This window comes from Natator depressus, chromosome 10 (genome assembly GCF_965152275.1).
Source record: "Natator depressus isolate rNatDep1 chromosome 10, rNatDep2.hap1, whole genome shotgun sequence".
Taxonomy (NCBI): Eukaryota; Metazoa; Chordata; order Testudines; family Cheloniidae; genus Natator; species Natator depressus.
The window spans coordinates 61038804-61110892 of NC_134243.1; the positions used below are offsets into that span (position 1 = coordinate 61038804).

A 72089-nucleotide genomic window follows, 5' to 3' on the forward strand; every position below is an offset into this window, starting at 1 on the left:
TAGCGCTTTACATATCTACTACAGTAAAGTTTAGAACAATAAGTGAGGGCAGGTGGGGTGTGTGAGAGAGAGGGAGAGACCCTTTCTGTTTGAGGAGTCTGGTGGCACCTAAAAGACTAACAGATTTATTTGGGCATAAGCTTTCATGGGTAAAAAACCCACTTCTTCAAATGCATGGAGTGAAAATTACAGATACAGGCATAAAAATATATTGGCACATGAAGAGAAGGGAGTTACCTTACAAGGGGAGAACCAATGTTGAAGGCCAATTTAGTCAGGGTGGATGTGGTCCACTCCCAATAACTGATGAGGAGATGTCAATACCAAGAGAGGGAAAATTGCTTTTGTAGTGAGCCAACTGCACCCAGTCCATATTCAAGCCCAAACTGATGGTGTTAAATTTGCAAATGAATCGTAGTTCTGCAGTTTCTCTTTGAAGTCTGTTTTTGAAGTTTTTTTGGTTGAAGAATGGCGACTTTAAAATCTGTTATTGAGTGCCCAGGGAGATTGAAGTGTTCTCTTACTAGGTTTTGTACGTTACTATTCCTGATGTCTGATTTGTTTCCATTTATTCTTTTACATAGAGACTGTCTGGTTTGGCCAATGTACATGGCAGAGGGGCATTGCTGGCACATGGCATATATCACATTAGTAGATGTGCAGGTGAATGAGCCTTTGATGGTGTCGCTAGAGTAGATATGGAGACAGAGAAGGCAACGCGGTTTGTTACAGGGATTGGTTCCTGGGTTAGTGTTTCTGTGGTTGAAACTGCAAGAGGATTTTAAAGGTGAAGGCAAAGGGAAACAAATTGGGCTTATGCTCTTAGGATGAAGGCTTGGGTATCTTTTTATATTTTTTTTACATCAGAAATTCTGATACTGTCTAGCTTGAAAAATTCTGATGATTGACAGAACTATGAAATTATTACTTCAAGAGCAAAGACAATGAAAATAGAGATGGAACAGACATTTTAGTCAGATTGTTACAATGTTCTGGAGAAAGAAAGACTCTAAGTCTGCCAGTCAGCTGAAGTGTAAGACACATCCAGAGGCCTCCCCGCAAAAACAGGAATGACCAAATCTGAGATTCCTGGTTTTTTGAAGGTAAAAAACAAGCAGAACAACAATTAACAACCAAACATCACAAAACTTCCACGCCTTCTTTAAAATGCCATACCTAGCAGACTGATGATAATCCCAACAGAGCTGGAAACACTGTAGAGGGCATGTCCATTCTCCCATCAAGCCTGTGTGGCTAGAGGGTGGAAGACTCATACCATATAAGCTCCAAAAAGGTCAGAACTTACTTTTATTTCTGGAAATATAAATTAGTTTTCCAGAAAGCAGATTCACTCTCAAAGGTATTATGTTAATGCTTACAGGGGTCTAGCTAGCTCTGGCTGTTGCTAATGAGCTATAGAGCCTTTCACTTGTAAGTTTCCAGTTTGAATCCTACCCAGCTCAGCAGGGATTAAAAACTGATCCTCCTATCTAATACATTTGATACCTCCTTTATGAGATGACAAGTTTGGTTAATCTCAGTTCCAGCTCCCACATCACAAACTCATCACTGCACTGTGGGACAGTTCTTGCTCTTTCTTTAGTTGCACAGTGCCCAGCAGAATATAGCTCTGATCTTAGTTAGGTCCTTCAGCAAGACCTCTTATCCTAGCAGCCACAATAGCCATGCTAACTATAAATTTGTCAGAGTTGGCAAGGGAAGTTGGGGAAACACCAAAAAGATGATTGAATCTTTTTTTAAAAAAAACTCCCTATTTTAATAAGTGCTTCTTTCAGCCTCTGTTTTCCGCTACTCTCAAGATGTATGCAATGCTTTCTGTGCCACAGTACACAAACATCTTAGCTCACTCCATGTGCTCTAGGCTAATAACTAGCACATGTGTTAGCAAAAATACAAATACACAATAATCAATCATGGTCCATGGAAAGTATATATGTTTACAACATAATCAGTGTTACAGCAGCATTTACTGTGGTGGTCTCTCTCTGGTAGTCCATCCTGATTTTTAGAACAAGGGTGTGACCTGTAGAAATTGAACCATACCAATTAACCTGACCAGAGGCCTCGTCTCTTGGTGAGACCTGTTGTCACTGCAGACAAAGTGCTAGAATTAGCCCGGCAGAAGTGTCTGTCCTATATCGGGGCCTCTCCTTTTGTCCCTCCAGGCCCACGAACATGATACCGTTCTGGGGTGACCTAGAATCCTACTTTTGATGTCTCTGACTGAAAGAATATTTTCAACACACCTCTGAACAACACACTAACCCACAGAATCCTTCCTACCAACACTACAAAAAGAAGGATTCTGCGTGGACCTCCTGAAGGTCGAAACAACAGACTGGACTTCTACATAGATTGCTTTCGTCGACGTGCACGGGCTGAAATAGGGGAAAAGCAGCATCACTTGCCCCATAACCTCAGCCATGCTGAACACAACGCCATCAACAGCCTCAGGAACAACTCTGACATCATAATCAGAAAGGCTGACAAAGGAGGTGCTGTCGTCATCATGAATAAGCTAGGCAGCTCTCTAACTCCACATTCTACAGGCCATTATCCTCTGATCCCACTGAGGAGTACCAAAAGAAACTATACTATCTGCTCAAGAAACTCCCTGAAAAAGCACAGGAACAGCTCTGTGCAGACACATGCCTAGAACCCCGACCAGGGGTATTTTATTTGCTTCCCAAGATCCATAAACCTGGGAATCCTGGACGCCCCATCATCTCAGGCATTGGTACCCTGACAGCAGGATTGGCTGGCTATGTGGACTCTCTCCTCAGGCCCTACCCTACCAGCACTCCCAGCTATCTTCGAGACACCTCTGACTTCCTGAGGAAACTACAATCCATCAGTGATCTTCCAGAAAACACCCTCGTGGACACTATGGATGTAGAAGCCCTCTACACCAACATTCCACACAAAGATGGACTACAAGCTATCAGGAACAGTATCCCCGATAATGTCACGGCAAACGTGGTGGCTGACCTTTGTGACTTTGTCCTCACCCACAACTGTTTCACATTTGGGGACAATATATACCTTCAAGTCAGCGGCACTGCTATGGGTACCCACTTGGCCCCACAGTATGCCAACATTTTTATGGCTGACTTAGAACAACGCTTCCTTAGCTCTCGTCCCCTAACACCTCTACTCTACTTGTGCTACATTGATGACATCTTCATCATCTGGACCCATGGAAAAGAAGCCCTTGAGGAATTCCACCATGATTTCAACAATTTCCATCCCACCATCAACCTCAACCTAGCCAATCCACACAAGCGGTCCATTTCCTGGACACTACTGTGCTAATAAGTGATGGTCACATAAACACCACCCTATACCGGAAACCTATTGACCGCTATACTTACCTACGTGCCTCCAGCTTCCATCCAGGACACACCACACGATGCATTGTCTACAGCCAAGCTCTGCGATACAACCGCATTTGCTCCAATCCCTCAGACAGAGACAAATACCTACAAGAGCTCTATCAAGCATTCTTAAAACTACAATACCCACCTGCTGAAGTGAAAAAAACAGATTGACAGAGGCAGAAGAGTACCCAGAAGTCACCTACTACAGGACAGGCCCAACAAAGAAAATAACAGAATGCCACTAGCTGTCACCTTCAACCCCCAACTAAAACCTCTCCAGCGCATCATCAAAGATTTACAACCTATCCTGAAAAATGATCCCTCACTCTCACGGATCTTGGGAGACAAACCAGTTCTCGCTTACAGACAGCCCCCCAACCTGAAGCAAATACTCACCAGCAACCACACAACAAAAACACTAACCCAGGAACCTATCTTTGCAACAAAGCCTGATGCCAACTCTGTCCACATATTTATTCAAGTGACACCATCATAGGACCTAATCACATTAGGGGCTCGTTCACCTACACATCTACCAATGTGATATATGCCATCATGTGCCAGCAATGCCCCTCTGCCATGTACATTGGCCAAACCGGACAGTCTCTAAGCAAAAGAATAAATGGACACAAATCTGACATCAGGAATCATAACATTCAAAAACCAGTAGGAGAACACTTCAACCTCTCTGGCCACTCAGTAAAAGATTTAAGGGTGGCAATTTTGCAACAGAAAAGCTTCAGAAATAGACTCCAATGAGAAACTGCTGAGTTTGAATTAATATGCAAACTAGATACCACTAACTTGGGTTTGAATAGAGACTGGGAGTGGCTGGGTCATTACATTACATTATATTTAATCTATTTCCTTAAGTTAAGTATCCTCACACCTTCTTGTCAACTGTCTAAATGGGCCATCTTGATTATCACTACAAAAGTTTTTTTCTCCTGCTGATAATAGCTCATCTTAACTAATTAGCCTCTCACAGTTTGTATGGTTTCAGAGTAACAGCCCTGTTAGTCTGTATTTGCAAAAAGAAAAGGAGTACGTGTGGCACCTTAGAGACTAACCAATTTATTGTATGGTAACTTCCAACTTATCTGTATGTATGTCTATATATATATATCTTACTATATGTTCCATTCTATGCATCTGATGAAGTGGGCTGTAGCCCACAAAAGCTTATGCTCTAATAAATTTGTTAGTCTCTAAGGTGCCACAAGTACTCCTGTTCTTTTTTAGGATTAGGATGACCATACATCCCATTTTGGCTGAGACAGTCCATTTTTAAGCCTGTCCTGGCCGACCTGCATTTTTTTGCAAAAGTGGGGGGCAGGCTACGCTAGGGGAGCAGCAACACCAGCCACATGGGTGGGTGGGGAGGAAGAGGCAGGGCTCGGGCCAGCGAGGTGGGTTAGCCCCGTGTGAGGGGAAGAAGGGGAGCAGGGCATGGGCCAGCCACATGAATTTGGGATGGGGGGGCAGGGCTTGGGCAAGCAGTATGGTTCTTGACCAATGGGAACTGCAGAACTGGCACTTGGGTCAGGGGCAGCACGCAGAGCTTCCCTGGATGTCCATGTGCCTAGAGGCCACAGGGACCTGGCAGCCACTTGCAGGAGCCGTGTGGAGCCAGGGTAGGCAGGTAGTCCATCTTAGTCCTGGGCCCCCACTACACTGCCAACCGGACTTTTAACAGCCTGGTCAGCAGTGCCGACCAAAGCTACCAGGATCCCTTTTTGACCGGGTGTTCTGGTTGAAAACCAGATGCCTGGCAACCCTAGCAAGTGGCTCAAGCCAGCCCCATGCACTGTCCCCTTTTTCCTTTGGGAAACATGGTCACCCTAGCTAGGATGCAGTTTTCATGCAGGTCCCCCTTGCTCTCTCCTCTTGAAATGGCGTAATCACAGAGTAGTAGCCACCCTAAGGCTAGAATAGGCCAGAACAAAAGACTATACTAGAACTCCCACTTTTCATCTGCAGAGGGAAGCGGATATGACGTTGAAAAAGCGGAAGTCGAGGAAGAGAGATGCGGAAGTTGGAAAGTTCTTTTCTGCTTATTCGCTCTCTCCTAAGCCGGCTGAGTTGCTGGGGAGCGTAAGAGCGGAGGAAGTCTGATCCCGCCAGCTCGCCGTCGTAAGAGTGGCGGCCATCTTGTGCGGGAGGCGATCGGTGCGCGGTCCGGTGGTGGTGGTAGCGAAGGATTGAGGCGGCTGCGCTTCCCCACTCCCTGCCGTCTCCTTCTCTAGCAGCAGCTGCTGGGGGTGCTATGTCCGCCGAGAGCCCGGAGCCTGCCTCGGCCGAGGAGCAGAAGGTGGGCGGCTGGGTCGTGCCTCCTCAGGGCACGTGGGGGAGGGCGGCCACTCTCTCCTGAGCTGTGTTGGTTCCGGCCGCCGTCGGGGCCCGGGGCAGGGTCGGCTGCGTCCAGCCTGGCCCAGCAGCGTGCTCCCTCTCTGGCGACTGACGGTCCCCTCTCCCGGCCTGCGGTGGCGGCTGGTTCTACCCGGGGCGCGGTGCCCCAGGCCTGAGCTGGTCTTCGGCTCTGCCCGCGCGGAGGCCCCGCTTTGCTCCTGGCCAGGGTCTTGGGGACCCCCCAAGCGCGGTGGCCGCTGCCGCGGAGCAGGCCGGGTTCGCTGCGGGAATGGGATTGTCTCAGGATGGCGCCTTGCCGCCGCCGAGCCTGGCTGGGGAGGCGCCTCGGGAGCGCGTGTACGCGAGCTCACAGCTTGGGGGTGGCTTCCCCGCAGGAAGGGTGGGATGGCGCGCGGCCCCCTGTCCCGGCTCCCGCAGTGAAGCGCTGTGGCCAACTGCAGGATCAGGAAGCTTTTACCCGTGCTGAGCTCTGTGTCCCGGGGGGGTGTTGCTGGCTGCGGACAGCTGGGATGTGTGACTGTGCGCGGGGCAGGTTGCAGGCCCTGGGCTCCATAGCTTAACATGGCTGAGAGGTGAAAAACACTAAGATATTGACCTTTGCACATTGTTTCACAGGGGGGAGTTTTAGTCTCCTGACCAATAAACCATTAATATGCCTGGGGCTGCGGGGAATGATCACTTTCCATCTCCTTATTACTCCCAGGGCCTTTCCCTTTCCCCCAGCTAGTCCCTGTAGTCGTCTGTATGCTAGGGGTCTGAGGTCTTCATGTGAAGCCTTAGTGGAAGGAAACTCTCCACCATTTTACCGGCATTGTAATTTCTGAATGGTTCAAGGAGCAGCAGGCTACTTGAGAGTCTCTCTTAGCTTTTCCCAGAGGCCATAAAGAATGGAGAGCATCCAAAACAAAACAAAACTGCTATACGTACTTATGATCTGTCGTCACTGAAAATGGCCACTTTAAAAGAAATCATTGGCCAGTTTTAAAACATTACTTCTGTTACTTACAGCATCTTGGAGTTTGAAAACTGGAATCTAGCTTCCCTCGTTTTATGCTGTCTTTACTTTTTTTCTTGATTTGGACTACAAAAAGTCTCCCTTCTTTTGGGGTTTGTATTATTGCTTATGGTCTGCATTGCAAACATTAAGTGGTTTGTTTTTTTTTAAGTCTTCCTAATTGGACTTAAGTTATGGAATCACTTCTGTTGCGCTGAAGTGCTGTAACTTTTTACCCCAAACAGTCTAAACTTAGGTGATAGCCTTAAGAGAGTAAACCAAATATATGTCTACATTCGCACTTTTGTTGGTATAACTTATATCACTTAGGAGTGTGGAAAAAAACACACCACATAGGGACATTAATTACACTGACAGAAGTGTCGGTGTGGACAGCCCTATGTTGGCAGGGGACATTCCCCCACCGACATAGCTACTGCCGCTCATTGGGGGTGGTTTAATTATGCCAACGGCATAGAGCAGCTACCTGGGACACCTTTCAGTGGCACAGCTGCATCTGTACAGCTTTGCCACTGTAAGCTCTCACATGTAGACATGACCTAAAGCTCTGCCGTCATCCACCCATTTTCTTGTGTCTGACCTGAACTAGCTGTACAGGCAGAAAGGGTTTGGGGCTAAAGTTGACTGACTGAAATGTTTTAATGAAGACCTTACCAGTTCAGACTTCCTACAACAAGTTCAATTTTCTATGTTCAATAGCTTAACGTTCTTAAGTTTGGAAAACATTTGTGGAAAAACTATTGACGGGACAGTGTTCCTACCCAAAATGTAGTAAAAATATTTCGGACTATGCATCACTATCAGAATAGCTCTGTATACCTGAATATTCTTAATACTAAATTATGCAACAATATAGCTTATGTGATTTCTTATGTAGTGTTCTAGTTCAAGCAATTGACTCAGGCTGCAAACTTTACGATATTAACTAAATATCAATATGAAGTCTTCAAAGTTTAAACACTTAATGGAGATTTTTTTTGGAACCAGACACTGTATCACTGTTCTGGTGCTGTAGTTCCACTGTGAAATTGATTTGAAACAGACCCAATCTAGTTTAATAGTCCAAGTCAAAGAAATTTAAAAGAACAAACTCTGAATTATAAAAACAGAACTTGAATTTGATTTGCATCCTGTTAGGATGTTGTTTGTGTAATTCTTACAAAGTTGTATTAATGGAATTAAAAACATTTAATAAACTGCATACTAGATTTTATTGACTGGTAGTTTAATTTATGCACCCTCAAGTTATTTCATTTGGGAGCTGGGAACATCTTGCCCTGCCCTCTTCCCAATTGTCAACTAATAGTAAATTAACAACAGCTTTTTCAGGGTTACTTGCTTTAAAATCCATGCATTTTGTCACATCTTTGATGTTCAATCTCTCACTGATTTTATGTGCCAAGAACAAACACAGGAACCCAGTGACAAGACAGGAAAGCAGTTGGCATAGTCACCACCAGTATTTCCACAGGGCAAATCAAATGTTGTCTTTTGTAGCAGGAAATGAGAAATATTGCCTGAAAGATTTAGCAACGTTTTGCCTGGGAAAATGTCACTGTTCTCATAAAATAATATTTTGATAATCCAGTGTAGAACTGTAGTACCTCTGTATTACTTACTTAAGTTATGCACCCAGAGAAAAAATTCCTAAAAGCTCTGGAAGCACAGAAATAAACCCTGATTCAGTAAACACTTATAACTGAAACTCGGACAACTCTTTAGATTATAAACTTTTTATTTTGCAACACTATCTTCTGTGAAAATATGACTTTCAAATAACTCTTGTATTTGGATACAGCCCGATAATGAATCTGAATTGGGCAGGGATTAAATCATCAGAAATTTTTCTAGTTGAAAGAGAGATGTTTTAGAAACCTTTACTGTATGCTTGTTAGAGTAGAGGAATAAAAAATGTTAAATAAGGGATAAAAACAAATTGAAACTTCAGTTACAGCCGAACTAGATTTTTCTTGTCTTTGGGGGGAAGAAAGCGGTGCCCTGTCACAAAATACCTGTCATTTGCCAAAGAATGATAATGGAGTTTGTCAGTTCATTTTGTCTAGCCTTAGAGCTTCATATGTCCAAGAAGCCTCTCCTGAGAAGCTGCAGTTTACTCCTGTTTGAATATCTGCTTTTGCCACAGCAGTTTATCTTGGATTTAATTTATTGGTCTTCAGATTCTTATTTTTGTAAAATCTCCCTTTGGAGCACTCTCCTTGATGTTTTGTTCTGGTATTCCTGTTGAGCGGACTATAGTTTGAGAAGAATTGATCGTCACGTCTTTGGGTCATAAAATTTATTAGAAGAAACTGTACATCTACATATTTAGATTTTTTTTTGTCCTTGTAGGGAAAAGGAAGCTGTGCATTCTCATCTCTGCTCCAAAATTTGGTTGTCTGAGACTTTGTCTACACTACAGGGAAAAGTCGATCTAAGCTACGTCGACTTGACTTACACTATTCACGTAACTCAAATTGCATAGCTTAGATCTACTTACCGCGGGGTCCACAATATGCGATGTCGACAGGAGACGCTGTACTGTTGACTCCCTTTACTCTTCTCAATCCAGTGGAGTACAGGAGTTGATGGGGAGCAATCTGTGGTCGATTTAGCAGGTCTTCACTAGATCCGCCAAATTGACCGCTGATGCATCACCCGTCGATCCTCCTGGTAAGTGTAGACCAGCCGTGACAGTGCATTGTATGTCAACCATCTTGGTTTGTCCTACTTAATGAAGAGTTGCAGAATTAATTCCTTTAGAGCGTTTGCATGCTTCCTTATGGCTGCCTAATACAGAAATCTGTCAGTTGTACATGGCCTTCCTCCAAATAAATTGTCAAACATCTGTCTGGATTTTGCTTTTTGTAACATGTCTAGAGAATGTATCCTTTTCCAGAATTCACTAATGCCATTGATGTATGGGTCTCCATTGTTCTAATCAGTAGTAGACAACCATATTCTGCATCCTGTTCAGGTATTAATACACTTAATTAGTTTTGCCACAATAGCATAAATGCAAATTCTATACGTTTTTTGACTTCATGGTAATGTGCTGGCTTGTCAACATGTAAACTAGCACAAGCTGAGTTTCCTTTAAGAGACAGCAAGACAGTGTATTTATGTAAGTTGTTGGATGTTGACCCTCATTTATTAATGTCATTAGATGGAGATATTTGTGTGCATATTGTCTTAAATGTCATATTTGTCTTAAATGTTCTGTCTTTTCTGGCTCTAAGTTGAGTAAAGGTGTTGATGTTTGGTAAATGTGACCCTCACACAACAATCTATAGCTATAATAACCAGGACTTACGAGCTATTAGCTGTCAGAGCTTGTCAGAACTTGCATGGAAGACTTCCTGGGAAAACACATAGTTTTGTACAAAGTGATGATATTGTGTTCAATTGGGTGTCACACTTCTCTCTGTCTATGCACACGCAGTGACCCAGTGTGATAGGAGTCACTTGTCATGGAGTGGCTCACAACTGTTAGTTCCAATCTTAAGTCAGATTGTCAGAAAACAGGGCAGGCACCCCAAACTGGTGGTATATTCTGTAATTCGATTTCATCAAGCCAGTAACAAATGTGAACTCCTGAATCACTATATCAGTAATACCATGTCACACACAGTCCCCTTAGCATTTCCAGCCCATCTTGCCACCCAGACAAACTGAAGTTTGTGCTAATGGTCACATAAACCAAAAATCATACCACATCAGGTTTCTCCCAGTCCCAAACGACCAGTCGCTTGCCCCCACATCAGTTCGTACTCTGAATCTCACACCAAAGATAACGCTGTCAGCCAGTTCTCTAATAGCTAGTAAACCTTTAGTTAGTTTAAGAAAAAGAAATGAGTTTTTGAGAGGTTAAAGCAGTTAAAATACATTAACGTGTGAGTCAAAGTTTGTAAGTCCAAAATGATAGCAGAGATGCAGTAATCTGCCAGTGTCCCAAAATCTTTTCAGGGCTACCCAGAATAACTCTGGGGATCTCCATCTTTTTGTTCAGTTGTTCTACCCTCTTAGAATCTAAACAGTTCAGAGATAAAGGATCTTCCTTTGAATCAGAACTTATAGCTTCTTCTCCGTACAACAATTTGATGATTGTTTTACTCACATAATGGCCAATTGCTTTGAATTAGCATTTCCACTTACAGGGATATTACTCCTGGGAGAATTCTCTGTCCCCTCCAAAAAATTTTTGCACACAGTATTTTAAAATTCTGCAAATTTTGTTAAAAATAACATGACATAATCACATCAGATTCAATTATTTTGGTAATTTATTTCAAAATACTAGCTGAAAGGTATGTCTGTGACAATGCAGACACACAAAGAATTTCCCCAGGAGTAGAGTGTTAAAGAAATCCCTGTGACAACGCAGTTCCTATTTCTCTGCCTTCTCTTACCCCCCCCCCCCCCCCCAGCCGAGCCCAGGTGGGAGGCTAGACACCCACAACCTCTCCCACCAGAGATCAGTTGCGGGGCCCTCCTGGCCCAGATACCTGCAACTCCTTCACACTCCCCCCCGCCCGAGCCCAGCCAGAGGGGCCCCCCAGCCCAGATACCCACCCCCTCTCCCCCAGAGTCCAGCTGCAGGGCCCCCCCTTGCCCAACACCTGCACCCTCCCCCCAAAGATCTCAATTGTGGGCTCCCCCAGCCCAGACACCCACCCCCATACCCCTCAGAGCCCAGGGATCCAGAGGGAGAAACAGCCAGGCTTGTGTGGAGTTTCCTGTGTGCTGCCACCTCCTTCCCTCCGGGCATGCTGGGAACTGCAGCTGCCAGTAACCCTGTAGCTCCCTCGGTCCCCTGCAGCAGTGTCTTCTATGTGTGAAGTGGGCTCTGCTGGGTCAAGTGGTCCCTAGTGTCGGTCAGCAGCACTGCAGCCCATTTCTGTGGGGGAAAGGAAGTTCTGTGCACACAACATTAATTTCTGCAATGCGCAGTGGTGCAGTATTCCCCCAAGAGTAGGAACTACATAATGCGAATGCCTGCTATTACATTATAATAGGAATAGATAAGTGAAAACAATACAAGTAACGTTCCATTAGTTTTCGTTAACTTCTAGCACCTGAATATACTTCATTAACATATACTTTGATCTATGGTTATTTAATTACCAGGCATGTATAATGTAAATGTAATGTAATAGTAAGCAACAGGATATAGATAAGCAAAAACAATACAATTAACATCTCCTTTGATCTCTGTTAACTCACAAGAAAATTGCCTTGAATATATACTACTACATTTAACTTCTTTGATATTCACACACAAGTGAATTGGCCTATGGCTCTGGCCTGAGCTGATCTTTCAGCGTCACAGCACTGTTGTTGGAAGTGATCTTTATATGTGAAAAGATATCTTGATCAGTACAACCTCTAAATGAGATGCCATTTACGGTTCAATGCAACTTCGTGGGACTGTTAAAACTAGACAAAACAAAAAAATGTACCGGCGGGTACAACATTGTTTTGGCAGAGAGGTGGGTTAGATGACTTGATAGGTCTTCCATATCTATTTACCAACTGGCTGCTTTCTTGTTCATTAATGTATTGAAATAGACTGGTGCTCCTGCATGGTGAGCTCATGCTGTCATTGAATTTTCTGTGAAGATTCCAAAGTCCTTCCTCACAAGATCATGCAAATTCAGAGCCCATCAGTATGTCAGGAAGTTCAGTCTTTTTGCACAAACTTATACAAACTGAATTTCATGTAATTGTGTGATCTAGTTCTCCACTATTTTTAAGTTGGGAGTGTCTCACAATTCTCTACTGTTGAGTTGTGTCTGGACAGAAAAATATTGCATGTGGTAAATCCTCAGGTGTTCCAAAGAGGTAACAAGGGGAAGTATGATACCAGGGAGAGGCGTTAATTATGGCAACGTTCAAAGACGAGCTGGATGCAGTTGGGTGACTATCTCAATGAGAGTTCTCATCCCTTTACTACTTGTCCAGAAGTCTTGCCGTGTCTTCATTTTCACAAGAGGAGCATTTAGCCAGCCTTGCGGATTAAAAGCAGTAGCAACCAGCATAAATCAAAAGGGCCTCCCCCAAAATTTGCCACAGTTGAGTACCAGAAGCAGTCTAGGCTTGGCCTCTGCATTGGAAAGTAACATCAACATAACAGTATTGAATAGAAGAAAATACTTGTTTCTGAAAATTATTGGTCTGATGATGATTTTCATGTGTATGGAAGATATGCACATGCTCTTTCATATATACATATAATACGAGCAGATAACCAAAGTAGAGGGTGATGTTGAAAAACAAGAGGCTGCAAATTCTTGTCTGTTGAGTAGACATCTTTAAAATGTTGATTCACTTGATGTGTTGTACACATGAGTCTGTTCCAGCGATGCGATGGACATTACTCAATCTTAAACTTGTACTGTATCAGCCTGTGGAAATCTGTTAGAATGTATATCAAACTACTTATAGATTCATTAGTGTTCCATAAAAGGCCAGCATCTATAAATGTGCTATAATTTCCTGACTATAATGGCAGGCAAGGATTCAGAGCTGTACTATTCTGATATTTGTATGCAGTGTGGGGTGATACTAATACTCCATAGCTATAGTACAGTCATGGAAGAGGAGTCTTGTCACAAACTAACATCTACACAGATCTTTTCTTGTGCGGCTTTATGTACGATGCAGCAGGGATACTTGGGAAAGGTCCCACTGGCACTTGTATAGATTTCAAAAGTTTTTGTACCACCAATTTTAGATTGAGAAATTAAGCTTGCTCTATGAAATTAGATATATTAGCTGATACAGTGTTATCAGCTATTTGTAAAATTGGAGTCCTGCGAGATACAGCAGGAATCTCTTTTTTGCCTTGTATATTTAATTTTAAGATGGGAGGGGGACACACTCTATAGTTGCTGCAATCAAAGCTCTTGGAAAAATGCTGAACAGTGTCTAGTCAAATCCTCTCTAATAGTTTGTGGCATCAGATGGCTAACATAGATCAGTGTGCTATTGAATTGCTCAGTGGGGGAGTTCTGGCACAGGTGTTTATAGAAATAATTTTTTTTAATTGCATATGTTTCAGGAAATGGAAGATAAGGTGATCAGTCCAGAAAAAGTTGAAGAAGCAAAGTTGAAAGCAAGATATCCTCATCTAGGCCAAAAGCCTGGGGGTTCAGATTTCTTGAGGAAGAGGCTTCAGAAAGGAGTGAGTTCTGTTTTATAAATTGATCAATACAAGTCACTTACATGGAAAAGTAAATGTGGAATGCTTGTTGCTGTGACTTTTTCCCCCCACTATACTGATGCAGATAATGCATATATTGCTGCAAAGGTTTTTTTGTTGAGCCAGAGAGTAATGCTCTGGAAAAAGCCATGCAGTGTTCAGAATCCTTTAATGTTATTTTTTGAAGTCAGTAACTTTTTACACTATAGCAGTGTAACTTTGCCTCAGTGGGTCACAACTGAGGATGCCAAATTCAGGATGAACTGCTGAAAAAATAGGGCAGATACACCCCAAGATTGGTGGCTAATCTCCCATCGGATATACCAAACCAGCAACAAAGTAAACTTCTGTTTCACCACACTGGCTAACAAGAAGTCATAAAAACAGTTTCCTTGGGCATCCCAGTCCTTGTATTGCCACCGAAAACACTGGATTTAGAGATGAGTGGTTCTTTACAACCAGTCTCATCAAATAAAAGGTTCTTCTGATCCCAAAGGACTAGCTACACACCCAGGTCAATGCATAACTCAGATCTTACCCCAAAATCATGCTGATGCCAATCCTTTAGTATCTAAAGGTTTATTTATAAAAAGAAAGAAAGAAAGGTGAGCGTTCAAATTGGTTAAAGGAATTAAATACATACCGTAATTGCAAAGTTCTTGGTTCAGGCTTGTAGCAGTGATGGAATAAAGTCTCTGGCTGCATCCAAATCATTTTAAGGTCCTCAGTCCATTCGTTAGAACGCTCCAATTAGGATAAGTTCATAGTCCAAAGGCTTGGGCAGGAAAGAGGCTGGAGCGTGATAGAGGCAAAATGGAGGGATTTCTAGGGCCTTTTATATCCTCTGCCATGTGGAGGGAAACTCATTGTTTTAAAAAAAAAAAAAAAAAAAGCAAATCTCAGCACAGCTAGTGGAAAATTACAGATAAAAGATGTGAGTTTGGAGTCACGTGGGCAAGTCACATGGCTTCCTACAATGACAGAGCAAAATTGGGCAGGGACATTACCTATACTCCGGACAGCATGTTTACAGGATAGTCCACTCAGTGTAGATGGGCATCTCCCATGGTCCATTGTAAGTTAAGTGTCTTTTGATGGGCCACTCAATTTGAATAGACCCTCCAAGATGTGCTGCCTAACTACCTTGTTGGTTATCCCAGGAGAAAACATTTGAAACACAGGTATAGAGCCAATACTCATAACTTAAAATACAAAAATGGTACATGCATACAGACAGCATAATCATCATCAGCAAATCATAACCTTTTCATAGACACTTCACTTGACAACCTTTGTACAAGATTTGTTGCAAATGTATAACAGTGGTTGCAACAATGATCTATATCAGTGGTTTTCAAACTGTGGGTCGCGATCCAGAACTGGGTCGCGGACTGGAAGGGACTGGGTTGCGGAAGCTCTGGTCAGCACCACCAGCCAGGCCGTTAAAAGTCCTGTTGGCGGTGCTGCCCAGATAAGGCAGGCTAGTCCCTACATTTTCCGACACGCACTGTGCCCCAAAAGCAGCCAGCAGCAGTTCCGGCTCCTAGGTGGTGGGCGGGGGCACGGGGCTCCATGCACTGCCCCCGCCCCGAGTACCTGCTCCGCACTCCCATTGGCTGGGAACTAGTCAATGGGAGCTGGAGGGGATGGTGCTTGAGGGCGAGAGCTGAGCAGAGTTGCTTGCGCGCCTCCGCCTAAGAGCTGGACCTGCACCTGCTGCTGGCTGCTTCCGGGGTGCAGCGCGGTCCACAGTGCCAGGCCAGGCGGGAAGCCTGCCTCTACAACCCAGCTGTGCCGTTGACCGGGAGCCGCTGAGGTAAGCCTGTGCCCCAAACTCCGGCCTCAGCCCTGAACCTCCCCAAACCCCACCCCAGAGCCTGCACCCCCAGCCCAGAGCCCTGACCCCCTCCCGCACCCCAGCCCTGAGCCTCCCCAGACCTGGAGCTCCTCCTGCACCCCAGAACTCTCATCCCTGGCCCCACCCCAGAGCCTGCACCCTCAGCCCAGAGCCCTGACCCCCTCCTGCATCCCAACCCCCTGCCACAGCCCTGAGCCCTCCCCAACCTGGAGCCGCTCCTGCATCCAAACCTCTCATTCCTGGTCCCACTCCAGAGCGCACACCCCAACCACCAGTCCAGAGCCCCCTCCCACACCCTGAACCCCTCATTCCCAGCCGCAGCCCTCACCCCAACCCTCTGCCCCAGCTCTGAGCCCCTCCCATACCCCAGACCCTTCATCCCCAGGTCCGTTGGGTCACGGGCATCAACAATTTTCTTCAGCTGGGTCGCCAGGAAAAAAGTTTGAAAACCACTGATCTATATGATCCTATTTTAATCAGCTAGCGTCACAAATGGTAAAAGCCATGGGAAATTGTTCAAAGATCATGCCTGCAAAACAAACACTAACAATCTGGCACTGTAACTGAATACAGCTTCAATGACTCATCCAACCTTTTTGAGAACACTAAATTCAAAAGGTGGCCCCTTGTTGTCTAACAGTACTTCCATAAAATCAGCCGTCATTCCACTGTAGTAAACATTTAGGGCCAGAACCTGGTCCCTGCTACAGCTGCTTTGCACTGCTCTTATACCATCCCTCCTGTTTTAGGATTGCCAAAATTAGTGGCCGCTCTTAAAAAATATTCACCCATCTTCCCAGTAACTACATGAAGGCCGTAATGTTTCACTGAAATTTGTGCCAATGTACTGTAGACATCACAGGTATTGTAGTCATAAATTTATATCCCAGCCTGGAGAGCACTGATCTAATGGATTGAGTAGTATGGAATGAGTCAGCAGTTTTGTTCTGTTCCAAACTCAGCCAGTGATTTTTGTTTTTTACACTAGGCAAGTGTCTCATCTATTTTGTGCTTTCATTTACCCATCTGTAAACTGTTCAGTATGTTTGCATGAAAGGCACTATGTAAAGTGTCCTCTGTGATTAGATGAGCAGTCATGGTAGGCCAGGTGTTGTGCAGGCTTCTGCAACCTCTGCCAGTACATGCACCTCCAGATCTATAGCATCCTAGCTTTTACTGTTTGTTTTGCAGCTCAGATGGGAGGGGCATATGAAAGTGAAGTCAAGCCATCTTTAATCCCCCACCTACCAGCCAATGCAAAGTTATGTTGGCAGTTAATGGCCCCCCAAAATTGGTGGGAGGTAGAAGCTGTGACATAGTGGGGATTTTCCCTTATGTTGTATGTGAGCCTTACTGTTTTGCATGAATGCTGTGCGTGCCTCAGTTTCCCTGTGTATTGCATCAATGTCTAGGTGGTGGGAATAAGGGTGTGTGACTTTTGTGGGGGCTGCTCCAGCTGCCTGCACGGATGCTATGGCTGCCCCTTTGTAACCTGAGACCCAGGAGGGGGATGCGACCAGATGACACTTGGCCCGGGAAGCGAGAGAGAGGCCAGAGGAGGAGCAATGGGCAGGGCAGGGACCAGGCAGCTCGAAGCGAGTCAGTCTTGGCTGGCTTGGGGTGTAGGGGGAGGACCAGAGCCATAGGTCTGGGCTCCCTTTCCCCCCCAAGATGGACTTGGTTGAAAATCACTGATTTCTGTGCTAACAAGTTCTGTCCTATGCTGTGTTCCTGTCAACTAATAAACCTTCTGTTTTACCGGCTGGCGGAGAGTCACATCTGACTGCGGAGTTAGGTTGCAGGGCTCTCTGGCTTCCCCAGGAGCCCCGCACGGGCGGACTCGCTGCGGGAAGCACATGGTATGGAAGGGGATGCTGAATTCTCCAAGGTCAGATCCAGGAAGGGTCTAAGATGTCTCAGCTTCTTGTCCTGGAGACAGTATGCTCAGAGAGAGGACTCATGCTCCCCCAGAGTCCTGGCTGGCTTCATATGGAGTAGTTCTAGAGCATCGCCCTCGTGACTCCATGACAGCAGCTTCCTGGACATGTCCTTTTTACTGTACCCTGAGCTGGAACACAGCTGCTACACAGGTCCTTTGCCACATGAGTGGACTTCTCAGGTAGCAGTTAAGATTGCTTTTTGCTGCTTTGCTGTTGGAGCAGCACAGATCAGCCAGAGTGGGGTCAGGATCTTGCCCAGTAGATGAAGCCAGTGTAAATGCGGCGGAATTGGGAACAGTTAACCACATTATTATAGGCACTCCTCGTTGTTTTCACATTATTATAGTTCATCTGTGCAATCCATAGATGGAAGGTAAGTGCAGAGAAGTGTGCTCCTGGATTATCCTCACAGAATCTGAGTTGTTTGGGGCTTTTTGTATGATCGTTAGAGTACAATTAACATGTTCATTCACTTATGCTCAGAGAAAACATTTGTCTTTAAGCAGAATATCTAAATATGTGCTCATGTATCTCTTGAACTATTCACTACGGTTAAATATAATGTTGCAGTACGAAGGACATTGTGGTCTACATGCTTTTGCTGATATAGTTTATTTCACTGGTATATGATATACCGACAAAAAGGCTGCACTAGGAGGGTTTTCCAGTTAACTTCAAAGTGTAGACCTGGCCTAAGGCTCTCGGGAAAACACAGATTTGGTGACTTTAATGGATTGGCAATCCAAGGTCAGGATGCAAATTGTGCCCCCTGTCACCAGCCCTTCCCAGTTAATTCAGGGGCTGTTAGCTCAGGCACTGTATATTGCAGCTGCTATCGTACTTAATGGAGAGCCATTCAGGGCTTCACAGGTTGAAACCAGTACCTTAAACTTCTCTTAGAAATGAGTCAGTAGTTAATACAGAACACTGAGAATGTATGTAATGTGCTCTCTGTATTAAACACTTAACTAGTGTGTTACATGTTCTACAGTATTTAACTTCCAACTGACTTGAATTTATAAACCTATAAATAGGGTAATCCGTTCCAGAGGTGATATGGAATATGGAGGAATACTTTCTCCATTACTAGAAGCTTAATTTTAAGTCTGATTTTTGGCCTCCTTGTATAACCTAAAAATAGTCACATAAGCCTCAAAACTGGCAAATCTGGGGCTGAAGTAGAGAATGTCCTTTACAATATAAAGGATTGAATGGGACAGCAGGTTCCTGAATTATGTTTGACACTTTGCAACAAAAAATAAAGCTAGAAAAAGATGAAAAGTTTAGTTTACTAAACACTATTAGCTGAGACCTAGTGGGTAGCAGTAAAATTTGGTTTGCCTGCTCCAGCCACTATAAAATTAGGTCTCAAGTTATGGTTTAAATATCAAAATTGTAAATCTCTAGCTTTTTCTTTGCAGAGTCTTCAAAATGTAACCTGACTGAGAAAAGGGGTTGACATTGCAGATTCTCTCCACTCCCAACTGTCTGTTTTATAAGTAAAACAAAGACCAATCTTAAACAGCCAATTAAATTTGGGAAGAACAATCTTGTTATGTATTGACATTTCTGGTAGACTTGAACCATCTACATGTCTCACTTTTAAAGGGACACTAACCACTTAAAACACACTTCTGAATTTTAATGGTCAGATTTTTCATTTACCGCTTTATTTTACTGGCTTTTTTTTCAGTATTCTCTGCGTTAGACAGTGTTCTGTGTGTAGCGGGTTTCATTGTATAATCACTTCCCTTCTTTGTTCATTATTTCTTTTAATATGCAGCGTGGGAAGACACTTAAATTGAATTGTCTTTGGAAATAAAGCAAAATTTTTGTTAGTAATTAGATTTTGGAGGGTGGGGCACATGTTCACATTCCCACAATCATTGTTAGCCCATTGATACAGGGGGATAAAATATGGCACTGCATATTATGATTTCTGTTCATGTGGCACAATGGCTCAGTTTTGAAGCAATTGTTTCTACAGTGTGCCACAAGTCTTCAGGAGGCAGTTTTCCTCTATGTCCAGTTTGCTTTCTCTCTGACACCGCTTTTGTTCGGCCAAAAAACAAAGAGCACTGTCCCTTCCATAAGCATAGTAAACTCTACACTGTCGTTTTCTGTTACAGAAATGTAAGAGCAAAAACTAATATTATGGGGGGAATCGTAGGCACACTTAGGGCTAGATTTACAAAGGGATTTAGGAGCCCTAGTGGAATTCACAACCCTGAATTAGATGCTCGGACTTCCTACAATGGATGGGGAGAGTTCGGTGTCTAAGAATGGGAATAGCACAAACCACCACACTGAATGGGGAGCTGCCTAAGCCAGCCAGTAGGAAATGCCAAGGAAATTGTATGGCCTAAGCTCCACAGAGAGAGTTAGGTGCGTAAGTCTGGACTGGAGGGAGGCAGCCAGCTCCACTTGGGATGTGCAGCCATGATCTCTCTCCTTGAGTTAGCTAGTGTGTGTGGTGGGGATTTTTTCTTTTTCTTTTCTTTTTCTTTTTTTTTTTTTTGGTAAGAAACGCGGTAGCAAGAGGCAGCATCCCTGTTTTCACCTTTGGTTAGGGTATGTGGGAGACCTGGGCTCAATTTCCCCCTCTGCCTGATGTAGAGAAGGGATTTGAACTTGGGTCTCTTACTTCTCAGGTGAGTGTCCTAACCACGGGACCGTGGGATATTTGGGGGGGGGGGGGGGGAGGGGTTCTCAGTGTGTCCTGTTGGAGCTGTTCCACTAATATATATATATAATTATCCATTGTGTCAATGAGAGTGACTCTGTAGTCCAGTTAGGGCACTGGAGTGAGAGGTGGGAAATCCCTGTTCATATCCCTTCTCCACATCAGTTAGAGGAGGAGGAGGAATGAAACCTTGGGTTTTCTATATCCCAGGTGAGTGTCCTAACCACTGAGCTGAAGGTTATAAGGGGCTGCTGCCACTCTACTCTCCAGTCATTTTGTGTGGATTTAGGTGTGCTCCGAGCATGCCTACTGGATCAGCCCCTAAAGGCAAGAGTGGCAGCAGAATGCCTGGTTTCTGAATCACACTAGGGCTTATGTTCTGAACTACTGTGAAGTGTCAGGACTTAGACTGCTGTGTACATGCTCAGCTGCTGAAATTTTGGCACCTACAAGGTAGAACAGCTGAGTGGTGGTCCCAGTGGTGACCAAATGTGGAATATAAGTGCCTAAGTCAATTTCTGGATCCAGCCCTTACAGTTAAAGCTGCATAACTGTTGTCATTCTAACTCATTTTCAGTTGCTGTTTGAAACTTTTGCTTCTGGACAGAAAACTCTGAAGGAATTCTCTTTGGAAACTTAGAAGCAAAGCAGATCAGCTAGCTTATGTGTGAAGGCTATGACAAAAGATCTTTTTATTTGGGGTTGGGGAGTTTCAGAAAAGGTCAATAGATTTCCCTCTGGCTGAAATGTTATGGGGTTAGAAGGTACAACCTGGTGTTGGCATAGTCCTCATGAAAAACTGTTTTCATTTTCAAGCCTTTTCATTGTTTTGGTTGAAAGTAGGTGGTTTGACTAAATGGGCCTTTAAAAACTCAGAGCATGCTCAATAATTTTGTTTGTTTGTTTTTTTTCCTAAGATCATAATTAAGACTATGATTTCGTCGTGGCAGTCACGGATTCTGTGACTTTACGAGACCTCCGTGACTTCTTCGGCTTCAGCTAAAATTAGACTAATCTTCCTTCAGCTGGAGGTGGGACTGTGCGCCCCTGCCTCGCAGCTGCAGCTGGAACCCAGACCATGTCCTGTCCTGCCCTGCCTCGCAGCTGGGCTGGAGCCAGGGCCATGTGCCCCTGCCCCATGGCTTCCCAGGGCCATCTCTCTCTCCTCCCCCTCCCCCCCCCCCCCCATGGCTGTGGCCGGGGCTGTGCGTCTGTGGCGGGGGTTAGAGCGGGGACTGTGTGCCCCTGCCCCACAACTGCAGCCAGCTCCAGAGCCAGGGCTCCATGTCTCCCCTGTGGCCACAGTCCCTGGAGGCGGGTGGGACTCAGCCTGTCAGTCCCCCCCATGGAACTCCAACTGTCATTCCTCCCTACTTCCTCACTCTGCCCCTGAGTTATTTCTAGTAAAGTCACAGACAAGTCACTGGCTCCCATTAATTTTTGTTTGTTTGCCTGTGACCTATCTGTGGCTTCTACTAAAAATAACGGTGACAAAATCTTAACCATGGTACGTGCAGCTCAGGAAGGACTTTGTGAATGTGTCCGTAACTAATTTAGCTGTATAATGTGAAGTCTAGTTAAATATGCTGGGTGTTTTTTGTTTTTGTTTTTGTTTTTGTTTTTTTAATTTATTTAAAGGTAGCACAGCTCTGGGATTCCTGGAGCAGGCTCTCTATCCTTTGAACTTTCTAAGATATTTTGGTTGTTGGGGTACATGATTCTGAGTTCACTTAGCACACCAAGCTTTTCAGGTCCTGGGTTTAAGTCCTTGAGAGTGAGTGAAGCCTCCTGTTCTTTTGAAAACTATGGTCAGTAGCAAAGTGCTTATATGAAACAGGACAGATCTATGGTTACATGTGAAATCTTAACATCAGCGTTTCTTCACCTGCCATGCTTAACTCTGCAGTCTTAATGTTCTCAACTTACTGTTTTATTTTGGAGTGTTTAATAAAGCTACTGTGCCCCAAATGGGGTAGAAAATAGTTTTGTTTTTTAACTCTTCGTTCTTCTTTTTAAGAGCACTGCTTTAAACTTCCCACTCAGTTATCTATTTCTGAAGTTTTAAATGGTCTTTGATTCAATAAGTGTAATTTCATTTATGTATTGGATAAACTTTTCAAGTCTTAAATATTTTTGTCTTCTAGCAAAAATACTTTGATTCTGGGGATTACAACATGGCTAAAGCAAAAATGAAGAACAAGCAACTCCCTACTGCAGCTCCTGACAAGACAGAAGTGACTGGTGATCACATTCCCACTCCACAGGATCTTCCTCAGCGGAAACCATCTCTTGTTGCCAGCAAGCTGGCTGGCTGACTAGAATGGCTGAACTGCATGAATCTTCTCATTCCTGTTTTCTCCTGAATAGTTATTCCTCACTTTTTTTTTCTCTTTCCCCCCCCACCCCCCTACACTAAGTCATTGAGACTGACAGCTTTGCAGGTAGTGGTAGCGTGTGCTGCTATTGTATGGGAGTACTGTTGAGAGTAAAATGTGTAGTACTTGGTCTAGTTGAGAACAATGCACTGATAAAAAGGACAGGTTTGGTTAGAGCAATGTAAAGTAATCTACTTGAAAATGTACATATTGCCTATTTCCTAGTGTAGGACTGGTTTCAGCAAGTGACATAGCAAGTGTTACAATTTTTAATGTTTCTGCTTTCCTTATTTCACCTCAATTGCAGCATAGTATGTTTGTATTTAATATAACTACCTGTTGTGTTGCTTTTTCTTCTGTGTTTGAATTCTGCTTTGTTCTCTAAAATAGAGGTTTAGACCACAAGTTGCTAGGAGGTAAAGCATGTATAAAAACAAAATTGGGGCTTTGAATGAATTTGTGTATCTGCTCTTGAACTTGAATGGCCTTAAACCTGTCTCAGCTTTAACAATAGACTTTTACTTGGGCAATATTTGCCCATTCTCATGTAACTCTTGTGAACCTAGTACTTATTTACAACTGCCTGTTGAAGCTGGTATTCTTTTCAGTTCTGTAGTGTAGAACACACTTTTGTTGAAGATGTGAATGAAGTGTGCATGTGCATAGACTGTTGAATTCACTCTTGTGCCATTTTTGTAAATACAATAGTTTTGCACAACCTTTTGCAATTGTCTATTAATTTTACATTTTAAAAAGCAGAATGTGCCAACCAGAAGCACAAGTGATTCTGTACCTTTGAAAGTCTCAGCCTGAAATTATGTGCTCAGAATCTTGCTGCTGAACGTAACAAACTTGTGTACCCAGAATTCATGAAACACTTAACATAGATACTTGATTGAGTTGGTCTTAACCCTATGCTTTTGAAGCTGTATTTTTTGTGTGTGTAACAACCTCCAATGTTCATATATGGTAATCTGAATTATGTACCTATGGGCATTCAAAGGCAGGTGCCCATTCTGTTCAGTATATTTTAAATCTATAGCTTTTAAAGTTGAAATGCTTTGTGGGATATTTGGAATATAGAGAAATAAATGTATGAAAACGTATACTGTCCTTGAGGGTTCCCCAGATGACAGCCTTCAAAACTACTAGGGGTTACTAAGAAATTGGACAGGCATTAATGCATTTGGAATATTTAACATTTTTAATTGAAAGGATATGAAATCTTGTTTTGCTGAACGCTTAAGGTGATGTTATAATATATAGACTTATTGTTGGGACATCTTAGTTCTTTGTGTTGCACAACAAACCCTAACTGGTTTTGATCAACACCAAGAATAGGAACTTATATTATACACTGTGATCTATTGATTAACACAAGATGTGTCTATTGATAGATAATGTTGTAGTTTGTCATTTCAGTAAATAAAGATAAATTTCACTTTCTGTGTAGACAGTGCAGGTCATATGGGGACCTAAATTGCTAGATACAGCAGGTAACACTTGGAAGCTACCAAAATATAAATGTAATTACATCATATCGGAAAGCTAGCTGAGCATGGGCACAATATGAATCAGAACTTGCTCTTTTAGCTGGATCAGGTATTAGTTAATGTAGTGCTTGCTCTATAATGCTTATTAAAAACCAATTAACAAAAAGGCTATAAGTTCCCCTTTTGAAAAGAGGAGTTCAGAATTTTTCCTCCCTCCCCCCCAAAAAATCACCTCTCCAAGAACGCAAGAGTCTTGGATAGCTTGCTTTTGTCATTCACTTCTTCAAGGAAAACTGCAACACAATTCCTTTGTGTAAACCCAGCCCAATCACAAGCATGCATGAAAGAATATTCTAATTACAATGTGCATTTAAAAAATCTTCTGTATTGTAATCATCCAAAAAAAAAAAAAAAAAACTTGTGGGGGAAATGACCATTGAAGAAAAATTAGACTAATCTTTTTTCTTTTCAGTGCCCCATCCCAAAGACTGACTAAAAGGTCAGAAAACAAACAAGGAAAAACTTAGTTAAGCTTAACTCAGACCTATTTGACCATGCACTGTGGCCAAAGGGCCTGATTGTTTCCATAGGCAGTGAGCACCTGCAGCTCTCATTGACTTCACCCATTTTGAAAATTCTGGTCTCTTTTCATAAAAGATGTAGTGGTAGATATGTTAATTATGTGTATGGTAGGTTTAGATGATTTAAGGGTATTGGTACAGGATTAATTTGCATAATCTTGTCAGTTTGACCCTCCCCCATTGGGGTCAAAGGAGGACACTCATCCCAGAGAATTTCGAAATCTCAAAGAAGTCTGTTCCTTTTTACATGTCTTTCATAGGTCTTTTTGCTTGTAATTCATGCTAATTACAGTCCACTTTTTCCTTACTTCCATTAAGATTATAACAAATTTGAATATTTTTCATGGGAACCAGACTGAATAAACAGTAAAATTGATACCCTGTTTCCATAAGTAAAAAGTTAATCTGGGAAAGGAGAACTGTCTTATCAAATCATAAGTGTATACCACAATAGCAAGGAAATACAGATATATATATATATATAGAGAGAGAGAGAGAAAAGTAAACTGCTTTTTATAGCTGTCTGTCCTAATGTGAAAATCCTTCCTTATTTTTTTATGTATGACTGAAAGCAAATGAAAAATTAGGCCTACTGATAGGATTTAAGATTTGGTCTGAAACAAGATTCTAACAATTGAAAGTGACTCAGTGTGCATTGTCGGTGATGCTACACTGTAATTCACCAGGTGAGTTGTCTTGATATTTAAGGAGGTAAAAATGGCTTAAATTTAACATTCCATTCAGTCAGCTATAATTCACTATTTTGTACCACTGATTAGACACCAAATGCTTGTTGTCCATTCAGTGGCTTGCAGTTCTTAAAGTTGTAACAAATGCCATTATAGATGATTCATGAGAAATATATATTTGAAGTACTGTTTTACTAACCAGGGAATGACTGATTGTGAGCCTTAACCTCGTCTGATAAACCTCAGCAGCAGGCACAGCTAGTTTGATTATATATACATTAATTAAGACTTAATGATGAAGCCCAATAATCGCTTCACAGTAGATCAAACTTGACTGCTAATGTACACCTACCTTCATCTTACTCTAGCAAGATAACTAAGCTATCCAAACTTGTGTATATAATGTATAATATGAGTTTTACCATTTGATAAATAACCTTTTTCAGAGATCTATCTGCACTGTAGCCTGGTAGTCCCTTTCTTATCTTGCCTTTAAGGATAGGCAGTGATTAGCTAGTAGTACTCATGTAGGTTTATTATACAGTATCAAGTAGCATCAACATTTTATTCAAAATAGTTGCAAGTGGATTAATTAACAGCTTCAAAGATATGTCCCCAAACCTAATAGCACTGAAGGCTTCTCTCATTGTTCATGGTACTGTAGGACAGTGTTTGTGCAAAGGCCCCAGAAGTGCTGTTTTGTTGGACATATTCTTTACACCCACTCAAGAAGTTAAGGTGATGAAATGTCAATTGCTTCTTACAAACATACACGTTGTATAGTATACATAATAAATTGATCTACTTAGTTTTTATTGTGATGTGCAAATTTGTGTTGTCTTTACCATGGTCTCCAAACCATATTGCATATCTTAATCTTTATGAAGAATTTCTAGAACCCAAATCTTGCTCTTCTGTATCACTAAAAGCATGACTGGACCTCAATTTCTAGTATGTTGGACTACAGAACTACTTTAATGTAACCATGTTTATATATCAGCGCTTATTTGTCTAACATAGGCAATTAAAACTTACTGTTTGAAAATTTTAACTCCTTAACAAATGCTTGTTTCAATGCCTTGCATTTTTGAGCGAAGGTGATTTCTGTGAGAATTAACTTTGCATCTAGAAGATAGCACTGCAATAGATAGTAACCTTACCTCAAAACTTGGCCCTTAGCGCCCAAATTTTGATATCCAAAGTTTTACCAGTAACTTTAAATAGGAAAAGACCAATCCGGTAAGCCGAAACCATGTTTTAATGTGTCTTCCTTTTGGAAGGCTTTCAGAATATTTGCAAAAGGCAGGCTGACGTCCATGCATGAGAAATCAGCTGACTTCACTGAAAGGTAGTATTTTTTTATTTAGAAGCAGACAGCTGTTTCCTCAACCAATCTATTTTACTATATGCCTGCTAATGCTGTAGTAGATTGCTCTTGATGGCTCGTTGATACCCCTTTTCTAAAAACAAACAAAAAAACCTGTTAATATAAACAATCTTCCTCTTTTTAAAGGCATATAATGTTCAATCTTCAATTTTCACTTACTCCATAAACCAGAATATTTTCATATTTAGTCACTCAAATCGTGTGCCTTGATAACTAAGGCAAATATTGACCTTTCATGGTTGTATTTGTGGGCTACTGGACATCTCATGCCAATCACATTCCCACTTAAATGCGGCCTTTGGTATGAAACCTCTGACGTGCCAGTGAACTGGTCAAAGAGAATGACAAAAGGCAGGGTGCTAGTCTTTCCAGTTGTAAGACTATTTTACAGCAAAATTTTAAAATTCTTCCACTGTACTGCAATTTCACCCCCCTGCTGAAACAGATGTGACTTGGTCCAGTTGAAAGTCAGTGCAATCCTCAGGCCCTTTGAGTAGTTAACTAGAGAGAACAGACAGCTTAGACTTCTGCTGTCAGAGTACAGATTTCTCTGAAATTCTAAATAATGGCATATCCTGTGAATGTAAACATTTTAGCCTAATTCCTAAACAACCATATTGCTGTGGACAAAGTTGACAGTTCTGTGTACTGATCTTCATTTTTTATGTTCATTTAGATCCTATAGACCAAAATATCTGTGCCAACGACCCCATCTGCAGCTTTGCTGAAAAGATCATGTTAAGGAATGCTGGTATTAGTATTGGCAAACTACTCAATACCTAAAGGTATTGATTACCCAGTAAGTCTGATGGGCATTGCAGCTTTGGAGGTGGTGGGACCAAATATGAATGGAGGCCTTGCATCCAAGACCATAAGTGATGTGAAAACAAAGTTGTGTGTACAAAAGCCTATACAATCCACTCCATAAAAGGGTAAACTCATGCTGCAATTTTACTTGATATTTAAGTAGAGCTCCACCATGCAGTTTTCCAGCTGAGGCTTTCATTTGGCAAAGCATGTCTGTTGACTGCAGCTTGAGCCTTCTCCCTGAATGTTGAAAGGTGCATGATTCTTCCTACGGAAAGCTAAACTAAGCACTAAATATATGTTCAGTTACTTACTCCCAGGAACAACTTTTGTTTTGATCTACACCCTTGTGTAAAGTTGCATATTCACAGTATGCACTGAGATTTGTTTATTCATTTTGGAAAAAAACAAACCTCTACCAAACTTAAATGTGTATGTTCCTTTATTTGAATCTGGCTTACAATGGAATATGGAGCATTTTTTGTTGCTGTCGTTGCATTGGGCTCTGTCCCAACCTAACTAAAAGCAGATATTTTCAGGAGTTATTTTTAACTCCGGTAGCAAAATAGTGTGGCATGGAGACTTGCAATTCCATTTTATAGAAGCTGGATGAAGGACTTGAGTCTTGTGAATGTTTTTATTTCCAGGTTTTTTAAATACATCGCTATTTCATAACTTAGCAAATAAAAACAAGCTTTAGTGGCCTGTTTTAAATCTTTATGTAGCCTAAAGGTAACTGGTGTTTCCTTTAAAACTTTGCTCCTGTGTAGTTGTTCAGCTGTAGACATTACTGTGCCTTTCTACTGCATACTGCTAAGATGTCCACCACCCTTCCTCTGTTTGTGAAATAACCACCAGTGGAGAATCCTGGTGACGTGGAGTGAGTTTGATGATATGGAGGCAGAAGTCTAACCTGTCTAGAATACAGGCTCTTCTTTATTGTGAAAGAGAATTCCCATTATAGTTGTTTTTAGCTGGATTTGAGAGAAACGAACATTAAGAAAATAGTGTCCAACACTTCAGAATGGAGCAGATTTGTGAAGATTCGGTCAGAACTCTAGGATAGTATTTCTATAAGCTCAAAGGCTTGGAGCCTCCAAAGTCAGCTATTAGCACTTTTGCTTAAATAGAAACCAAGTACCTAAAATAAAAAAATGTGATAAATTCCTATTAGAACATACATAGCAGAATCAAGACAAGCTTTGAAAAGGCTGGGATATTCCACGATGTAGCTTAAACGTCTATTTTCTGAAAGCTCACAGAAACCCAAACCTTAGTACAGACTGCTCAACACATCCTATGGTTTTTTCACACCCCTGACCAACAGAAGTTTTACCAGCAAAAGTGCTGGTGTGGACATAACCTACGTTACATTGTGGACCTGGACTGACACATAGTCAACTCTGCAGAAGCAACAAAGACACTCTTTCACTGATACAGCTACTGCTGCTCATTGGGGGTGGTTTAATTATGCTGATAGGAGGGCTTTCTCCTTTCAGCATTGAGCAGCTACACAGGAGACCTTACAGCTGCACTGGTACAGCTGTGCCACTGTAAGGTCTGTAGTGTAGACATAGCCGAGAAGCTGTTCCAAGTTAAACTACCAGTGACTCCAAGGGCCCAGTCCATCATCAGGGGTAGACAAGACAAGCCATTCCGTGCCACCTATGCCAGCAGCATGTATTGATTCAATGCCATTGGATGACTCCCCCCAATCCTGTGGCCATCTAAAGAATCCAAAAGTTATAGTGTGGCACAAAGAAAGCTACCCTGCACACCAGGATCTGGGCCTAATGGCTCAAAGAGAATTATATGGGGCTGAAGTTGGAGCAGAATTTCTCTTCAACAGTTGAACCAGATCACAAAATGGGTATACACAAGAGAGCTTTAAATGACTTGGTAATGCTCTTTTTAATCTTTGGAAAAAAATTCTACTTCTACAGTATTTTCCTATTCTAAATGTCTGGAAGATAACTTTCTCAACATTTTCTCTGCTTTGATTTGAAATCCGGTATAAAATAGTGTATATGAGAACCCTGTCATAGTTGTGTTAATTCTGACTAAGTAACCAAGTGACTGACTGCATCTAGGTATATTACAGGCATGCTGTTCCTAAAAACTGTCACTGCCTCTAAATCCTGATCTTTAACAATCTTGAAATCCCAGTTCAGATGGAATTGTGCCCAACCACTAGTGTGTTTTTGGGTACACACAAATATTTTGTATTTGTAATTACAATTGAATCCTGGGCTCCAACTGTGAATGGCTGGTACAATAATCCACTGTTCAATCAAGCTCCTGAAAGTAGAATTTTGGATTGCATTTAATGTACAGATCATCCCAAAGAAACAGGATAGATGTTATACCTGAGCAAGTGCACAGACAGCAAATTCAGGTCCCTTTTTAAAAAATAAAGATCAGTAAGTTCATGTACCCAGAAGGAGCAAAAGATGAAAGTATCAGAGAGAGGAGACAAGTGTGTGGGCAATGGTGACAGAGAATAGGAATAACCAGAGGGCATGTCACGTGGTCAGGAAGACACAGGCTCCAAGGGAGTGAGAAATTCAGTGAAGAATATAGGGCAAATAGGCAAGAAGAGGCCCATAGGAAATACTAGGAGGGAAAGGACAATGATCACAGCGTGTTTTTTTCAGTCTAATTTTAAGCTAACTTGTAAGGTTTATTGCTTATGAATGGTGTTTGACAGTCCTAAAGTACATTTTCTGTTTATCCACAGAACAGATATGAGGAGCAGCTGTGTAAACTTCTCTGCCAAAAAGCCTGAATCTTGAACTGGAAGATTAATTGGCAGGTATAAGAAGGTAGTTCATGCCCTTTCAATCCATAGCTTCTCCCTGAGATGCCAGTGCTGATAATGGCAACCTGTTTCCTAGGAACTGGATGATAATGGTTAATCAAAAAAGAAAAATTGACAGAGTTGAATATATTCCTTTGACTATACTGTTCGCTAAACAGCTACAACTTCCTGCTGAACTAGCACAATAAAATATGGTAATTCCCCCCCTCCCCCATTCCTCAACTCCTTTTGTCCCCCTTCCAACATCAGTAGCGCATGATGATCAAAGGTCCGGGGCCATAATCAAGTGATAATCAAGGTGGGCCATTTCCAGCAGTTGAGAAGAACATCTGAGGAACAGTGGGGGGTGGAGCAGAGGGGGAGGGGGAATAGTTTTACTTTGTGTAATGACCCATCCACTCCCAGTCTCTATTCAAGCCTAAGTTAATTGTATCCAGTTTGCAAATTAATTCCAATTCAGCCGTCTCTTGTTGGAGTCTGTTTCTGAAGTTTTTTTGTTGAAGAATTGCAACTTTTAGGTCTGTAATCGAGTGACCAAAGAGATTGAAGTGTTCTCCAACTGGTTTTTGAATGTTATAATTCTTGACGTTTGATTTGTGTCCATTTATTCTTTTATGTAGAGACTGTCCAGTTTGACCAATGGGGTCATTACACAAACTAAAACTATTTCCCCACCCCCACCCCCCACTGTTCCTCAGACGTTCTTGTCAGCTGCTGGAAATGGCCCACTTTGATTATCCCTACAAAAGGTCCCCCCTCCTCCCCCCCCCACTCTCCTGCTGGTAATAGCTCACCTTAAGTGATCATTCTCGTTACAGTGTGTATGGTAACACCCATTGTTTCATATTCTCTGTGTATATAAATCTCCCCACTGTATTTGCCACTGAATGCATCCAATGAAGTGAGCTGTAGCTCACGAAAGCTTGTGCTTAAATAAATTTGTTAGTCTTTAAGGTGCCATAAGTGCTCCTTTTCTTTCACTCACTAGATCGTAGCGGTGTCTACCTATCCTCTCCAAATTGCGAGGTTGGACTGAGGGAGTCTCTCCCTCTTTCTAACCTGGTGGTTAGGCAGTCAGAGGGGCTGGTTCTGATCTCTTCCGCCCTCCCACGCCCCCCCCCCCCTTTGCTGATGGATGGATGGGAAGGGGAGTAGTGAAAGAGGGCACACTGACATCTAAGAAAGTGGTCATGTTTTACACACAGTGGGCAGGGGCAATTTCCCCCCTATAAAGGGAGGGGGGAAGACCCTGACCTGGACAAAATTAGAAAAAGCAAGACTACTCCTTGTTTCCACTGCTCATCCTTTAGCTCGAAGGTCCGGCTTCTTCCTTCTACCGCAGCTTTTCCCTCTCAAGCTACAGCCCTCTCCCCAGTACCGCAGCTGGCTGCTCCCTGGCTTGGCCCCCCGCCCCCGTGGAGCCTGCAGCCCTCTGTCTGTCTGCTCCCGTCCCATCCCTCCTACCCACAATGCACAGAGCGGAGCAGCCCGCGCCCCATCCCCGCATGACAGGTAACTAACAACATGGCGAGCCGAGCCGGGCCGGCGCTCTGAGCATCCCCTCCACAGCCGCCGCGGGCCCCGCGCTGCGCCGCACCCCGGGCCGCCAGCCGGGGGCAGGGCGGAGCAGGGAGCGGCTGCGCCGGGCCGCGCCCGGGAGCCGAGGGCGGCAGCGCGATGGCAGCCACCGAGCTCTACACAAAGGTAAGGACCGGGCTGGCCGCACCTGCCCAGCGCGCTGCGGCCGGGGAGCGGGTGGCGGGGAGAGAGGCCCCGGCAGCGGGCACTCGCCTCCCCGTCCGCCCGGGGCGGGCGGGGGAATGAATGAATGAATGAAAAGGGTGGCGGCAGGCCCCTGGAAGGGGGGGGCCGGGTGCTGAGGGAGGCGCGGCGGCCCCTGGCAAGTGGGGGGGGCTCCGAGGAGGATCTGGGGGGAAGAGGTGAGCGGACGGTTCGTGCTGTTCGCGGCTGTCCGCTTCCTCCTGGCTCCCCCCATCTCAGTGGCTGGCTGGGGGCCGTGATTGTCCTTCATGCAGCCCCTTGGCCAGCCCGCCAGCGGCTCTGCAGCGCTGGGCAGCCAGGAAGTGAGGGAGCTGGGGGTGACCGTCGCTGAGGATCCTTTCCAGCAGCATCTTTCCCACTTGGTCTGCTGTGCCCCTTTTCTGACCTGAAAGTGAAAAGGCTCAGGAAGAGGAAGGGATAGCATCGGTGTATCTAGCACTGTGGACGTTTCCTTATCATGCACACTGCCACCGCTTCTTACCTTGTTCCTTCCCAATATGGATACACCTCTGTTTAAGACTAATATTCATAATCTCCATTGTATGTTTGCTTGAACAATTACCTTCTAATATATTTTCACTGGCTCAGCATGTCACACGGACTTCATTATAATCAGATGGCTTTTTGTTTTACTCCACATGCTAGCTAAAGAATTGCAGTTTAGGAGATACATGGATTTTCATCCTCTGTTTCTGTTCTTCTGTAGGGATATGGAGGTAGTGGACAGTTAGGCTATGCTAATGGAGTGAAGAGACAGAGATATAAACCTCCTGGATTTCACAGGAAGAGGCATTAGTCACCTTGACTCTTCATTGTCGATAAGTCAGGCTCCGAGATTCATACTGCTGATTTTTTATGTAAATTCTGCTTATAGCCTTCACATATCAGACATAGCACCATTTCAGCGTAGTTGAACAATCAGTACTCTAAGTATGTGGCCATGGTTATTTTTAAAATTATTTTTATTTATTATTTTACATTGGACTGTGGTGTTCAGCTATCATCATAGTTTCTAAAAATGTTGTCCAATTCTTTAAAACCTTCTGCTGAGACATACAAGGTAGAAAGACCTCTAGTATTAAAACCAGGGGTGCTGAAACAATTTTTATAGTGGGAGTGCTGCTGATGGAAAACATGTACTGGTGTTTGTTATTACTACTTAAAGCCAGGGGGTGTGGCAGGACCCCTAGCTCCAGCACCACTGATTAAAATCAACTTTTTTGGTGACACTGCACATTCAGATTATATTGACTCTTGGATTTGATTCAGAATCACTACTGCCAGCAGTGAGGCAGTAGACTACTTTTTTTAGTAGGGTACACTGGTCAAGCAAACATCATCTCCTAATGTTTTTAGGTCCTGTAATTTGGTATCTCATCAGTTCATGCATTGGAAAGATCAATGTGAACGCAGTATGTAGATTTTGATGACAGGAAAGATTGCAAATTAAGGTCTGTTGAAATGGACATGTTATGTATTAGCAATAAATTAGAGAATGAGAGAGAGCATGTTTTTTTTTAACAAAAAAAAACAAACGTGGTAAAATCTATGCTCTAGTTTACTTTATTTAAGGGTGACCGGGACCAATGTGGTAATCTAATCTGATCTCCTGCAGAACACAGGCCATAGGATTTCACCAAGTGATTCCTGCATTAAGTTGTTAACTTCCGGTTGAGCAAAATCATGTATTTTTGAAAGATGCCCAATCTTGAATCTGGAGTCACTTTTGAACATATTTGATGATCAATCTAGGTCACTTTTGAACATATTTGATGATCAATCTAGTTCTTTGCTTAAGGAAGGAGAATGAAATGGAACAGCAGATTTGTTTTTCAGATGGGCTAAAATCTTTCACCTTGTTTGTGGTATCCACCCACAAACAGAGATATAATGGGTGATGCTTTGAAGATAAATAGTCAGTGCAAACCAAACTCTTCATGCTCTTCGTAGCGGGGCTTGAAAATTTCACTAGACACCTATAAGAGGCTGATACAAAGGACTGAATGCCATATAATCGTGGGGCAACATCCTGCTAGGAGGCTTAAGGTACATCTACAGAGTAATTAAACACCCATGGTTGGCCCAGGTCAGCTGACTCAGGCTCACGGGGCTTGGGCTGCGAGGCTGTAAAATAGCTGTATAGACATTTGGGCTCAGTCTGGAACCAGAGCTCTGGACCCCACAAGGGCTGAGGCTCCCAAAGTTCAGGCTCCAGCCCAAGTCCTGACATCTACACAACAATTATAGCCTCTCAGCCTGAGTCCCGCAAGCTCGAGTCAGCTCTGCCACGGGTCTTTTATTTCAGTGTACATGTACCCTTCTGTCTCTGGTTTGTAGGTGTCTAATAAACGTGAAACCCTCTCAGACTGATTAAAAGGGAAAATGTCTTTTTTCCCCCTTCACACTCACCTCAGTTTTCTCCATATAGTTACTGTCCCATTCCCCAGTTTAAAATATTTAGGTGTCCTCCTTAGCATAGCAGTAACAGAGTAAAATTGGCATGATTCTTGATTAATGAACATAGACAATGGATTTAAAACCTTAGTAGGCAGAGGTGAAAAAGACCTAATAAAATAAAACAAGGACTGGGTATAATCCCCAATAGAGGATTTAAAAAATAATAAACTAAAATGACCCTCACTCTTTGAAGATACACATTATGCTGTGACAGCAAACTGTTCTTGCCACCTTTAAAACCATATGCTTTTCACATCTCTCCACTAGAGGTAAGCACATTCAGGACAGTCACTTGGGACAGTTCCTCAGGGCTTCTAATGGGAATGAGACTTAACATAGATACACAGGGACTTAGCATAGCCTCTGTATCTTGGGACAGGAATTACTTTACGACTGGACCAAATATTAGGTAACTTATGTGGTGTCAGAGGTTCAGTAGTGCAGTGGAAGGATCATACTTGGTATTACAGATATGTATGGAGAATACCAAACCATGAAGTATGGCGTTCCGTAGCTTAGTGTGTGGGCAAATTATTGTGAATTAAGAGGTCCATTACTGCGGCAAAGACTTTTGTGGGACTCTATGTGAATGTGAAAAGGAGCTTACACGATTCACTTTGTAGGAACACATCCTTAGGCCTTTTGTAGACATACAGTTTGAGTGCTGGTTTTAAAGAAATCCAATTAAAAACCAGTGTAGTTAAATTGGAGCAAACCCCTGCGCCCCCAATATTTACACATGTACCCGCACACACTTAACAACCTAAGTAAAATTGATAATAGGGACTCAATCTGCAATAAGAATGGCCACACTAGGGGCTGTTCTGATTTTAACTGAATTGTCTCCTGAACTGATTTTGTTAAATTGAGGCTCGAGCCATGTATAGATTAGTTTTGATTGTAAAATACTTGAGCCATGGCAGACCTGGTCTTTTATGTGTTTTCGGTGAATTGTCTAGCACACTTGTGGGCATTATAAAACAGTAATTTGTTCTCCCTGGGAGACAAGAAGTAAATGTTCTATAGTAGGGTATTTTGAAAATACACAATGAAGTCTCGAGACCTTACTATGGTATTCTGCTATGAAAGGGACACTGTCAACTTGAAATTAGAATTGGAACTTGTATAGAGGAAGGCAACAAAAATGAATAGGGGTGTGGAACATCTTCCATATGAGGAGAGATTAAAAAGAGTGGGTTTCTTCAGTTTAGAAAAAAGTCGGCCTAGCCAAGATATGATAGAGAGCTATGAAATCATGAATGTTGTGGAGAAAGTGAATGAGAAATTGTTATTTACACCATCACATAACACAAGAACCAGGGGTCACCCAATGAAATTAATAGGTAGCAGGCGTAAAACCAGGGAGGATAAAAAATCAGATTTTTTTTAATTTAAATCAAGTTTTTTTGATAAAATGCTTTTTGAGGAAAAAACCTATCTAAAGATAGTTTTAATTAAGATATATTATAGCTCAAAGATAACTCATCATGGAATAGGGATTATAAATTCTAATTCTATCGTATGAGACAATATATTAATGTGATGTTTAAGAAAAGTTTTGTAAATGAGTTCCAATAGTTCATGGATTAGGGACCCAATCTTATGGGGTTCCAGGGGCTTCTGTATAGATTATTTAGGTTAATCTTTCTATTTGCCCAATGGGATTCAATGCTCAGTTTAGAAGATACCATCAGAGATGCTTAGTTTTGCAGTTCTCAAACTGTGAATTTGTGTCTCCAGAGATAACATGCTTGTTAACAGCAAAAATGGTTTTAAATAAATAAATAGAGGTGAGAAATAACAGACCTCAACCCTATTGTCCCTCTGCAAATTTGTGTATACAGAGTCAATCCTTTACCTCTCTCTAAAAGTTCAGAGTTTCAAAAAGTTCAATGAATAGAAGATTATTGGGGGGCGGAATAGATCTGGACAAGGAGAAGAAGTCTAGAGATAAATGTGAGATGGGAGGGACAGGCAGTAGAAACAAAAGTGAAACTGTTTGAGCAGCCTATTCCAGAAGTCTTGAGGTCTTTCTGAGTGTAGCCTTCATTGATTTGAGATCTACCATACCATTCTCTCACTAGAAGGGAAAACCTATAATGACAGCAGGCCGTAAAAGAGACCCAGTTTGGGAATATTTTAATGAAGCTCCTCTACCTGTGGGTAAGACAGGCATGCGTCCAAAATGCAAACAGTGCAACAAAGAAATGCAAGGCCTGGTTGCTCAAATGAAATAACATCATGAGAAGTGTTTCTTCTCAGGAGGAAGCTGCGTTGAAGATGATGAAAGGAACATACTTAAAAAATGTATAGTGTGTACTTTCTAAAAATGAAACCTACATCTATCTCTGCATTGTGAAGAATATGTTTTAAGTTTATAACAACCAACAAGAATGCACTTTTATGTAGAAATCCATGATTAAATCGAGTCTTCCTGATTAAATCAAATCCACCCTGCTTAAAACAAACATAAGGAAGTATGTCCTCACACAGTGCACAGTTAACCTGTGCAACTCATTGCCAAAGGAGGTTGTGAAGGCCGAAAGTATGACATGGTTCAAAAAATAATTAGATAAGTTAATGGAGGATATGTCCCTCAATGGCTATTAGCCAAGATGGTCCGGGATGCAGCCCCATGCTCTGGGGTTCCTAAGCCTCTAGCAGCCAGAAGCTCGGATTTGTCGACAGGGATGGATCACTCAGTCACCCTGTTCTGTTCATTCCTGCTGAAGCACCTGGAATTGGCCACTGTTGGAAGACAGGATTACTAGGCTAGATGGACCATTGGTCTGACCCAGTATGGCCATTCTTATGAAATCTCGTCAATTTTTTAAAAATTGAGTTAAAATGGTTTATGTAGTACACCTGAATCACCCTGCCAATTTTTGTGGTTTTACAATCGCATATTCCTGTTGTTAATGTGGTAAAGGGACTCAACTCTGTATAGAGATATATGATTTAGAGTGTGTTCAGGGTGACTGCACTGTCATTTTTCTATGGAGGGGAGGTGGCCCCTCCCCTCTGGGGAAGGGGAACTGACAGTTGGTGGAAAAGAGGGCTAGCGGCAGGCAGTGGGGAGCCCGAGAGGGTTTGAGGGAGAGAAACGGAGAGTCTGTGAGTAAATGGAAAGAAAGAGAGTGAGGGCGAGAGGGCAGCCAAAGGGGCGGAAGGAAACCAGAACTGAGAGAAACCGAGAGTGAGTGGACGGACAGACTGAGGTTGAGCAGAACAGTCAGATGTGCAGAAGAGGGTCTCTTTGGTTTAAAGCTGGCTAAGTCAGTGCATGTTTGATGTTGTGTTCTTGAGCGTCCGTTCCTGTTTGTTCTTGATCATTTACTTCAGTTGTCTCCTATCTTTGATTTATGTTGTCCCAGAGATCCGGAACAGGAGAGCCAAAGGTCCTTCAGATCCTGTGGATCTGGTCTAATGTGCACCCCTGTAGGCAACATCAGTGGAGTCAAGTCCATCTCTTCAGGAAGTCACAAGAAGTGCCGGAGGCTCAAAAACTGGCTTGGGCATTAGATATTGGGAAAGATATTTGGGAAAAGGGGGACCTTAAACTAAAATAATAATAATTAATAATAATAAACAACCTATAAGATAATAGCCTTTGCATACAGAGATAGATATATTTCTTTATTTAGAGGGTTATATTTAGTTAGGTGAACTTAGTAGTAAGTTATAGTGTGTGTGTGTGTATATGTTCAAATTATTCTAAGTTTTTTTTATTATATATATCCTTCATCTATTTAATGTTATTGTACGTAGGTGGAATCTAATTCTGTTTGTTCTGGTTTAAATAAAATCCATGTTATTGGTTTGTTTGTTTTCTGACAACCAGTTGTATTATTTTGGTTACTATTAAATAACCTTTGGTTTCAGAGTAACAGCCGTGTTAGTCTGTATTCGCATATGCATCCGATGAAGTGAGCTGTAGCTCACGAAAGCTTATGCTCAAATAAATTGGTTAGTCTCTAAGGTGCCACAAGTACTCCTTTTCTTTTTATTAAATAACCTTTTATCATAATGTAACATCTCTCTCTCCCCCCAGGTCTCACCTGGTAAGTAAATTATACCACCACTGTGACGGACTGTTACTAAATCTTGTTCGGTGGTTTTGGGACGGGGGTGACCCTCAGATGTATTTCAAATTATAACATAAATAACACTACTCTGAGAGTTCTGTTTTCACTATTTTAAATTTTTTTCCTGATGCTGTGTGAAAGACCTGTGTCAGTATTAGTCAGTAATCCATATTTCAAACAGTGTAGAGTTATCACTAAGAGAGAACTAGAAGGATTACATGAACTTTCTGTTTAAACTCATTTACAAGCCAGACAGCAAGGGGGATTCAGGTAGACACCTCCAGCCAAGACCACTGACTTGCCTAAGCATGATCATTTGGTGAGAGCAAAAGACAGCCAAGCCCTTGAAATGCTGAATACTTACTTGAGTAATATGAAAAGCGGATTTGAGAACCAGCCTTCAAGGGAACTCTTAATTTATGAAAGGTGTACAGAAAAACAGTAATTCAGTCCAGTGCTTACATTGGTGAATGACATAAGGAAACATGAGACAGACTAATATTCTCCTCAGTGGAGAGACTGGTATAGTAAAGCAAGGATATAAAAAAGAAATGTGAAGAATACTGCAGTGCTTTAAGTCAAGGAAGAGGGGAAGAAGGATGACCACTGCCTTCAAGAAAAGGCTGTCTCACAGGGAACAGGGATGGTGAGAAAAGGACAAGTTGACCAGAAAGATTGTCTTTTAAATGTCAGTCATTGCTCCTTCAGTGTAACAATGTGAATTGGACAACTCTTGCCAAGTATAAGAAGAGAGATGTTATGCATATAATCTTTTTTGTTTTAATTTTATCTTTTTATATTCTTAATCTCACTTTACTACAACCCATGTGGTTGAAGACTGTTGTTTGGGATGATCTATATGATATTCCCAAAGAGGTCCTCAGACTCTAAAGAGCTGGTGAAGCAATGGAGTCTCTCCTGCTTGGGATTTTCAGTCAAAAGGGCACAGGTCAGGAGATCTTTCCCATAAAGTGTTTTGTGATCCTACTGATGCACAGGAAATTCCTGGTTTCAGAGTAGCAGCCGTGTTAGTCTGTATTCGCAAAAAGAAAAGGGGTACTTGTGGCACCTTAGAGACTAACAAATTTATTTGAGCATAAGCTTTTGTGAGCTACAGCTCACTTCATCGGATGCATTCAGTGGAAAATACAGTGGGGAGATTTATATACACAGAGAACATGAAACAATGGGTGTTACCATACACACTGTAACGAGAGTGATCACTTAAGGTGAGCTATTACCAGCAGGAGAGCGAGGGGGGGTGAGGGGGGGAACCTTTTGTAGTGATAATCAGTGATGACCACAATAAGAACAGAGTTTCAGGATGTCATGTAGTAAGACTGACTATACAGATAGACTGAAATTGTGTGTAAATGGTGTTAAATAAATGCACAAAGAAAAAGAAAAGAAGTGTGGAAAGAGTGTTTTCTTCTACTTTTTTTCAGTTACAGTAGTCTTAAAGGTTACTTGTTACGCTAGTGGATACAAAAATTGACTGGCAGCGTGGCTGTTTGAAAATGTTGTCTGTGTCTCTTTAAATCTTCATTGGGAAGTTGGGAGGGACCACTATTTTTATATGCAAATTATGGAGACTGCAGATCAACGAAGGGTGGTTGAGCAAAGTTCTACACTACTACATTTTAAGATATGCCAAAGCACAGTTCACCTGCAGAATGAGGACCGATGCTTTCAGGCTTGGATCTCTTGCATGGCAACATGAAATACTATTCTAGACCACTGGTCAGGCCACATCTAATATCTTGAAATAGGATGTAGTAACTATTATTTTCCTAAACTAAGCAAGTCTTACCAGACACCATCTACTCATGCTGACCCTGGGTCATATTTCTAAATTATATCTTCATATTTTAGACCGTCAATGGCTCCCACTTCCCTGCAAAACACACCATAGAAACAATTGTTTGCAAATTCGTATCTATTTGCAGCAAAGCCAGAATACTATGATGACACAAGTTATCGTACTAAGTTACAGAATCTTATGGGGGTAATTCCACTGTGCAAAGTTAAGCTTCCATTCGTCTTGTGATCGCTTCTGTTGAAAAATCTACTTTGCTTATCCACATGTTGGGTTTGTTTAAACACGCTGACCTGTATAGACATTACTATATGCTTTTGTAGTTAACAACAACTTTGGATTTGTTTGAGTGACTGTAAAACAAGAAAATGATAACTTGTTAAGTGTGAATAATGTTTGATCTATGCCATGTTTTGTATTTCTGCACCAGTGAGGTTTCAACTGCAAATTCTGCTTTAAGGCATTATCTTCCCTCTGGAGGCCCTATTCAGTTTAAAAACTGTTTCCTGGGTACCATTGATGGGTGTGGTGGTTGGTTTTTTTAGAGGTTTAATGTGTACATGATCTTTGTACATGATCTTTGGTGCAATCAGAAGTCCATCAATGACGTGGAAGTAGTATTTTGCTGTAAATGAATTGTGGAAATGTTGGTTCTTTGACATTTTACTTTGGGGGTGGGGGGAACGTCATTTAAGGCATAATACACCTTACAAGTGAAATGATTCTCCATTTTGGCCTTATCTAGACTCAGGAATAGCCCTGATTCAGCAATTGGTGCCAGAAATTGGTGTAGCTGCACTGGTGCTGGCCCTTAAGGGTACATCTACACAGAGATAAAAGATCTGTGTCATGGCTGCGGCTGGCCTGGATCAGCTGACTTGGGGTCAGGCTGCAGGGCTTAAAAATTGCAGTGTAGACATTCAGTCTCAGGCTGGAGCCCAGGCTCTGGGACCCTCCACCCTTGTAGGTTCCCAGAGCTCAGGCTCCAGCTCAAGCCTGAACATGTTACACAGTGAATTTTCAGCTCTTCAGCCCATGAGCCCAAGCAACTGACCCAGACCAGCCAGGGTTTTTTTATTCGCTGTGTAGACATACCCTAGGAGTCAATAAGGGCAATGATGGATTTTACATCAGTTGAGCTAATCAAGGTTTATGCTTGCTTGAAGTAGAGGGCAAGTGAGCACACTTTGTCATGGATGTAGAACTCATTTGACCTCATCTCCATCAATAGAAAAAACATTTTCAGTGTCGGATGTCAGCATTGCTCCAGGTGTGTTTAGAAATTTTCTTTGTGCCAAATTTGTGAATATCTATAAAACGTCACAAAAAATTAGTTTTTACATATGGAAATTCACAAAGCAGGTTAGAAATTGTCTTCTGCTCCTTTTCGTTTAAAGCTGAAATGAAGAGCTTACATTAGTAGCTTTTTTTTTTGTCCCCTTTCTTCTACCCTTTCTTTTTTTTTTCCCCCTTTTTTGTATGATTGAGACACTTCCTTATCTGTACAGTTACTTGTGTACATCTTCACAATCACATAACAAGAAAACTTTTTTTTTTTACGTTGGGGACTGTGGTTTCAGAACATTTGTGTGTTTGTGTCGTTTTTAACCACCCATGACCAGGTTATTAATAAAGGCGGAGAAAAAGATATTCTAAGATAGAACCTTTGTTTTCTCAGAGCATTTAGTGTTGCCTTTTTAGGACTTCTTGTTTCTCTTACCTCCCTTTCCAGAAGTAGCTTTGAAGTAGCTAATGCTGCTGACCTCGGATCCAATCCAGTTCTATTAAAATAAATGAAAAGACTCCCAGTTATAAAGACTCACAGTTATATTGGGTCTTTCCGTAGATAGCTTCAGTTTTAGATCATGTGAGTCTGCACGCAGTGTTTGATCTTAAACTCTGCCAGCTTCTCTTTGGAGCTTCTCAGCTTTGGGTTTTGCAAGCAGTACCCGAAATGCCTTCATGTCTAGCTGTATTTGGGAAACTGCATAGTAAAGGAAGTAACTTGTTTGTTTCAATTCAAAGTTGTTTGTTTTAGTGCATATTTTGTTACTTGGCTCTTTTCATTGTGTGCACTTGCCTCATTTGTCTTTGTGGCATGATTTGCTTTGGATCCAGAACTCTCTTTGCTTGTTGAAATTTCACCCTGTATGTAGTATTTGTAAAAAATAATTTCCCAAGATCAATAAAAATGTTTTTATGAATTTAAAAAAGAAACATTAGGCCCTTATTCTGTATTGATAACTGCATGAGCAGACCTTGGTACTTCAAGAACCCCATTGTTTCAGTGGGGGATAGTGCTGGCTCTGGGTCTGCCACTACAGTTGTCTGGGAAGGGGCAGGGCCTTAGTTAAAATAAACAAAGATCCCCTTTCAATGTTCCAACCCAAACACAACACTATACTAGTGTGCTGTGTCTATGAAAGTGAAAGTGACTAGAAACTATTTAGTTAGTATGTTTTAATGGTTCAAGATAAGATAAATGTAAAATAGCAAACAAATAGTAATAGTGAAAGGTGATTTGAAAATTTGCTCACTTTTTAAAAAAAAGGTGATAAAATTTTGTTTGCTTTAAGCCTGGAGAAATTCCTTTAGCTGGCTAAATTAAAAAGACATTCATTTTACTGCTATGAATCACTTTATATTGTTTAGGAGCTTTCTAAAAATTAAACAACAACCCGTCGTTCTCAGGAAAAAAATGATTTCTAACAGGGTTGTACTGCTGAGTTATAGAGTGGTGGTAGTCATTCATTTTGACATATAAATTGTGCAGTGTGCTTCTTGGACCAGGAAGAGAGAGATACTTAGTATTCAAACTCTTTTCTGTGTAAGATCACTGCATCTCTGAATAGTGAGGTTATTAGGGAGATTAAACCAATACTGTTGATGTTGATTTAAGCAAATACATGTGTAAGATGGCAAGGTGTCTTTTATTGTGTATTTGCTAAACATATCTTATGTTCTTGTCTTCTTGCCAAAAATTAATTGCAAACAGAAGAGGAAATATTTTAGCTTCATTTCTCCTTAAGAGACTGCTGTATTATTAAAACAGAAGTAATAAAAACATTATGGGTAAGTGCTGTGCAAAATTCTGAGCAGTCGACTTTATTGCTGTTGTCTTCAAAATAAAGGCACTTAGTATAGCATTACCTGTAGTATATCCATGTATGGTTATGCCCTAAATCATTCATTCATTATGCATTCTCTCTTGTAATCTTTTTCTATGGTTGGATGTTTACATTTGTGGCCAATTAAACTGAAGAAGTCTCAGCTTTCTGTAAGCAATTTATATCTGTTATATATGTCAGCATTTTGCCATTCTTGTTAATAGAAAATTTGAAGCCCTACAAGCAAGATTTGTTAGTCTTTTTTTATTAGTGTACATGTAAGTATGAAGTTGCATCCTGTGCTTGAAGACCAGAAAGAGTATTAAACCAAGACCTCTTAAGTCAGAACTGTTTATTTTAACACCGAGTTTGTTCCAGGGAGGAAATGACATCATCATGGGCAGAGCTCTGTGCGGTCTGGGAGGTAGCAATCCGTTTGTGAAAGCTTCTTCTCTTTCCACAAATAGGCTTTGAGAGGGTGTATTATGCAAGCCTAATGCAAACTGAAGAACTGCAGCATCATTGGAAGCTGCTTTTTTTAAAGCAGCTCTGTAGAGTAAAAGGAAATTATTCATTGCTGCTTCAGACTTAATCTTGGGGGAGAGTAAATTTCCTTTGTCACATCTGGGGATTAAGCATGAAGCTCCTATTAATAATTGGTTTTGTATATTTAATTCAGGGATCGGCAACCTTTGGCCCACGGCCCGCCAAGGTAAGCCCCCTGGCGGGCCGCATGCCAAAGGTTGCTGAGACCTGATCTAATTCCTCATCCATAATATTAAAAAAATTACCCTTTAATAGTATTAATGGAGTGTGGTGGGTTCCATTTCCCACCAAGCATCACCAGAAATCCTTGCAAAATAATAATGTCTCTCTAAGGTGCCAAAGGATTCCTCGTTGTTTTTAATGTCTGTGTATTTAGAAACACACAAGTTATCATGTAAAAAGAACAGGAGTACTTGTGGCACCTTAGAGACTAACAAATTTATTAGAGCATAGGCTTTTGTGGGCTACAGCCCACTTCATTGGATGCATAGAATGGAACAGAGAGCAACAATACCTAAAGTCCGAAGGTGCAAACAATTCGATGTTTATTGGGGTGAACTTCCAGCAAGATTAAATCCAAGTCCCTTTTTCCTTATTTTCGAATCCCAACTTACTTCCTGTTTGCCCCTAATTTATATAGTAATATTCTTAGCTATACCTTAACTAATCATTCTATTGAAATTTACCTAACCAATCCTAACATATTGTAACATGATTAGCTAACCAATTAAATCCCACCACCTTAATTAGTTTACACCCAGCAAAATTAATTATACAGCAGACAGAAACAATCACAGAACCAGACAGAAACCATGCAAATAAACAATAGCGAAGTGGGAACTATAATGACAAAACAATACAGAAGTGAGGATTTCACAACTATATCTATAAAGACATAAGGTTTCAGAGTAACAGCCGTGTTAGTCTGTATTCGCAAAAGAAAAGGAGTACTTGTGGCACCTTAGAGACTAACCAATTTATTTGAGCATGAGCTTTCGATGAAGTGAGCTGTAGCTCACGAAAGCTCATGCTCAAATAAATTGGTTAGTCTCTAAGGTGCCACAAGTACTCCTTTTCTTTTTGCGAAAGACATAAGGGTTTCCCAGTTGTGTCTATTGATAAGTGAGTTCTTACCAGACAGAAAACTATCAAACTAAATTTCCTTTTCCATCTTCTAGGCTCTTCCCTTTCTCAGGAGGTGATAGATCGGATCACCTTCCTAACAGCCCCATATTGACTAGTTTGGAATGTGAGGATGTGACCGTTTGCTTCCCAGCTTATGACTGCCTCTGCTGCTTAGCCAAAGGCATTGGCCTAAGAACAGGGCCTCAGACTGTCACAGTGAGAGAAGGCCCTTACACAGATTCTTTCTTGTATATCTCTATTACTAGCTAAATGATAAACATATACTGAAATTCTTAAAGTATACGCCTGTACAGGCAGGCCAGAATATCTATATCCTAACACTCCACCCCTTTTTTTGGGCGGGGGGGATCCTCCTGCCCAGGTATCCCTGGAAAAGCATACGACATATGGCGACACATTTCCTGAGAGGGCCAGGCATCAAGGTGGAAGGTGTCGATGCTCCATCTGTCCCACTGCCATTTGTGTAATACCGTGCCCTGCACTTTCTCTTGTACGGGCATACTACACCTATTCCAATTAGTGTTCCAGACTTCCCATAAGAGTGGGCCCGAGAAGGTTGGGTCCGGGTTGTCTAGTACACTGGGTGGGAGGGCTTACTACATTACTTATAGGTTATAATTAGTGGCTGTTCTCTAGGGGGTTGTGCCCCCCCCTTGATCATTTCCGTATGCAATGTAACACAAATATAGTTAACAATACACCGGTTGCTATGATAATCCACAGCAACGCCAAGAGTCCTGACCACTGCAGTATGGTCCAACATCCTGGCCACCACCAAAAACACTGCTTCTCCTCCTTTGATAAGGTTAAAATTTTGTCAGCGCCATCCTGTAGTGTATATTGTAAGTGTGTCCAACTGTTGGAGCTTGCAGCAAGTTGCTCTTGTAATCTTTGTGTACTTTGGTCCATATTGTGTGTCCATTGAATATCCACAGTGAAATTTGGTATTGTCCAAACCAATTCAACTACTTGGTATGGCATGGTGTAGTAGGTGCTGGTTCGATTGTTTACAATGATTAAGTCCACTGGTCCATTTGTGCACCATAGTCCAGGTGGCAGTGTACAGAAGTTCATAATTTGGTCATACACTGGAAGGATTTTGCCTCCTAGTGTTATACTGCAGGATTGTATACATTCCCAACAGAATACACTGTACCCCATATACATTACCCCTAAATGCCCCCCTTTTGCAATAGGCCATTGATCCTGGTCCTCCATAGTCATAGGAGAGAGGCACATCCATATTCCTCCTCTGGATATACAACTGCTTAATGTGATGACAGTCCAATTTACCCCATTCCACCCCTGCCCCCCTGTCAAGGTTCCTTCCCCACTCTGAACTCTAGGGTACAGATGTGGGGACCTGCATGAAAACCTCCTAAGCTTACTTTTACCAGCTTAGGTTAAAACTTCCCCAAGGTACAAACTATTTTACCCTTTGCCCTTGGACTTCCACTGCCACCACCAAACTTTATCTGGGTTCCAGAGAAAACGTTGTTTGGAAACGTCTTTCCCCCCAAAATCCTCCCAACCCTTGCACCCCACTTCCTGGGGAAGGTTTGGAAAAAATCCTCACCAATTTGCATAGGTGACCACAGACCCAAACCCTTGAATCTTAGAACAATGAAAAAACATTCAGTTTTCTTACAAGAAGACTTTTAATAGAAGTAAAAAAGAATCACCTCTGTAAAATCAGGATGGTAAATACCTTACAGGGTAATTAGATTCAAAACATAGAGAATCCCTCTAGGCAAAACCTTAAGTTACAAAAAAGACACACAGACAGGAATATTCATTCTATTCAGCACAGCTATTTTCTCAGCCATTTAAAGAAATCATAATCTAACACATACCTAGCTAGATTACTTACTAAGTTTTAAGACTCCATTCCTGTTCTGTCCCCGGCAAAAGCATCACACAGACAGACTCTTTGTTTTTCCCTCCCTCCAGCTTTTGAAAGTATCTTGTCTCTTCATTGGTCATTTTGGTCAGGTGCCAGCGAGGTTATCCTAGCTTCTTAACCCTTTACAGGTGAGAGGATTTTTCCTCTGGCCAGGAGGGATTTTAAAGGGGTTTACCCTTCCCTTTATATTTATGACACCCCCCCCAACCTATTTTCTGGTGGCTCCCAATGCATTCCCCCTTCCCTAGTTACTCACATAGAGTTCAAGGGGACCGCTTATTTGCATTTCCTTCCCATGGTATCATAGTAACAATTACACAAGAACTCTCCCCACAGGTGAGGAATGTTATTTTCCAGGTAGATGGTATGTTTTTGCAATTGTGGATAAATATGGGCTAGCCTCCCGATTTAATACCGAAGGCCATTGTTCTGACCAAGCCTCTCTCATAATATCCATTAACATTATTAACTGAGCATTTTGAATACCTAAACGCACTTCTCCCCATGTTAGTCTTCTGAAGCCACCCTCCACCCATGTCACCAGGTCCCCTGCCCAAGGACATGTTAAAAAGTGCTGGCTGCACCCCCTCTCACAATGGCTCCCATACATTTGCCCATGTATATTCTCTGGGAATATTCTCTGCTCCAGGCTGTGGCCATTTTAAATTTGGATTCTTCCAACTGGGCATCCATATCACCTGTAGGGTTATATTCTGTAAAATGGTTTTCATACACCCAGCGTCCCAAAGGGGATTTTACGCCCAATGTAATATGTACATAACAATCACACCTTCGGGGATTATCTTCCATGGAAGTACCATTGTGGTTACATATGGTAACATGACACCCTAAATGTGGGGCCCTGTTTTCCTAAGAGAGTTCATTTGCTCCAGGAGACCAGAGGGTTATATTCTTTGGACCCTCTGTAACAAACCACATAGCTGGGTAACTGTGTTTTCCACTATCATTAATCATGGCAGCACCCAGGGAGTATCATGCAATATTTTCTGATAAATTTGATCTTCTCCGCCTGGTTGGGATTCCCCCATCTAATCCATAAACCATATACTGACACTGCCAAATTCCTGTTGGAGTATTAGTGGTACATCGTTCTATGGGGAGATTCTCATACTCTTCATTAGCTTTATTACCACAGGTTACATATGTACCCATCCATGTGTTTCCTCCTTTTGACACTTCACATCGTGGGATCTGAATAGAATTTGTAAATGTGACAATTGTAATTAGCACTAGTAATTGTTCCATCCAGGGCCACGGAATTTTCATCCTTTTCTCCTTTTTGAATTAACCTGTAATACACACACAACAAAATTTACACGTCCTCTTTCGCAATCCCCTGTTTGTACCTTTTTATTTGCATGCAGTGAACCCATTCCCGTCCTCCATTCTCTGTACCCAATAATAGCAGACTGAGCCCTAATTGATCAAGGACAAGATAGGGGCCCTTCCATTTAGGAGCTGGGAATGGATGGTGTTGACCTGGAATCTTGTACATCACTAGATGTCCCACCATGGGTAGATCATGCTCCCCGGGCATGTCATACCATGCTTTGATTCTTGCTGCTCCTTGCTTGTCTCACCAGGCCACTGCCTGCTGTACTTGTTTTACATGTTCGATTATAGTTAAAATCCATTCTTGTGTTAAGCCGTGTGTAGTGATTTCCCCAGGTACTGGGGTAAGTAGATTTTCCCATCGTTCTATGGGCGTTCCCATGAGAGCTCCATATGGAGAAAATCCTGTGCCCTTTGATTCTCAGGCCCTTATTCTCATGAAGACACAGGGCAGTAACTGTGGCCAGTTTTTTCCTCCCATTTACACTCCCTTCCTTAGCTCACTTTTAATAGTGCGGTTCACGCTTTCTACCTGCCCCGCAGTCTATGGGTGATAAGCAATATGGAACAACTGTGTGATTCCAGTGAGGGCTGATAGCTCTCCTAACAGATCTGACTGGAAAGCAGCTCCTTGGTCTGAGTCCATCACCTTTGGGACGCCCCAGCGAGTGAATACCTCATTTACCAGTATTTCAGCAGTTACCCGGGCAGTTTGATACTTTGTGGGGAAAGCTTCCACCCATCTACTGAAAGCATCCACTACCACCAACATGAATCGGTTTTTCCTATGATCTGGTAGTAGGTGTCCTGTGAAGTCAATTTGTATTCTCTCCCATGCTCCCCTTGGGGCTTGTCTCATTAATTCTCCCCTTAGCACCTTGTGAGGTGGGCTGTGCCTGGCACAGTCCAAACAGCGTTCCAGATGTGATTTTAAATCAGCTGCCATTCCTGGCCACCAGCACAACCTTTTTAAAGTTCCCAGTGCCTCCTCAAACCCAGGATGTCCCCCTGCCAAGCTCGCATGCACCCAGCTTAAGAAAGCCATCCGGCTTCCCTGAGGGCACAGCATTACTGGTCCCTTAGTTGTTAAGGCCTTGTCTACACTACGAAATTAGGTCGAATTTATAGAAGTCGGTTTTGTAGAAAGCGTTTTTATGCAGTAGATTGTGTGTGTCCCCACGCAAATGCTCTAAGTGCATGTAGTCGGCGGAGTGCGTCCACAGTACCGAGGCAACCATCGACTTCCGGAGCTTTGCACTGTGGGTAGCTATCCCACAGTTCCCACAGTCTCCGCCACCCATTTGAATTCTGGGTAGAAATCCCAATGCCTGATGGGGCTAAAACATTGTCGCGGGTGGTTCTGGATACATATCGTCAGGCCCCCCTTCCCTCCGTCCCTCCATGAAAGCAAGGGCAGACAATTGTTTTGCGCCTTTTTTCCTGGGTTACCTGTGCAGACGGCATACCACGACAAGCATGGAGCCTGCTCAGCTAACCGTCACCGTATGTCTCCTAGGTGCTGGCAGACACGGTACTGCATTGCTACACAGCAGCAGTTTATTGCCTTTTGGCAGCAGACAGCGCAGTATGACTGGTAGCCGTCGTCGATCTATTCCAGGGTGCTCTTTTAACCGACCTCGATGAAGTCAGGGGCGCCTGGGCAAACATGGGAGTGACTCAGCCAGGTCATTACCCTTTTAAGTTTTGTCTCATGGTGATTCAGTCCTACCAGCAGTCCTACTGCACCGTCTTTTAATGAGCAGTCAGGAGACGACAATGGCCAGCAGTCATGCTGCACTGTCTTCTGCCGAGCACCCAGGAGATGACGACGGCTAGCGGTCGTCCTGCACAGTCTGCTTCCAGCAAGATGTATAAAGATAGATGAAGTGGATCAAAACAAGAAATAGACCAGATTTGTTTTGTATTCATTTTCTCCTCCCTCCCTCCATGAAATCAACCGCCTGCTAAACGCAGTTTTGAGTTCTATCCTTGAGGTTTTGAGTTCTATCCTTGAAGGGACCATTCTGTTTCTTGAAAAGCCACCCCCTTTGTTGATTTTAATTCCTTGTAAGCCAACCCTGTAAGCCATGTTGTCAGTCGCCCCTCCCTCCACCAGAGCAATGGCAAACAATCGTTTCGCTCCCTTTTCCCTGGATAGCCCGAGCAGGAGCAGACGCCATAGCACAGCAAGCATGGAGCCCGTTCAGCTCACTGCAGCAGTTATGACCATTGTAAACACCTCGCGCATTATCGTGCAGTTTATGCAGAACCAGCACCTGAAAAACCAGGCAAGGAGGCAACGGAAGTGCGGACATGAACACACTTTTCTCTAAAACCGCGTTCCTCCGCAATTTGGAGATCATGGTGTTAATGGGGCAGGCTCATGCCGCGGAACGCCGATTCTGGGCCTGGGAAACAAGCACAGAGTGGTGGGACCGCATAGCGTTGCAGGTCTGGGATGATTCCCAGTGGCTTCAAAACTTTCGCATGCGTAAGGGCACTTTCATGGAACTTTATGACTTGCTTTCCCCTGCCCTGAAGCTCAAGAATACCAAGATGAGAGCAGCCCTCACAGTTCACAAGCGAGTGACAATAGCCCTGTGGAAGCTTGCAACACCAGACAGCTACCGGTCAGTCGGTAATCAATTTGGAGTGGGCAAATCTACTGTGGGGGTTGCTGTGATACAAGTAGCCAACGCAATCATTGAGCTGCTGCTATCAAAGTAATAACTCTGGGAAACGTGCACGTCATACTAGATGGCTTTGCTGCAATGGGATTCCCTAACTGTGGTGGGGCTATAGATGGAACGCATATCCCTATCTTGGGACTGGACCACCATGGCAGCCAGAAAATAAACCGCAAGGGGTACTTTTCAATGGTGCTGCAAGCACTGGTGGATCACAAGGGACATTTCACCAACATCAACGTGGGATGGCCGGGAAAGGTTCATGACGCTTGCGTCTTCAGGAACTCTGGTCTGTTTAGACGGCTCCAGGAAGGGATTTACTTCCCACACCAGAAAATAACTGTTGGGGATGTGGAAAAGCCTAGTTATCCTTGGGGACCCAGCCTACCCCTTAATGCCCTGGCTCATGAAGCCGTACACAGGCACCCTGGACAGTAGTCAGGAGCTGTTCAACCATAGGCTGAGCAAGTGCAGAATGGTGGTGGAGTGTGCATTTGGACGTTTAAAGGGTCTCTGGCTCAGTTTACTGACTCGCTCAGACCTCAGCGAAACCAATATTCCCATTGTTATTGCTGCTTGCTGTGTGCTCCACAATCTCTGTGAGAGTAAGGGGGAGACGTTTATGATGGGGTGGGAGGTTGAGGCAAATTGCCTGGCCGCTGAATACGTGCAGCCAGACACCAGGGCGGTTGGAAGAGCACAGCAGGAAGTGCTGCGCATCAGAGAAGCTTTGAAAGCCAGTTTCATGACTGGCCAGGGTACTGTGTGACACTTCTGTTTGTTTCTCCTTGATGAAAACCCGCCCCCTTGGTTGCCTCTAAATTCCCTGTAAGCCACGCGCCCTCCTGCCTTCGATCACAGTTTGCTTGCAAAGGAAATAAAGTCACTATCGTTTAAAAAACATATATTCTTTATTAATGGATTATAAAAATAAGGAGATAACTCACAAGGTAGCCCGGGTGGGGTGTGGGAGGAGGGTAGGAGGGAAGGAAAAGGCCACTTTAAAACTTGTTGAATGCCAGCCTTCTGTTGCTTGGGCTGTCCACTGGGGTGCAGTGGTTGGGAGCCCGGAGGCTCCCCCTCCCCCGCCCCCGCGTTCTTGGGCGTCTGGGTGAGGAGGCTATGGAACTTGGGGAGGAGGGAGAGCGGTTAAGCAGGGTCTGCAGCAGCAGTCTGTGATCCTGCTGCCGTTCATGAACCTCCACCAGACTCCGGAGCATGTCCGTTTGATCCCGCAGTAGCCCCAGCATTGCCTCATGCCTCCTCTGATCTTCCTGCCGCCACCTCTCCTCACGTTCATCAGCCACTGTCCTGTACTCTGCTATTGTGTCCCTCCACAAAGCTCTGTCAGTGCCGGACGACTGCATGAGCTCAGAGAACATGTCGCGCGTGCGCTTTTTTCGCCGCCTTATCTGAGACAGCCTATGGGACAGAGGAGGGAGGCTTGAAACATTTGCAGCTGCTGGAGGAAAAAAAGGGAGTGAGGTATTCAAAAAGATACATTTTACAGAACAATGACTATACTCTTTCACGGTGAACAACACTATTCACATTACATAGCACATGTAATTTTGGTACAGGGTCGCATTTTGCATCTTATATTGGGTGCCTGCGGCTTTGGTGTTAGAGATCACACACGGAGGGCCGGGCAACAGAATTCGGCTTGCAGGCGGCCATGGTAAGCCATAGTCTTTCGGCTTCTGCAATCTTCATAACAGCAGCGCCCTCCTTTCCCATACCAAGCAAAGCCCGTTGAGTTGGCCATTTAGTGCTGCAGTTTTCCTGTTAACGTGCAGCAGCAGAAACCAAACTAACCCCCTCCCCCGATCCAATTCTCTGGGATGATCGCTTTTCCCCTCCCCCCACCGCCTGGCTGGTATCAGGGAAGATCCCTGCCAAACGCAAACAGCTTAGCGCCAATGCCCCCTCCCCCCTGCGTGGCTAACTGCGGGGAGGATTTCTTTTCAGCATCAGGCAAACAGCCCAGTAGGAACGGGCACCTCTGACTGTCCCCTCAATTAAATTCCCCTTTTTCAACCAGGTTATCACGAATGATATCACTCTCCTGAGGATAACACAGAGAGATAAAGAACGGATGTTGCTTGAATGCCAGCAAACACCGGCCAGGCTTTGTCATGTAATGATACCCGATTACTTGCTAGTAGCATGGCGTGGTAAAGTGTCCTACCATGGAGGACGGAATAAGGCTGCTCTCCCCAGAAACCTTCTGCAAAGGCTTTTAGAGTACCTCCAGGAGAGCTTCATGGAGATGTCCCTGGAGGATTTCCGCTCTATCCCCAGACACGTTAACAAGACCTTTCCAGTAGCAGTACTGGCCATGAATGCATCCCAAGTCCTCAGGGCTACTTAATCATTAAAAAACGCTTGCTTTTATAACATGTATTATATTTAAAAAGATACACTCACCAGAGGTCCCTTCTCCGGCTTCGTTGGGTTGGGAGGGTATTTCAGTCAGGGTGATAAAAAGATCCTGGCTGTCGGGGAGAACGGTGTGCTGTGTGCTCTCCCCAAGCTCGTCCTCCTCATCGTCCCCAGCTGCAAAATCCTCAGGCATGATGGAGAGTACCCCATCATCGGAGTCCACGGACAGGGGTGGGGTAGTGGTGGCGGCCCCCCTAGAATTGCATGCAGCTCAGCGTAGAAGCGGTGTGTCTGGGACTCTGTCCCAGAGCATTTGTTTGATTCTTTGGTTTTCTGGTACACTTGTCGGAGCTTCTTAAGTGTCACGCGGCACTGTGTTGCGTCCCTGATGTAGCCTCTGTCCCTCATAGCCTCTGAGACTTTTTGAAATGTTTTGGCATTTCGTCTTTTGGAACGTGGTTCTGATAGCACGGATTCCTCTCCCCATACAGCGATCAGATCCAGTACCTCCCATTCGGTCCATGCTGGAGCTCTTTTTCGATTCTGGGACTGCATGGTCACCTGTGCTGATGAGCTCGCCTGGCCAAACTGGAAATGAGATTCAAAAGTTCCCGGGGCTTTTCCTGTACACCTGGCCAATGTATCCGAGTTCAGAGTGCTGTCTGGAGTGGTCACAATGGTGCACTGTGGGATAGCTCCCGGAGGCCAATACCTTTGAATTGCATCCACACTAACCCTAATTTGAAACGGCGATGTCGATTTCAGCGCTAATCCCCTCATTGGGGAGAAGTAAAGAAATCGGTTTTAAGAGCCCTTTATGTTGAAAAAATGGCTTTGTTGTGTGGACGGGTGCAGGGTTAATTCGGATTTAACTCTGCTAAATCCGACACAAACTCGTAGTGTAGACCAGGCCTAAGACACACCAAATCCCTTCCATTAGTTCCACCTTTGGCACATGCCTGTCCCCAAGTTTCATGACGCCTTCCAGTCCTGGGTCAGATTCTTGCAACTCTCGAATTCGCCCTCCCTGATCTGTATCCACCCCGCTTCTTGTTAACCCTGCTACAGGCACACACTCTTCTGGCTCCCCGGGCCATGGGGGTGCCTCTGTTGCAGCCTGCTTGGCCTCTACATCAGCCAGATTATTTCCTTTGCTTTAGGGGTCCTGTTTTCTTGAGTACCTTTACCACATTGATCCATGTAAAACAGTGACTGAGCTCCTCCACTCGCTTCCACCACTTAGCATGCTTGATTGCGGAGCCGTGTGTTGCCCTGAAATGATTATCTGCCCACCATCTCAGCATTAATGTGGCACCATGAAATACATAATCTGAATCTACCACCACCCAACATTCTGGCTCCTTTTTGGGATCCACTTCATTTAAAGCTGTTAGCAAGGCTGCCAGTTCTGCCTCCTGAGCTGACTTTGCTTCTCGTGAGAAACCAATGGTGCTGACTGTCTCATTTCCTCTGATTCCCACAACAGCCAAGCCTGCAGTTTTCCATCCCCCTTGATACCTACAACTTCCATACAAAAACCATACCAGTGTCCCCTCCTTTACCTGATTGGGGTTAGCCGCCCGAAAAACCTGATGTTGGGTTTTACCTGGGCTGGCTTCACATTGGCGTGGGGTACCAGCCAGATGTAATCCAGCTACCCAGACAATGGGTTCCTTTAACATTTCTGCTTTAATGTTTTCTGCTTGTAGAGCCAGCAGCCATTTGGCAATACACTGCCCACTCACTGGTCCCTGTAAGATAGTATACATATTTAACAGCCGCAGGGGGTAATGATGAGATCGGACTATTACTTTCTGCATTCCCATGAGGTATTTGAATTTCCCTACCCCCCAGTAGGTGCACAACAGCTCCTCCTGTTCTTTTTGCGGATACAGACTAACATGGCTGCTAATCTGAAAGTTATCATGTGTGTTTCTGCTGAAGTGATGCTGCAATGTACACCAGATGGGATTAGATAATTAGTATTTTTTTAGCTAGATAAATCATAGCTTTTCTAGTTGACGAGTTACTGGGCCCTACACAAGTAAGTGTGAATAAGAGTCAGTACTGCTCCTTTTACCACAAAATGCTCCATGCTAAGGAGTGAGGCATGGGGGAAGCAAATCAGGCAAACCTACCTGGTTTTCAGGGTCTCCTCAGGAGGACTGCAAATCTCTAACAGTAGCCATGTGTCTTACTAATATCATCTGTCTCCATGTATATCTCTAATGTGCCATTGAATCACCTTTGCTATTAAAAATTACACAGTGAACTGCTTGTATCCAAGCAGTGGTTCACAATATTAAAACAGTATTCCCATATGTGGTGGTCTGGTTCCTCAAATATATTTCACCAGCTTTATGTGTTAGTACGGTTGACTTCCACAAAAAGTCAAAGGTGACAGTAATGTTGAATGTAGAAAGCATGATTTTCCCTGTGTGTGGGAAATAGTGCATAACTGACAATTGTATCCTATAAAGAAAAGGCTACCCCACAGGGATGGCTATGGTAGCTTCTTGGTAGCTTGGTAGCTTCTGTGGTAGCTTCTTCAGTGGACTTAAGAGGTGCCAGTCATTTAATAACTGTTTTAAAGGGACAGTGTTGGAACTTAGTTTAGTGTGTGTGCTCTTTTTAATTTGCAAAACCTAACGTTAATAGAACTGTTTGCATCATTACTTATGTCCTGAACACTAGAACCTAACAGGAACAAAGGCATGTGTATAGGCAGTTCACTTTGAGAAGCAAAATGGAGCTGAGCAGGTGCTCTGGCTGGTCCGCCAATGGTGTAGTCAGGAGATGTATGTTTCATACAGAAGTCATGGATTCTGTGGTGTGTTTTGTTCCCTCCCAGCCCTCCCTTAATCCCTGACTTTTGGTATCTTGGGACTCTTTCCCGTGGGTGAATGGAGGTAACAGCAGTATTTGAACCAGTTTCACTGTGATCCTTGGAAGCTTCCAGAAATCAGGAACTCTCCTGATTAGTTAGTGATTTGTCTTATGTCCGTGCTTGGGAGGGGCAGACCATGAACTCCAGGACTTTTTTACTTTACTTTTGCTGTTCGCATGTTTGAAAAAAGTTGGAGGTTACCTCCGATCCAGTCCCGCAAACACTCACTATGGGACAGTGTTTGCTACTTACTGTGAGTAATCCCCCTTGGTTTTACAGTAGTAAGCAATATACCACGCAGTATGTATAAGGATTAAGGCCTTAATTTGTATTCTTTTTAATTTTAGGGGGATAACTTTATGGTCCCCGTTCCCCAGGCATAATTTACATGGGAAACAAATGAAAATAAATCCTAGGGTATTTCCTTGATAAATCCTTAATGGTGAGTAGCATGTGTGTAAATACATTGCTGCTGCTGCCAGGAAAGGCTCTATTTAAAAGTGTTTTAATATTTATAGCGAAACCAGTTCATTTTGCAGTGTGGCGTCCGATTTTCTAGACAGCCTGTTGTGTCAATCACATCATTAATTGGCTCAGCTACTTATAATAACACAGAACACTCTTTGAATTGCACTCTGAGTGCAGGCAGCAGCCTTGTGCGGCACACACTATGAATCAGGACTTTGTGAGACACTGAATGGCTCAATTACTGGCCAACACAAAAGCATCCAGAGCTTTTGAGCTCATGATCTTTTTGCATCTAGTTACTACACGCTTGAGGCACAGGAGCAACCTGTCACCTGTTTTCTTTCTAAAGTCTTTCAATTGGAAAAATATCTAATCTTTGTGTGTTCTCATTTGACACCATCATTTAGTTTTGTTGCTGTTTCTTGCCATATCTGTGTGAGGAAAATCTGAAAATGAGAGGATCAGAGATGGCCTGAGGCTCAAACAAGACAGGTGACTGCTTAGGGTCCAGTAGTCAACAAGAGGGGTGTTTTTGTACTGTAATTGCACTAAATGGCTATCTCACACACAAACAAGTGGCCAGGTTTTCATATTGCCAGCAAGGTCTAAGGATTTGGCTCTACTGTATGCCTATGGACTGCAAATCCTAAACATGAATTCCTATCTGAGGACCCACACATTGTAAAGCTGGTTCTGGAGAGGATAAATTTGGCTAATTCCTAGGGGTGGGCAGGGCAGCTAGTAGGAGCTCCAGGAACATACCATATGGTTGGCCATTGATGCAGGTTTTACGTACTGGCCCAAATTAAATAGAGAAAGAAAGACAATCCAAGAGAAGTTCTGTGGTAATAGTAATCAAGTCTTGGTGCTTTGGCTACAGCTACAGCTCCTTCAAGTTTATTAGTGGAGGAAACAAGACAGTAACATAAGTCCAAAGAGCCATGTATCAATGAGAAAATAGGAGCATTATCTAGTGGTTAAATTAGGAGATTAGTAGTCAAGACTCCTCCTGAATTCTGTTCTCAGCTAACTCGCTGTGTGACCTCGGGCAAGTAATTTCATCTCTGTTTCTCTTTTTCCTATCTGTAAATGGGGTGCAGTAATATATATCTCAGGGGGATATTCTGAAGTTTAATTAATGCTTCTAAAGTGCTTTGTTACCCTTGGGGGGAAAGCACTATAGAGTTGCGTTGCAAACAGCCGCCATCACTAACTACTGAAATGCTATCTCTGCCTGCCAGTGGTAGCAAGTGTTGGAAGGACTGAAGCATAAAAGGCAATGGTGTAAGAGTAGGGAAGCTCAAACTTTGCTCAGCTTTGGGATTCATTGGTAACATGAGAGGAGTTGAGTACAGCACTTGACTTGCATTTGCCCTCCCTTTTAATGTGGGCTGTGATCCATTATAGTTGCTTACAAGGTGGGAGCAGAGTCTTCTCAGGCTTCCCCTCTTTATTAAAAATCTATGTGGCCACATGTTGAATTGTATATACTTCTGGGTTGCAGGCCTCACATTGTACACTCCTTATATAGGCTTGAGAATGAGGGGACAGATATGGACCAGAACAGGTCTAATCCAAGTGTAATTGCAGTAGTATATTCAAGTGTGTTACCATCATGCTTTTGGTAAAAGTGTTTTTAATGTGTTTTAACACCCTCCTTATTTCTCCCAGGTTGCTTATCAAGTCTCTCACCTTCAGTTTAACCTCCCATGAAATAGTGACCTCTGCTGTGGCTAGACCTACGGCTGGCACATTAATTAATAGAGATGGAACAAAGACTGCCACAAATAATTAACAGGATAATTGGCTTATGGAGTTAGCTTAGTTATTGAGAGATGGAGAGATAAATGGCATAAACACAATTTGTACAACAGAGACTCTTCCAAACTACTTATTCTCCTAGTCTGATGATGGTCTGGATTACAAAATTAAATGCAAAATGAAAGCAATGCTATTGTATATCTCATACCTTGCTTTAGTCTTCAGTGGAACAGGTGAGGGGAAAAATATGACTACAGTTATCTTGCCATGTGAAGGTCCCTACGTTATCCATGTTTTCAATGTAGTTAAATGAACTGAGAGTTTGTAAAGTGGTAGTTTTTAAACAGGGAAAAATGCAACATCCATATTTGCTGTAAGATTTTCAGAGATTTGCATATGGAGTCCTTATTGAAAGCGGATAAGACAAATAAATCATTCATTGCTACTGGAATTACTTATGTTTTTCAGTTTGTCCATTTGATTATCACAAGACAGTGGGGTTCTGCTGTTATTTCTAGTGACTTAATGAAAACACACTCACTCTTTGTGCCGCTGGAGAAATAAGATAAAATATTGTGAATCACTTTAACAGTGAGGGAATTCATTGCCCCAGTGTGGCTTGTCACACGTTATCCTTGCAGATTTTCGTGGGTTACTAATGCATAACTTTAAAAGAAGATGACTTTAGTGATTATGCTGCAGAGGAGCGAGAGAGAAGCTGGGGCTGGCCTAGGTGTTCCTGCAGACCAAGTGCAAACAACGTGGAGATATTCTTCACTCAGACTAAATCTGTTTCACATGTAAAGGAAACTATGACTGACTCTCAAGATGCTGGAAGTTTGTACCACCAGAGGTACTGGGTGATGGTAGATGGTTTAGACTATATGTACATTAAAGTAAGTGTAATATGTTGCCTTGTTTCATGCTCTTAGTTTTAATACAGTTGAAACCTTTTGATATGGTTATACAATTTCTTTATGTTTGTACCAAGGCTTAATGTAAATTTAGTTTTGATTTATACTGATCCAGACTGGTAATATAAACAAGATTCTTCCAAACATGTCAGATGATAGTTTCATTGTTTGGGACAGGGTCTCTTTTTTTTTTGTCTGTTTCTTTTTAAATCTCTCATAGTTTTTCAAAAAGAGACCTAAGTACATGTTGAATTGAATGTCAGTGTATAATATTGTTTTTTATCATCTGTTAATGAGATTCATGCCACAGCAATCTTAGATATTGGAAGGCAAAGCAATGTTGACTTGGTGGTAGTAGCTGAATATACAATATTTGTGAGGAAGAGGAATAGAATCATTTATTGAAATATGGCACTGAAAGAAGTGCATCGGGAATCCAACAGATGCACACTTTTTTTTTTTTTTTAGTCACTTCTAATGCAGGTGTGAAGCTCTGAGGATTGCTGCTACTCTTCCTAATTTATAAGACCCTCCAAGGCTCTGTGGGCTAGAATCTCATTCCAGTTTATGCTGGTGTAAACTGGAGTAACTCCACTCATTAACACTGAAATTTAGCTAAACAAGATGCAGTCAGCTAGTGGAGTGTGCTTCCAGGTGCAGCAACAAAGTGTATAACTAAGTGCATTTTGGTCCTCGGGGCTTTATCAAGGCGTGGAGCTCATAAGATCATAGGAGACAAACCAAGATGTTTTAAACAGAACAAAGGTATACATGGAAAAAGTCCTCCAGCAAATAGGTGGGGAGCTCTGCCTCCACAAGTTTCCTTTAGGTAACCCTATAAAAGCAGCTCCTTACTCTACCAGGGAGCTGCTTTTATAAGGTTGCCTGATGTTTCTCAGAGTGCAGGGCTGGGCTGTCAGCCCCCACTCTGCTTCACTTCTCTACCCTGTACTCGTGTGGGATATCTATGTGGGGATTTAACACTGCCTGTTGGTATTCAGTAGAAGCCCCTACACCCTATCACAGGATGCAAATCCAGTTTCAAGTCTCCACGTACACAGGGTCTACATATCTTCAGGTGAAAGGCAGTGAGACTGAATCAGTCTTTGTCCTACACTTATTTTTACATGCCAGTGCAAATGGGTCATCAGATTAAAATAAACTAGGTTAAAAATTGGCAGCTAGAATAAATGGCATAATATTTAAAGAATTAATAGTTGGGGGCAGAAGGAACGTACCACTGAGGGTGGAAAGAACAATGGGGATAGATCCTCAATATGCTGGGGCTCAGGCCAAGGTATGGGTGATGTGTCTTTCCTTGTCCTCTGACCCCATTTTTTAAAACTTAGTTCTGGGGATTACCAAGATAATGAGCTGAGATGAGCAGAGCGTGCGCGGGCATGTGTTTTATGAAAATCTAGACAGGCGGTTCCTCCATGACTCAGAATTTAGTATGTCTCAGGTGACTATGCCTTATTGTTCTGAATTGATACTATCTGTTAGTTGCTGTAATTGAGCTCAAATGTGTGGCAAAAAGTTACGTGTTTCTTATTTTAAAGGTTCACTGCTCTTCTCAGGAGCCCAACAGCAACTTTGCTCAGCATCACCTCTCAAGTTAAAGTAATTTAATAGCCAGCATTTGCTGCACTGCTGTTCTTGTATTAGACTTCAGTAATCTATTTTGCGTAATACTATACACACATGTTTGTGTTTTACTACGTATTTTACTGTAATGAAAGTTTTCTCTCAGTAAAAAATGAGGGAAGCCCTCAGGATTTACTCCCAAGTTTGTAAAAAAACATTTGGGAAGGTGCAATCTATTTCTTGGTTTCTAACTATAAGGTTACCCTAATGTAACAAACTGTTTCTCTTTACATTTGTACATTCTCTCTCTCTCTCTCTCTCTCTCTCTCTCTTTTTTTTTAGCCTAATAAACCATTTATCAGTTTTCCATATTCCAGGTGCTGTACAAACATTAATGGATTTAGCCTCTAATAACTCTGCAGGATTGGTTATCAGTTACTGCCCCAAGATCACACCCTTTCCTTGAATAGCTTCAATTTCTCAGTTCTAATGCTGGCCCAGTATAGCTGTCTGACCTTTATTTTCTCTTCCTGCCTTGTTAAATGCTAGAAGTGCCAACTAATCCCATTACAGCACTGCAGATGGCTCAGTGCTAAATCAGTAACACTGATACAAAAGAAGAGATTTCCACTTCCTATATCTATGAACCAAGGATTAACTGACAGATGCATTCACCACTGTCTAGGTTCTCCTTCCTCTCCTCCCCCCCGCAAATCTGGAAGGATCTGTAAGCTGGACATTGGCTCATAGCTGTTTGCAGAGTAAGTCAGTTCAGTTATCTCAGCCTTTCCCTTATATGTGAACTTGAAAGCTTTTTTTGGAGGGGGAGAGGAATCTGTTTAAGAGCCTAAGTCCATAATAGAATTTGAGAAGTTGAGGGTGATAGTTTTGGGGAGGAATCAATTTAATTTTTACATTTAAAAAAGGTTTTAAATCAACTCCTTGCACTTTTATACCAAGACCTGATTTGGAGATTCTGTATTTTCCCTGCAAGAATTAATGACACTGCTAACAACTAAAGCAGAAAAGAGAAACATGGGGCTTCAGTGTTTGGGAGGTCATTTCATGATTAACATAGTCCTCAACTCAGGTCTTAGTCCTCAAGGCAGGTGGGGTGACCAGATAGCAAGTGTGAAAAATTGGGATGGGGATGGGGGGTAATAGGCACCTATATAAGACAAAGCCCCAAATATTGGGACTGTCCCTATAAAATCAGGACATCTGGTCACCCTAAAGGCAGGTGAGAGAGGTGTGTGAAGATCCACTTCTCTTTCACCTGGCAAGACCTGAGTTTTCATAGATACTAAGGTCAGAAGGGACCATTATGATCATCTAGTCCGACCTCCTGCACAACGCAGGCCACAGAATCTCACCCACCCACTCCTGCGAAAAACCTCTCACCTATGTCTGAGCTATTGAAGTCCTCAAATCGTGGTTTAAAGACTTCAAGGAGCAGAGAATCCTGCAGCAAGTGACCCGTGCCCCATGCTACAGAGGAAGGCAAAAAACCTCCAGGACCTCTTCCAATCTGCCCTGGAGGAAAATTCCTTCCCGACCCCAAATATGGCGATCAGCGAAACCCTGAGCATATGGGCAAGATTCACCAGCCAGATAGCCAGGAAAGAATTTTCTATAGTAACTCAGATCCCACCCCATCTAACATCCCATCACAGGCCATTAGGCCTATTTACCATGAATATTTAAAGATCAATTAATTACCAAAATCATGTTATCCCATCATACCATCTCCTCCATAAACTTATTGAGTTTAATCTTAAAGCCAGATAGATTTTTTGCCCCCACTGCTTCCCTTGGAAGGCTATTCCAAAACTTCACTCCTCTGATGGTTAGAAACCTTCATCTAATTTCAAGTCTAAACTTCCCAATGACCAGTTTATATCCATTTGTTCTTGTGTCCACGTTGGTACTGAGCTTAAATAATTCCTCTCCCTCTCCGGTATTTATCCCTCTGATATATTTATAGCGAGCAATCATATCTCCCCTCAACCTTCTTTTAGTTAGGCTAAACAAGCCAAGCTCCTTGAGTCTCCTTTCATAAGACAAGTTTTCCATTCCTCGGATCATCCTAGTAGCCCTTCTCTGTACCTGTTCCAGTCTGAATTCATCCTTCTTAAACATTGGAGACCAGAACTGCACACAGTATTCCAGGTGAGGTCTCACCAGTGCCTTGTATAACGGTACTAAAACCTCCTTATCTCTACTGGAAATACCTCTCCTGATGCATCCCAAGACCGCATTAGCTTTTTTCACAGCCGTATCACATTGGCTGCTCATAGTCATCCTATGATCAACCAATACTCCAAGGTCCTTCTCCTCCTCCGTTACTTCTAATTGATGCATCCCCAGCTTATAACTAAAATTCTTGTTATTAATCCCTAAATGCATAACCTTACACTTCTCACTATTAAATTTCATCCTATTACTATTACTCCAGTTTACAAGGTCATCCAGATCCTCCTGTATGATATCCCAGTCCTTCTCTAAATTGGCAATACCTCCCAGCTTTGTATCATCCGCAAACTTCATTAGCACACTCCCACTTTTTGTGCCGAGGTCAGTAATAAAAAGATTGGTCCCAAAACCAATCCTTGAGGAACTCCACTGGTAACCTCCCTCCAGCCTGACAGTTCACCTTTCAGTATGACCTGTTGTAGTCTCCCCTTTAACCAATTCCTTATCCACCTATCAATTTTCATATTGATCCCCATCTTTTCCAATTTAACTAATAATTTCCCATGTGGCACAGTATCAAACGCCTTACTGAAATCTAGGTAAATTAGATCCACTGCATTTCCTTTGTCTGTTACTTTCTCAAAGAAGGAAATCAGGTTGGTTTGGCACGATCTACCATTTGTAAAACCATGTTGTATTTTGTCCCATTTACCATTGACTTCAATGTCCTTAACTACTTTCTCCTTCAAAATTTTTTCCAAGACCTTGCATACTACAGGTGTCAAACTAACAGGCCTGTAGTTACCCGGATCACGTTTTTTCCCTTTCTTAAAAATAGGAGCTATGTTAGCAATTCTCCAATCATACGGTACAACCCCTGAGTTTACAGATTCATTAAAAATTCTTGCTAATGGGCTTGCAATTTCGTGTGCCATTCCTTTAATATTCTTGGATGAAGATTATCTGGGCCCCCCGATTTAGTCCAATTAAACTGTTCGAATTTCGGTTCTACCTCAGATATGGTAATATCTACCTCCATATCCTCATTCCCATTTGTCATGCTACCATTATCCCTAAGATCCTCTTTAGCCTTATTAAAGACTGAGGCAAAGTATTTATTTAGATATTGGGCCATGCCTAGATTATCCTTGATCTCCACTCCATCCTCAGTGTTTAGCAGTCCCACTTCTTTCTTTGTTTTCTTCTTATTTATATGGCTATAGAACCTTTTACTATTGGTTTTAATTCCCTTTGCAAGGTCCAACTCTACTTGACTTTTAGCCTGTCTCACTTTATCCCTACATGTTCTGACCTCAATAAGGTAGCTTTCCTTGCTGATCCCTCCCATCTTCCACTCCCTGTATGCTCTCTGCTTTTTCTTAATCACCTCTCTGAGATGCTTGCTCATCCAGCTTGGTCTACAACTCCTGCCTATGAATTTTTTCCCCTTTCTTGGGATGCAGGCTTCTGATAGCTTCTGCAGCTTTTATTTAAAGTAATCCCCGGCCTCCTCTGCCTTTAGATCCATAAATTCTTCAGTCCAATCCACTTCCCTAACTAATTTCCTTAATTTTTGAAAGTCAGCCCTTTTGAAATCAAAAACCCTAGTTGCAGATTTATTTTTGTTAATCCTTCCATTCAGTTTGAACTGAATTAGCTCATGACCACTTGAACCAAGATTATCCCCTACAACCATTTCTTCTATGAGGTCCTCACTACTCACCAAAACCAAATCTAAAATGGCATCCCCTCTAGTTGCTTCAGCAACTACTTGATGAAGGAATCCATCAGCTATCGCATCTAGGAAAATCGGAGCCCTATTATTACTAGCACTCGTCCTCCAGTCTATATCTGGGAATTTAAAGTCTCCCATGATCACGCAGTTTCCATTAGTATTTACTTTATTCAAAACATTAAAAAGGGCTTTATCCATATCCAAATTAGATCCTGGAGGTCTATAGCACACCCCAAGCACTATCCCAGGGGAGCCTCTAATAGTTTTCTTCCCCGATGTAATTTTTGCCCGGACGGACTCTGTCTTATCCATTCCATCGCTTCTTATTTCTTTACATTCTACCTCATCGTTGATATACAATGGTACTCCACCACCTTTACCTTTATTTCGGTCTTTTCTAAACAGCACATACCCTTCAGTACCTGTAGTCCAGTCATGACTACTATTCGACCTCGTTTCTGTTATCCCTATAATATCTGGTTTCACTTCCTGCACCAGTAGCTCTAGTTCCTCCATTTTGTTACCTCGGCTCCTCACATTGGTGTACAAACATCTTAATTTTTGCTGTTTGGCCTCGCTCACATTCTGTACCCTATTAGGCACGGTCATTCTACAGCCAGTATAACCTATTAGACTGGTAATCACACTGCCCTTCCTCCTTATATACATTCTCCTACCCACGGCTGTATCCTTTCTTACTTCGTTTTCTTCCCTCTCAATGCTAAAATCCGGCGTGGAAATTACCTGGACACCTCCTAACCATCTCCCCCAAATTCCTAGTTTAAAGCTCTTTTAATCAGTTGTGTCAGCCTCCATCCTAGAAGTCTATTTCCTTCCCTACTCAGATGAAGTCCATCCCGAGAGAACTGTCCTCTGTCCATGAATGCCTCCCAATGGCCATACATCCCAAAGCCCTCCTTATAGCACCACTGCCTAAGCCATCTGTTGATAGTCATAATCTTGTCACACCTTTGTTGCCCTTCTCTAGGAACAGGCAGAATCCCACTAAAGATCAGCTGAGCCTCGATTTCCTTAAGCGTCTTCCCCAGCCTAGCATAGTCTCCCTTAATACTTTCCAGCGAGAATCTAGCCGTATCATTTGTTCCCACATGAAGGATAATTAGGGGATTCTTTCCTGCTCCCTTTAGGATCCTTTTCAACCTCAGGTCTACATCCCGTATCTTAGCACCTGGAAGACAGCATAGCCTTCTATTCTCTGGATCAGCTCTGGTTACAGACCTGTCTATTCTTCTCAGTAAAGAGTCCCCGATCACATAGACCTGCCTTTTCCTGGTGACGGTGCTATTCTCCAGTCTATCTCCTGTTCCCTCTGGCTGCAAGTTCTTTCCATTCCTATTCTCCCTTGTAATCCTCTTCAACCCATCCTGTATCCTCCTGGGGCTCATATTTGGTGTAGTCTCCATTGACTCTTCCCCTTTTCCTATAGGACTAGTCGCTCTTCTCTTCTTCCTTGCCCTTCCACCGTCAGTGGCTACCTGCTGAGCCCCTTCTTCATTTTCCAACTCTGCAAACCTGTTCTTGAGCTCTATTTCTCCTTCACTAGCCCGTCTTTTCCTCTGCCTGGTTCTTTTAGTCACGTGCTTCCACTGACCACTTTCCTCACCCAGTCTCCCCTCAGAATTCCTCAGTCCTGCTTCCATCTGCAAGTCTGAGCTTTTCCCTTCAGATACCTCATGTCTGTACTCCATAATCTGCTCGAACCCCTTCCTAAACTCAACCAGACTTTCCACCTGCGTCTCCAAACCTCGGATCTTTTCCTCCATCAGCTCTGTCAGACGGCATTTCATGCAGACAGAACTCTTACCAGGTACCCCCTCCAGGATCATGTACATACCGCAGCTTCCACATCCAGTCATCTTCATTGTGTCTTCCACGACATGAGTCACTCCCACTGCTGCCTCTGTATCTGTCATAGCCTTCCCACCTAAATCCTGTTAATCTGGGAAACGCAAACCACAACAAAACACCACCACCCACAGCAAAAGCAAACCCCAAACAAGCACCACAAGACAAACTCCCCTTACAAACTCCCCTGTTTACGGCTCTGTTTGCTGGCTCCTCTGCCGCTGCAGCTGTCTGTGCCGCTGCACGACTGGCTGGCTACCTTTTATAGGACCCCTAGTCAGAGAAGCCCCGCCCCCTAATCAGGGCTCAGCTTCTCTCCCAGCACAAAGCACAAACTCCTGTGAGTTGAGGAATCAAAAGAACATTGCAAGAGTTAATTTTGACTTGAAATAAGTTTTTCTAATTTGTGTGACTTTTTAGTGCCTGTGAATGGTGTCTGATTGGTAGTCTTGGACATTGAAGTTCTCTGCATATCTACAGTGCAGGTACAGCAAGTCAGTGGCCATGCAAGTTTCTTAATATTGCTCTATAGTATGACTAACCTAGAAATGAAGAGAGCATTTCTAGAGGTAAAGAAGGTAATTCAATCTCACGCCCATTCATTCCTTGGCCTCTTTGCTGAGCGTGCCATCCACGTTGCCTGTTCATACCAGTTATTTTGGTACTTCTTTTGATGTGAACATCAGAGTCCAGTTCTCAGAGGACAGAACATCACACCCATTTCTTTCGGATACCAAAGAGTCCTCAGATGGCAACGAGTTTTGGTCATTATTGACTTGACTCTGGGTTTGGACTGGTGGCGTTATTTTTAATGTTTAAGTATAAACATATAAACTTGTAAGTGGTTTGTGATCTGTTGATTTTTTTTAAAAAAGTTGTTTCATTTCACCTTTTTAGAACTAACTTCTTTGGATCTTAAAACGAAGCCACTCAAAAAGCTAACCCTGTTTTATGTATAACACTAACATGTTTCCCTATTTCTCTTTAAACCTGGAGTATTTATGGAATTTTTCTACAGATTCAGTTGTAACATAGTGAAATATTAGTACAATATAAAATGGTATCTCTCTTTTCTGGTACTTCTCCCATTAGTGCAGCATACCTAATTAGCCTAATATACAGGGTATAGATGTAGTTTTTTTTCTCCCCTTGTGAGCTCCCTTCACCCCCACTGGTTTCTGCTATTCCACACTTCCTCTAACCTATCTTCAGGTCATGTAGCCTTTGGTTGTATTCTATGGCAGACTTGTACTTCACTATTTTCCAAGGTCACTAGTATGTAATTGGGTAAGTCTCCATTGCAGTGGTATAGACTGAAATTTAATTGTACCAGTTACTGTGCATATGATCCATACCTGTACATTTCTTCGGTCAGAGCACTGAAACTACAGCAGGTAAGTTTTCTGTGGAAGTGTCTAGCGTATGCATCACGTTCCTCCTCACACTTTAAATAACCTTACTATGTTTCTTTAGCTTATTCCTTGTGTATTCAGCTATCAAATGCTGACCAAGCCACTCATATTTTTGGTATAACTCTAATTAGCATCCTTCATAGAAACTCTTCTGACCCATGATCCTTCCTTTGCCAATTTGCAGTTATTCCAAATGCAAAAGCTTTCCTTGATACAAATCTCTTGACACCTAATTCACACTAAACGTATTGCTTGACACTTTTCCAAATTATATGAGTACTACACTGAAGGGAGAGTTAAATCACTTAGATAGAAATGCTAATGTTTAACTCGAATATCATTCCCCAAACTAGTTTATGGTTTAAATGTCAAATCGAATTGAGGTTCTATGGCGTGGTATAATTTATACCTAGGTAAATTGGTCTGATCTCCATTTACAGCTATATACTCTGAAATAGCTTTTTCTTGATAGGTATTGTCAAGGTTCCTTTCCCACTCTGAACTCTAGGGTACAGATGTGGGGACCTGCATGGAAAACCCCCTAAGCTTATTTTTACCAGCTTAGGTTAAAACTTCCCCAGGGTACAAACTATTTTACCTTTTGTCCCTGGACTTTATTGCTGCCACCACCAAGCGTCTAACAACTATAACAGGGAAAGAGCCCACTTGGAAACGTCTTTCCCCCCAAAGTCCCCCCAAGCCCTACACCCCCTTTCCTGCGGAAGGCTTGATAAAAATCCTCACCAATTTGCATAGGTGAACACAGACCCAAACCCTTGGATCTTAAGAACAATGAAAAAGCAATCAGGTTCTTAAAAGAAGAATTTTAATTGAAGAAAAAGTAAAAGAATCATCTCTGTAAAATCAGGATGGTAAATACCTTACAGGGTAATCAGATTCAAAACATAGAGAATCCCTCTAGACTAAACCTTAAGTTACAAAAAGACACAAAAACAGGAATATACATTCCATTCAGCACAACTTATTTTATCAGCCATTTAAACAAAACAGAATCTAACGCATATCTAACTAGATTGCTTATTAACCCTTTACAGGAGTTCTGACCTGCATTCCTGCTCTGGCCCCAGCAAAAGACAACACAGACAGAGAGAACCCTTTGTTTCCACCCCCCTCCAGCTTTGAAAGTATCTTGTCTCCTCATTGGTCATTTTGGTCAGGTGCCAGCGAGGTTGTCTTAGCTTCTTAACCCTTTACAGGTGAAAGGGTTTTTCCTCTGGCCAGGAGGGATTTAAGGGTGTTTACCCTTCCCTTTATATTTATGACAGGTATAATATATTAAGTATAGTTTTTAAAAATGGGAATGGGTTAGAGTATACTAGATACAAAATCCTATAGGGGCAATATGACAAAGTAAAAATTTAAATATATTTACCTGTTACTCATAACATCTTACATTATTACAATTTAAAAATTTAAATATCTAATTTGCCAATAACCATTTATATTGCTTATAGTACTTGTCCTTGCTTTGACAACAAAGTAGGGATTGTCACATTCTGATTCTCGTGCACTAATGCAGCGCTGCACTATTTGATTTGGAAACATTGAAAGGAAATATTTAAGTGCAAACAGAACTGTTTCAATTGAACTTAAAGTGAAATATTTTTATTAATATTGTATAATTTTGTATTTTATTTACTGAAACCCTTGCTTTTTTACTTCAACTAGCTGATGGAGACCCTTAAAATTTATATTTTGCTCTTTAGGAAAAGAAAACAAAAACCCAAACAATGTGCGTATGGCACAAAACTGCAGGATGTTGTCTGCCCTCCCAACATGTTACAGCATCTGAACTTTTCTAAATTAAGTTTAAACAACTCATTCAGAAAAGATGAAGTTATCAGTTTACTTCATTCATCCTGAAATTCTTCAGGAAAATTCATTATGATTTTGAGTGGGTATAATCAGAGTAGTGATTATAAATGGTGATTAAAATGTCATCTGCCGAGATGAAGACTCTGATCTTATCCCGTGGATGGTATCTCCTCCAATTTTAATAGGTATATATAAGTGTTGAGCCAAACTCCTTCTCCATACACCACTACAATGGAGATGGCTCTGACTCAGTTTTCAGAATAAAAAGGGTAAAGAACTATCCAATAACCCTATATAATCAGAAGCTGTGTATAGTGCATAGTAATTCAGTGCATTGCTGCTGCACCAGTAGGTCAGAACTAATACCATATGTTTTTGATTTTGTTTTTAAAGTGTAATGTAGTCATATGACAACAGAGACCCTTGACTCAGTTATTGTAGAGATGGTGCCTCAGTATAGACTATGTGGCAGCTTTTCCATTTCTCATTCTCTCCACTTGTCCAACCATTTTTTTTGCTATTGCTTCACTTTGATTGCTTTGAACATCCCTATGTCTTAAAGGTTCTTTCAGATGTGGTATTGATTTCTTAATTTAGTTCTCTCTTTTGTTTAGAACTGTGATTTCCTTTTCATGTTTTCATTTATCACTGTTGATGTCATGCCTGATGATTTAAAGGTGTGTCTAGTCAGTTATGTGGCTCTGAGTCATTTTCCTTTAGAAGATATTACACACATTCTAGTCTGTCAGGCAAGAATTGGTACATTATGAAAGCATGCTACTGGCCTCACAGTTAGGGCTACATTAAGTACCCTGCATTTGCGCCAAAAAATTTAAAAATTCTGCAAATTTTACTTGTCAAAATAATGCAATATAATCACACCAGTTTCAATTGCTTTGGTAAGTTATTTAAACTACAATACAGAAAAAAGTCACTAACTATTCAGGTTTCAGAGTAGCAGCCATGTTAGTCTGTATTTGCAAAAAGAAAAGGAGTACTTGTGGCACCTTAGAGACTAACAAATTTATTTGAGCATAAGCTTTCGTGAGCTACAGCTCACTTCATTGGATGCATTCAGTGGAAAATACAGTGGGGAGATTCATATACATAGAGATCATGAAACAATGGGTGTTACCATACACACTGTAACGAGGGTGATCAGGTAAGGTGAGCTATTACCAGCAGGAGGGGGGGTGGGGTGGGGAACCTTTTGTAGTGATAATCAAGGTGAGCCATTTCCAGCAGTTGACAAGAACGTCTGAGGAACAGTGTTGGGGGGGGGGGGGGAGGAATAAACATGGGGAAATAGTTTTACTTTGTGTAATGACCCATCCACTCCCAGTCTCTCTTCAAGCCTAAGTTAATTGTATCCAGTTTGCAAATTAATTCCAATTCAAAGTTGCAATTCTTCAACAAAAAACCTTCAAAAACAGACTCCAACGAGAGACTGCTGAATTGGAATTAATTTGCAAACTGGTTAGTCTCTAAGGTGCCACAAGTACTCCTTTTCTTTTTACGAACTATTCAGGATTTCCTAAACACATGAAAGTTAAGTCA

At 42.5% G+C, this 72089-nt stretch overlaps 1 protein-coding gene across 1 annotated transcript; it reads left to right on the plus strand.

Annotated features, from left to right (window-relative positions):
• Positions 1-5385: 5385 nt before the first annotated feature.
• ARPP19 (cAMP regulated phosphoprotein 19) lies at positions 5386-24760 on the plus strand. The gene is made up of 3 exons (XM_074966321.1): positions 5386-5709; positions 13841-13963; positions 22607-24760. The coding sequence occupies exons 1-3, from the start codon at positions 5665-5667 to the stop codon at positions 22775-22777; spliced, it is 339 nt and encodes a 112-aa protein (XP_074822422.1). The 5' UTR covers positions 5386-5664; the 3' UTR covers positions 22778-24760.
• The last annotated feature ends 47329 nt before the right edge of the window (positions 24761-72089 follow it).

Coding starts and splice junctions, on each gene's coding strand:
- ARPP19 (XM_074966321.1), top strand. CDS start 5,665: ATGTCCGCCGAGAGCCCGGAGCCTGCCTCGGCCGAGGAGCAGAAG. Junction 5,710..13,840: donor CCTCGGCCGAGGAGCAGAAG/GTGGGCGGCTGG, acceptor CATATGTTTCAG/GAAATGGAAGATAAGGTGAT. Junction 13,964..22,606: donor GGAAGAGGCTTCAGAAAGGA/GTGAGTTCTGTT, acceptor TTTGTCTTCTAG/CAAAAATACTTTGATTCTGG.